Below are 72089 nucleotides of genomic sequence, written 5' to 3'. Positions count from 1 at the left end.
AGTTAAGCTGGTCCAGACGAAGAAGTGCATTAAGAGCTGACTTGACATCCGAGATATTAGGAGGACTGTTGGAGACCCACTTTTTCAATATGGCTCTCCTCGCGACCATCAGGCAAGAGGACAGCCACGGTTTTGTAGCTCGGAGAATGGCAAGCTGAAGTGGATGAGCCCCTGTGAAGACTGATTCCAAGTTGCCGAAGAGAAGAGGTAAAGGGTCCCTTGGTAGTTGTAGAGAAGTGATGAAGGCGATATAGCTGAGTAGTTGGGACCAAAAAGTAGATATTAGTTGGCAATCCCAAAATCTGTGTTTTAGCGAAGGTTTATAGTGCCCACACAAAGGGCAAGTAGAGACCGAGGGATTCCCACGGACATATAGGCATGGCATATAGGCATGGTGAATTAACTTTAATTGTTGCTCCCGCCAGAACTCATTGGAGTTGAAGGCACAGGTATTGTTGAAACCAGTGAGGATTTGATCCATTGAGAGTGTATTGTCAAAGTCTCTGATCCAAGGAGAAGTAGGAGTGGAGGCCTCTAGAGGTTGTACATAGTGTAGGTTTAATGGTCCATAAATATGGGATATCTTGTATTTCCGATTTCTAACTAAGATATCTATGAACGAGGAACGGAAGCGACTGGATTTATCCAATGTTATTTTGTTCACATAATTACAAACTTGCAAAACATACAGAAAATGATGAGGCGGTAGATTGAAAGAAGTTGAAATCTGAGAAAAAGATAAAGGAAAGCCAGAGGCCGTATCGTATAATTGGCTAACTAGTTTGAGGTCCCTTTCCAACCATAGATCATAAGCTGCGTGTTGTTGAGGGACAGAAAAAGCAGGATTATGATGTATGGGGAGGAAACGGGAAACCCATGGGGATACGCCTAATTTACGTCTGATCTCCCTCCATGTGATAAGGGTATCACGGATGAGTGGATTATATTTTAAGTGTGGAGGGAGTGAGTTAGGGTTGGAATGTAAAAGGGCTGCAAGATCGAAAGGATGGGCCATGGCAGATTCTATTTGCAGATTAGAATAGTTGGAGGATTTGGTCAGCCAATCTATACACACCCGTAAGATGCAGGAGAGATTATATACTCTGATATTTGGAAGACCAATTCCCCCCTCACATCTAGGCAGATATAGCTTATGCAGGGCAATGCGTGACCGACGTCCTTTCCAAATAAAAGTAGAGAGCGCTTTGTTTAGTCTAAGAATGTCCGTATGCTTAAGTAGTAGAGGGATGGTCTGAAGAGGGTATAACAATTTTGGGAAGCTCACCATCTTGAAGAGGTGGGCTCTCCCTACAAGTGACAATGGTAACTCTTTCCATACCTCTAGTTCGCCTATAATTTTTTGAATTGTTGGTGAAAAATTGAGCGAGTAGAGGGAAGAGGCCATTTTTCCAATTTTGATTCCTAAATATGTAATATGATGACGAGCAATTTTGAAATGAGGATTATGAGCCTATGAGGGAGTGCGTGCATGGAATAAGGGAAGGACTTCACTTTTCGTGAAGTTAATACGAAGACCCGAACAGTGCCTGAAGGCTGTGAAAATATCCTGTATATAAGGCAAATCGTGAGTTGGGTCGGCAGTGAAAATTAAGATGTCATCGGCAAACAAGGCTAAACGTAGATCTTGTTGAGCTATTTGGACTCCGTGCAGCTGTGAGTGGAACAGAAGGAAGCGGGCTAAGGGTTCTAGGGCCAAATTGAAGAGCAAGGGGGATAAGGGGCACCCTTGTCTTGTTCCTTTATGCAGTTTAATAGGGGTAGATAGGTGTCCTGCAGCAACCACCTGCGCTGTAGGAGCTGAGTACATAGCTTGGACTACATGAGTGAAAGGGCCTGAGAAGCCAAATCTATGTAAGACCATCTGCAGCCACTGAAAGTTAACATTATCGAAGGCCTTTTCAGCATCAAGAGAGATTATCGCTAGATCTAGGTGAGGATTGATTTTAGCATGATTTAACACTGCTAGTACTTTGCGGATGTTTGAGGCAGCAGAGCGTCCTTGTATGAAGCCCGCTTGGGAGGGATGAATGATGGAAGGTAAAACAACAGCCAAACGATTTGCGATAATTTTCGATAGAATTTTGGCATCTAAATTTAGAAGGGAGATCGGCCTATAGGAACCTGGGTCAGACGGATCTTTGTCTTTCTTTGCTATCAATTTTATATGTGCCTGAAATGCAGACGGAAGATAGGCACCCCCTTCTTGTATAGAGCAGTAAACTGATTGCAGGGTAGGAGAAAGGGTTGTAGCCATGAGTTTATAGAACTCAGAAGTGTACCCGTCTGGGCCAGGGGCTTTACCATTAGCTAGAGTTTTTATAGCGGATTGAATATCGGATTGAGATATAGGAGCATTAAGAGATTGAAGTGCTGCGAGATCGATTTGAGGAAGAGCAATGCCGTCTAGAAAAGACAAAGCCTTTGATTGGTCAATAGGGTCGGGGCCATATAGTTTAGTGTAGAAACTTTCCAATATGGAAACAATTTCTTCAGGGGAGTGTTTCAATATACCCTGAGAGTCTTTGAGGGAGGTAAATTGTGTAGGAGTAAACGGTTTACGGCACAAGCGAGCCAGGAGTCTGCCCGGCTTGTTGCCAAATTTATGATACTGTAAGTCGAGATGTGATTGGTGCATGGATTCTTGTGCTGTTGCCCATGTTTCAAATTGGTGTTTTGCCTCTAGCCAAGCTTTCCTGTGTTCATGTGTGTTGGAGTCAGCCAAATTTTTTTGCGTCTGTCGGAGTCGGTTACTAGCTTCTGTGTATTTTAGAGCGACCTTTTTCTTATATGCAGATGTAAAGGCGATGATTTTACCACGTAAAACCGCCTTTCCTGCGTCCCAAAATAGGTTAGGATTGGATAAGTGAGCTGCATTGGTGATCTGGAAGTCTGCCCAAGTATCTTGGAGTTGACGTAACACCTCCTGGTTATTTGCTAAGAAAGAAGGAAAGCGCCACGTCTTGTGAGATTGTGTGTTGTGGAGATAGTTGAGGGTTATGGATATGGGAGAATGGTCCGAAATAACTATGTCATGTATATCTGAGGAAGATGCGTATTGCAAAGCAATAGAATTGCAAAAAAAATAGTCTATTCGGGAAAGCGAATGGTGTACCGGAGAAAAGAAGGTGAATTCCTTCCCATCTGGGTGGGCTAAACGCCAAATGTCTGTTAGTTGCATTGCTTCCGCAAATGTAGACAGTAGTGTGGGTGTGGATTGGGACTCCGCAAGTGGGCGGTGATTGTGTTCTAGTGATTTTGACTTATCTTCATAGGCATTCATAAGTGAGTTGAAGTCCCCTCCGACCACTAAAGGTAGATGTATGTAGGCGGACAGCTTTGAGGACAGGTCTTGAAAAAACTGTTTTGACGGTGAGTTTGGAGCATAAATATTGGTGAGGACCAAAGATTGAGAACCTACTTTGAGGTGTACCGCTAGGAATCTGCCTGCCTCATCAGTGTTTACCGAGATTATGTCAGGTGCGAGCTTTTTGTGAATCAGAATGAGCACACCCGCTTTATTATTGAGTGAGGGAGAACCTATAACGTGTCCTACCCAAAGTTTCTTCATACGAACAAAGTCAGATTGGCCTAAATGTGTTTCTTGGAGTAATGCTACATCTGCTCTAAGTCGGCGAAGATGACGGAGAATAGCCATTCGTTTATGAGGTGATCTTAAGCCCTTGACATTCCAAGAATAAATACGAATCATTAGGTCACATGATATGAGGTGAATACAAAGGTAATGGACTTACAGTTTTGAAGGGTGGAGCCAGCTATCCGCCCATTACCGCCCAATCTCTGATGAAGTATGGTCGACTCCCAAGGAAGGGGTGATTCTCCAGAAAAATGTAAGGAAAGAGAGCAGAAGAAGGGAGAGAGAGAGTGGAACATGGTGGCCCAACTGGGGCCTATCAGAAGAGCAAAACAAACAAAAAACCATAACAGTGTATTGGACTTCACATAAATCTGCATGCTGTCCCTGTACTGCGACCAGCGTGTCCGGGAAATAGCAGAGTAGTGATCTGCAGCAGTGACTCATTGGAGTTGTTGAGAGGGCAGGGGAGCATGACCCCCTTGCCTAAATGGCATCGCCAAAGGGAGAAGAGGCTCAACAAATCGAATGACCAGAGCGGAACTGTGGTCGAGGCAAGGCACAGAGAAGGGATGACACAGTCAGTATATGTATATGCTATCAAGCAAAATGAGAGGAAAGTACCACAAGACCAACTAAATTATTGCTTTCTAACTACTGGTATAGCTATCTGTGAACTGAAGATAATAGCTAAAGGCACGAGAAACTTAAATTCAGTTAAACAAGGCAGGTGATCCAATTCGTGTGGTAAACCGTATAGCGCCTGAGAGAGTGCGGCAGCTCAGGATTGGCGAGATTTAGAGGGAGCAAAGTTAGTACGTGGGCGTTTCGGTGGATCTTTGCGAGGGCTTCGCTGATCCCTAGGGCCCGAGTTGCGAGGGTGAGGAGACGGCACATCATCCGTAGCCATCAAAGAATCTTGTAGATATTGAGCGGCTTCTTCAGGGTGGATGAAAGACTTTGTATCACCCGAAGGTGTAGTAAAGCGGAGAGTAGCCGGATAAGCCAGGGTGAATTTGTAGCCCCTTTGGTGGAGCGTGGCACATATTTCCTGAAAGGCCTTACGTTTGCGGGATACTTCTTGCGAGTAGTCGGCAAAAAGGAGTAATTTGTGACCGTCTACTTGTAGGGATCGAGAATTGCGGAAAGAATTAAGAATAGCCACTCGATCAGCGTAGTTGAGATACTTGACTATCACGAATCGCGGTGTACGGCGGTCATTGGAAGGCGGCCCCAGGCGATGAGCTCTCTCGACCTGACACAAAGTGGTTAGACCTAGAGCTGAGGGTATACGTGTGGAGCATAATTCTGGAAGCACCCCGGTTGAAAATGATTCTGGAAGGCCCACTATGCGCAGATTATTTCTGCGTGAGCGATTTTCTAAATCATCCAGCTTGTCCAGGATGGATTGGTGCGTACGATTGGTTTGAAGTGCACCTGAGCGCAGCGAGTGAGCATCGTCCTCCAAATCTGACAGACGCTGTTCCACTTCAGTTAAACGTTTACTATGATCACCTATGTCTTTTCTGATCTGTTCAATGCCTGTGGCCACTGCATGATCCACGGCTTGTGTGATTGTGGGCAGTAGAATGGCAGCAACTGCTTGTGCAATCTGGTCATACATGTCTGTGGGACTACAGGTGCCAGGAGTAGAGGTCAGGGCTGGTATAACATTATTACTGTGTGCAGGGAGGGTGTGTACATCTGCACCAGCGTTTATTGCAGCCTCTGTGCCTGTGTCCATTGATATGCTATGGGCGGCGGCCATCTTGGCTGCAGGAGGGGGAGAGCCGCATCCCTCTCCCCTCGTGGTGTGACCTGAGCCCTGTGGATTCGGCAGGAGGAATCGCTCCATGCCGAAGGTACCGAGGATCGTGCGGGGGGGCCAGTGGGGAGCTCCTGAAGCAGCTGACAGGAGTCCCCTGCGCAGAATGCCGGCTTTATATGCGGGGATCCCGGGAGCCGCGGGTCTCACCTCCTCACAGCATCAGCGCCGGAACCGGAAGTCTCGCGCTACACTTGTTAAGGGTAAGTGACTCAGAAAAGCATTGACATCAGAGGCATCCACCAAACTAACACTTTCACAAAGAGGTTAGCAACATACAAGGCTCTTGTGAAGTGAATACTTTGACATAAGGTTCCATCTAAAGCAGTTACTGCTTATGGTTACGGTTATGGTGAGGTTAAGGATTAAGTGGTAGCATCAATGTTAAGTTTTCAAGGTTAGGTTTCAGGGTTAAGTTAAAGATTTAAATGTTGGAGGGAGGTTAAGTGTCAGGGATAAGGCGGGCAGAAAACACTAACTCTCGGATCCTAGCACTGAAACCCAATGTTAAAATCCATAACACTTCCAAACATATGCAAATTTGAATATTTGATCCTGTTTTTTCCACTGTTGCACCTCAGTATATCATAACTCAATGAGCAACAACAAAAGAGTCCAGATCCTGAGAGGAAAGTCAGCCAAGATCCAGGTCAAAATCAGAATATCAGATGGCAACAATACTGTTGAACTAGCAAATAAACCCCAAATAAAGCTAGTAGCTATTTCTGTAATAATATTAACCAATGTGTATTGCATACAACATTTTTTTCAGGGCACAATGCATTAGTTAAAAACACTTAAATGAAATCAGTAAATTGGTGTAGACCTTTTCATGCAAATAATATATATGATTGTCATATGTTAGGATCCATGAGTTTTTTTCCTTTTAATTGCCTAGATTTCAACTTTCAAAAACTGTTTATAGCAAATTAAAATTGCACAAACAGTTCTAACAATACTCTATTTTTTGGTAACACTTTATTAACCCATGAAGGAGGCCAGGGGCCTAAGTTCCAGTTCCCATTCTAAAAATCTAAAAAACCCAAAGATTTAGATTCATAATTAAGTCTCTGCCCATCACAAATTATTCCCACCACAAAGATCAGTTATTATAAGAACAAAAAATCAGCCCAAAGATGCAAACCCTCTTTTCAATTGTAAGTCAAGCAAACATGGGCATAAGGGGGATGCTAATCCAAAATAGCCATATAAAAATATGTGATCATTAGTGATAATATAGGACGCAAGCTCTGGAAGACCCAAGAAAAATTGTATTTCCTTTACTGTCATCTTCTTCTTAAGCAGCATGAAAAAGACCAAAAACTCCCCCTTATCCATTTTTCAGCCAGCACTGAAAACTCCATGTAGACGGTGATGATCGTGATACCTAAAAACTCTAAACACATTGTAGGTGAAACAAGATTCTCAGGAGCTAAAGGGATACCAGCGAGAGTATGTATGGAAGAAAACTGAGAACCAGCAGTCCATATTTTATCACTAATTTCAAAAATAACGGAAAATGTTAATAGATATCAAAGAAAGAAAAAAGTGAGTTAAAGGTTTTAGGATGAATCATGACAAGATGAAATGAAGATTGAATACCTATTTTATCCAAAAGAGCTCCAAGGGCCTAATTCTATTCACGGTGAAAGAGGAATAAGAAACTGAAATGAAATCAGGGGCAATATCATTGTAAGCAAACATCTTTACGGGGATGATAGATGGTGTATAACTTAGAAAGTATTAGGTTCCTAAGAAAAGGTGGAGTGAAAAATAGACCATCAACCCTTTCATCAGAGGTTTCTTGCCAAATTTTGCTAAAAACAACATACTTGTTAAAAACAAAAACAACCATGATTCAGAAATGTTTTAATTGTTTAGCCAGAGACAAGGGTTTACAGACTGTAGACACAGAGGTAAGAACAAAGGTAAGGAGGCTTAGATGCAGCTGAGGATAGTCAAACGATTGGAATATAGTGTTCATGTATTTTGTGCAATAAGTACATCAGTATTCAGTAGAAATATATTCATCAACCAGTAGATGGCAGTGTTTATAAGTTTGTAGCTGCATCTATTGTACACTCTATATCTTTTGTCTGAATAAAGTTTCCTGTTTCCTTGTTGCAGTGAAGCAGAAAAACACATGAGGACTGTGCACTGTATGTTCTGTAGGGCTAAATACAGGATTTCTAACATGTTATGGGCCCAATCATAGCCGGCTACAAGTGCAAGATACAGCAAAAGAAAGAAGACTGCAACAGAATAAAAGAAATTGGCCAGTAACCCAGCTGCAACAAAGTTTTCATTTGCAAATATGAAAAACCAGAACTACTAGTCTTGGAAATTCAAAATGAAATTGTTGCTAATAAGAGAAGGTACGTAGAAATGTCTAAATGAAGTCAAGCCAGAACACCCTTTAGATGAGTGTTGTGGCAGGGCGAGGCCATGCCACTGTTTCATAAGGAGGTTTAGGCTAGGTTTTGGAGAAAACGGGAACACTAATGATGCAGGTGTGAGCTTGCTTCATTAGAGACAGTATTAGAGGTCAATACCCAACCTTTCCAAAGGGGTCAATGTGTGCTGTGAGCAGAGAGTTGCATATCTACACCGTGCTGTCCAGGATAGAACAGTCAAAGGCATGAGCCTATGAAGGAAGGAGCAGCAGGGAGCTGCAGGAACGACAAAGTCAGCCTGACAAAGGAACAGTGTTTTATGCACAAACACGGGGACTGTGATGGTCTGAAGGACCAAGGCATGAGGCCTAAGCAGTAGAGCTGCAAAGAGAGCCATGAGGCTGATTACTGTTTATTAAATCAATTATTGTACCTATGCTGTGACAAATAAATGAATAAATATAAACCAGCGATAATAATGTGCAATATGAATAACAAGTAAATTGGAAAACACATTTAGTAATAGCGCTTCCCTCTACCAAAAGTGTCTTAATAAATATCATATACTATTAACTCCTTGTGTTCAACAGTCCAATCAAAATAAATAAAGTGAAGAGTAGGTGCAATCCTCAAAATAAAGTGCAGTAGTGCAAATGCTATTAAGGTGCCAGCACCACAGTGATGTGCTCCCCTCCTGTGTTCCCCTGCTCACCAGCTGGATGGGAACTTCTGAACACAGAAGGGGAGAACAGTACTGTGGTGCCTGCACTGTAATAGTATCTGCACTACTGCACTTTATTTTGCGGACTGCACCTACTCTTCACTTTAGTAATTTTGATTGAACTGTTGAACACAAGGACTTAATAGTATATATTTATTAAGACACTTTTGGTAGAGGGCTGTTAATATATCTGTTTTTGATTACTGTTTATGTTCATTTGATAGTGGAAACCATTGTGTGGGAATCTGTTTAATGTGAACTTTCACTTGTTTTAAATAAAAGTGGACAGAAAAATCCTGGAAAAGTACCTCTAGCATGGATTAAATTCACTGTTTTGCACTAACAGTGAGCGACAAAACCCCAACTTGTCACAGTGGATAGAGAAAGATCAGAAAGCTCAGAGCACAATTTCTCTTAGCATAGAAGATGATAAAATCATACATATATGTAAGTGTGAAATTGCTAAATGTGGGAAGGATTACAAAAGGTATATATAGAATTTCTAACACAAACTCCTAGTGGGTTAGAAAAGAGGTCATAGACCAACAGTTACAACATCAAGTCAGGGGGTCGCATATACTTCTGGGAAAGTGTAGAGATAAACTCTGCAACAAAGGAAAATATTCCATGCTGGTTTCCAGCAGAGATTTGAACCACATGCCTTTCAACAAAGATTTTATTGATTTAGCAAAAGAGTAAAAGGTGAAAAAAAATGGAGAAAGAACAGGGGGGGGGGGGTTGTGCACAGGGAGAGAGGGAAGGAACCAAGGCCAGCCTAAAATGGTTGGATTAATAGGAGTTGGCTATATCATAATGTTCTAGGTGGATCCCTGTTGGTCAATCAGCTCCTGATCAGAGGTGGAATAGATAAACATCTTCTGCATAATGCACCAGTTGTGCTCCCACTAAAGATATTTTGCACAACTGATACTATGTTTCGCTCACCCCTGTGGCAGAATAAATCTCCTAGGATTAGGTTGGAACATCTGCAGCTCCCTAGGGTGGGGGAGGGGTAGCTCTCTCAAACTCTTGGATATATTATTTAGCAGCTCAGCTGCAACACATGGTTAAAGGAATAGCATAATCTCAGAACATTTCAAATAAATGTTTAAATTTCACTCTTGCAATAATACATTTTAAAAAATCTGAAATCTTAATAATTGATGTGGAGTGCCAATCTTTGTGCACATTTAACAGAATGTTTCCCACATATAGGCTTATGCATTAGTTATGGAAAAAAGCTAAGCAGCTACAGAAGGTGATTGGTTTAACTTTATATAGTCTGATATGGGCAAATAATACATATCAAGTTGCAGCATGACAGTAAATGGTAGGGATATGGTGTTACCCATTTACATCATATTTTTGAGGGATATAAGCGCATCCCCTTTCCTATTTTGCAGTCTCAATTTAATCTTAGAGATAGTATGCATTTCCATTATTTGTAATCTAGGCATGCTGTTCCATCTCAAGGATCTTCTATACTTTGACTCATAAAGAAATGATCAGTCTAAAAATCGAATGGTAGGTGTATTGTAACACTGAGAGACAGAATAGCAACACAAAATTCAAAAGAAAGGCATGTCTAACAAATTATGCACTGATTTGTATGTTCATGAGGGAAATAAGTATTTGAACCCCTTCACAATACATGACATGTGCTTGGTGGTAAATCCCTTGTTGTCAATCACAGAGGTCAGACATTTCCTGTAGTTGGCCGCCAGGTTTGCATACATCTCAGGAGGGATTTTGGCCCATTCCTCTTGTCAGATTGTCTCCAAGTCACTAAGGTTTGGTGGCTGACGTTTGGCAACTCGAACCTCGAGGACTGACCATTTGAGCACTCGGGCACTGTCCGAGGGCCCGGGGTCAGTAGGGGGCCCCATGAGATGCCCCTGGTACCTTTCATTGGCTTTTTCATATTTTTTTTTGGTGTGGGCGAGGACACAGGGGCCCCATGATCCCTTATTGCCCCAGGGCCCCATGAATTGTCAGTCCACTCCTGCTCCCTCCACAGATTTTCAATCTGATTAAGGTCTGGAGACTGGCTAGGCCACTCCAGGAGCTTAATGTGCTTCTTCTTGAGCCACTCCTTTGTTGCCTTGGCCGTGTGTTTTGGGTCATTGTCATGCTGGAACACCCATCCACGACCCATTTTCAATGCCCTGGCTGAGGGAAGAAGGTTCTCACCCAAGATTTGATGGTACATTGCCCCGTCCATTGTCCCATTGATGCGGTGCAGTTGTCCTGTCCCCTTAGCAGAAAAACACCCCCAAAGCAGAATGTTGCCACCAGCATGTTTGACAGTTGGGATGGTGTTCTTAGGGTCATAGGCAGCATTCCTCCTCCTCCAAACATTGTGAGTTGAGTTGATGCCAAAGAGCTCGATTTTGGTCTCATCTGACCATAAAACTTTCAATCAGTCTTCCTCTGCATCATTCAGTTGTTCAGTGGCAAACTTCAGATGGGTCTGGGCATGTGCTTTCTTGAGCACAGGGACCTTGCGGGCACTGCAGGATTTCAATCCTTGTCGGCGTAGTGTGTTACCAATTGTTTTCTTGGTGACTGTGGTCCCAGCTGCCTGGAGATCATTGACATAATCCTCACGTTTAGTTCTGGGATGATTCCTCACTGTTCTCATGATCATTGACACTCCATGAGGTGAGATCTTGCATGGTGCACCAGACCTAGGGAGACTGACAGTTGTTTTGGGTTTCTTCCATTTGCGAATGATTACACCAATTGTTGTCACCTTCTCACCAAGCTGCTTGGCGATAGTTTTGAAGTCTAGTCCAGCCTTGTGTAGGTCTACAATCTTGTCCCTGACATCCTTGGAGAGCTCTTTGGTCTTTGCCATGGTGGAGAGTTTGGAATGTGATTGTTTGATTTCTCCTGTGGACAGGTATCTTTTATACAGGTGACAAAATGAGATTAGCAGCACTCCCTTTAAAAGACTGCTTCTCATCTCAGCTTGTTACCTGTGTGAAAGACACCTGGTAGCCAGAAATCCTGCTGAATGATAGGGGATCAAATACTTATTTCCCTCATGAACATGCAAATCAGTGCATAATTTGTTAGACATGCATTTCTTTTGAATTTTTTGTTGCTATTCTGTCTCTCAGTGTTACAATACACCTACCATTCAATTTTTAGACTGATAATTTATTTTTGAGTGGGCAAACATTCAAAATCAGCAGGGGATCAAATACTTATTTTCTTCACTGTATATACCCAGAAGCTATGAGAAACAATAGTAAACTATTAAACATAGGAACCCCTGCCTATTAATTGCTTTGCTTCTTAATGGGCAAGACATGTGGTCTCAGACGGTGTCTCTTCCTCCATTTCCTCCTGGGGTTTTCCACCCAACAGCCCAGAGACAATGTAGGCAAAATATATTAGCAGCCCACGCATTTACAAATACAGACAGTAGAGGGCAGCAGGAATAGAGGTTATATCTTCCAACAGGAAAACTTGTTCCTACTTGCAGCAATCTAAGAAGGGATACAATTGGCAACAAAAACCTAACAGCAGTTTTAACCCTTCCCTACTCTATCCAAAATTAAAAAAAGATTTTGCCTTTAGATATTTTTTAAAGTCATCTGTTTCCAGCTGCAGCACCCTCTGGAGACAAAAAACTCTGCAGGCACATTAGTGGAGGAAACAGGTAAGCCTGGGCTGTTAAGGAGGAAATCAGTGGCATGGACCACTGCAGATATGAAATCTGGGAGGCATTCTCTAATTGAATGAGGTGAAGAGGTAGGGCAGTGACATCATTTAGGATAAGGGATCAGGTAGAGGATTGATTAAGTCCTGAGGTGGATAGGAATTAGTGGAAACTATTTTATTTTTGCTAAAAAGTTAGTTACCAAAGAAATGTTCCAATAAATACAACACTTCTATTATACCAACATCATTGCGCCAATGTAATAGAGGAAATACACTCACTGGATGCTGCTATTATTAAAAAACTCAACATTATAATAAAAATGTGAAAAATATACAAATCACAAATAATAGCGCAAACCAAATCACACAACTAAATATAACCACCACCAAATAAGTGCATATTAATAGTGCAAACAAAAAAATCAAATAGGGAATCTCAATATAGTCCAATCAGAAAAGTCCATATAAACATGATCCTCAGTAAATGAAGTAATGAGATCCTCCTTCACAAGCAATGTGGTATTCAGTGCTCAAAAACACCCCATCAAAATGCACACTCGCCATGTGCTAGTAATTAACCAGCATGTCAGTATATATCCAGCATTCACCAAACAGACTTCAAAGGTCGATCCTCATGTGTTGGTAATTACTCAGCATACTACTGTGTATCCAGCATATCACCAAACAAACTCCAGAGAAGATCCTCTCATATCAAGGTTAGCACATGTGGGTAAAGAAAATACTCGCCATAGTGCAGTATCATCCAACAAATTTTTTGCCAAACAAACCCCCCTTAAAATCACACTCACAATGAGCAAATAAAACAAGGCGTTTTGTTATATCAGAGCTCCAGTCTCTGCATCCTGTGTCTCACCAGCCAGTCCATATTCAAAATGGTAATAGTGCAATCACGTGATCCAGACACGTGCATCAGCATGAGTAGTGATGTCACAGGAAGGCCACACTCTGACGCGTTTCGTCTAATGACTTCTGATGAGGGAAGAAGTCATTGGACGAAACGCGTCAGGGTGTGGCCTTCCTGTGACATCACTACTCATGCTGATGCACGTGTCCGGATCACGTGATCGCACTATTACCATCTTGAATGCGGGCTGGCTGGTGAGACACAGGATGCAGAGACTGGAGCTCTGATATAACAAAAAGCCTTGTTTTATTTGCTCATTGTGAGTGTGATTTTAAGGGGGGTTTGTTTGGCAAAAAATTTGTTGGATGATACTGCACTATGGCGAGTATTTTCTTTACCCACATGTGCTAATCTGGATATGAGAGGATCTTCTCTGGAGTTTGTTTGGTGATATGCTGGATACACAGTAGTATGCTGAGTAATTACCAACACATGAGGATCGTCCTTTGAAGTCTGTTTGGTGAATGCTGGATATATACTGACATGCTGGTTAATTACTAGCACATGGTGAGTGTGCATTTTGATGGGGTGTTTTTGAGCACTGAATACCACATTGCTTATGAAGGAGGATCTCATTACTTCATTTACTGAGGATCATGTTTATATGGACTTTTCTGAATGGACTATATTGAGATTCCCTATTTGATTTTTTGTTTGCACTATTAATATGCACTTATTTGGTGGTGGTTATATTGAGTTGTGTAGTTTGGTTTGCGCTATTATTTGTGATTTGTAAATTTTTCACATTTTTATTATTATTTTATTTTTGTTTTAAGAATGCTGCAAACTACTTGTTGAGAAAAACACACTGCCTCTTTGGTAAAGATAGAGGAGTGCATTATGGAAGATTGAAAGGCTTTCTTCCAGCCTCTGTTATATTTTACCTGCTGTTGCCTTTGTCAAGATTTTTCATCATTTCCCTTCTTGGTGACATTTACATTAGTGCCGAAATACAGTTGGGAGGGATTGGCAATCATGTGACCACTGTCACAGTAGTCACATGATCAGAAGCCAGTCCCACCAGCTACCAATCTGTAGCCTGCACTGAGAGCTCTCAGCACATAAACAAAGGCCTGCTAGGGGCGCATATATGCAGCATGTGGGTGTTAAACCCACTTTTTTTTGCTGCTGCTTACATGAGTTGGGTGGTCTTAAAGGAGTTAAAACAAATTTTGTAGCACTTACCCCTGCAGGAGATGCTTGATATGATGGGTTCTCTATTTTGCCATGATTGTTTAAACTGCTCCCCACTGACACACCTGGCTATAGGTTGAAGGCCACCCACACCTGTGTACCGTCCTAAAGTGTTAACATACTAGCACTCTAATACACAGAAAATAGGTAACAAGCAACCGTTTGGTAGATTAAATAGGTGTATTATGCCAAGGCAGTTAAGCAATGCATGAATCAGTAAACAAGCAATTGAACACATGTAAATATGCTGAACTAAGTCAGGTGAACACTGGCCTACAGTATGGCAATTAACTATACTGCAACAAGGCTAACCAATTTTTAACTAATATAAACAACTGGCATTATATAACCCAAGAAGATATCGTCAAGTGCACTCTGGGCATACAACTCTTTGGTGGGTGGGTGTATGCGTTCCTGACAAGCGGTACTCCTGCATGTGGCTACAAGCTACCTGGCTCCTGTCTGTAAGATTGTGCACTTGAAGCTGTTGGTTTAAGAATGTACAATGGATAGCTGATGGACTGCTAAGTAGTGTGCTGCTGGACATTGCCGAAGACAGAGGGGAGAATACTCTCCTCGAAAAAAAAACAACTAATAAAACAAAAATAAAACAAAAAATACTTTAAAAAGAAACAGCGTGCCCCTTCCTTTCAGGTCTGGTAGGAAGGTTGGGACTGACCTCCCAGTAAATTTTTTTTTGAAAAGTGCGTGGGGTTCCCCCTAAAAGCCTTACCAGGCCCTTCAGGCCTGGTAGGACTTTTATAAGAAACCCAACCCCCAAAAATGGGGGGGGAAAGGGTGGGGTTCTCCCTAAAGTTCTACCAGACCCTTGATCTGAGCACAGGCCTGGCAGGGCAGGAATCATACACACTCTGACCACTACAAAACAATATTCATGGACACACACCAGGATAGGCCCACACTGTGGATTAATGGACACCCACCAGGATATGCTCACGCTGTGTATTCATGAACATCCACCAGGTTACACGTACAATGTGGATTCATGGGCATCCGCCAGGCTATGCCCACTCTGTGGATTAATGGACACCCATCAGGTTATGCCCGTGCTGTGGATTCATGGACACCCACCAGGTTATGCCCATGATGTAGATTCATGGACACCCACCAGGTTACGCCCGCGCTGTGGATTCATAGTCACCCACCAGGTATACCCACGCTGTGGATTCATGGACAACCATCAGGTTACGCGTACGGTGTGGATTAATGGACACCCACCAGGTTATGCCCACGCTGTGGATCCATGGACACCCACCAGGATACGCCCATGCTGTGGATTCATGGACACCTACCAGGTTACACGCACACTGTAGATTCATGGGCACCCACCAGGTTATACCCATGCTGTGGATTCATAGACACCTATTAGGTTACGTCCACACTGTAGATTCATGGACACCCACCAGGTTATGCCCACACTGTGGATTCATGGACACCCACCATGTTATGCCCATGCTGTAGATTTATGGACACCCACCAGGTTATGCCCATTCTGTGGATTTATGAACACCTACCAGGTTGCGTGCACGGTGTGGATTCATGGGCACCAACCAAGTTACGCCCACTCTGTGGATTAATGGACACCTACCTGGTTATGCCCATGCTGTGGATTTATAGAAACCTACCAGGTTATGCCCATTCTGTGGATTCATGTACATCCACCAGGTTAGTCCACTCTGTGGCATTGGCACGCCTAGCTCACAAGGTAGAAAAATAAAATTATTGTTTTTTTCTATTGGCAAACTTTATTATTAAAAAAAAAGATATTGTTATACCTCATTCCGAAATGTATCTTTGGTAGTTCCAATTTCATCAGCTTGACTACCTGCACCTTTGTCATTGTTTAAGATGTTTCCTAAATAGCTAAAGAAAAAAAAATAAACAAATAAAAAGTAAAGATATTAATAAAAAATAATTCAAGGATAATAAAGTAATTTCTTCCACTGTTGCAATTGGTAACAAAAAGGGTTAATTCTGCTAATGCCCTTAAAAGACCTATTAACATAAAAGCCTGTATATTAGCGCTCTTTAAAATCAAAGTAAAAACCACTCCATTTTCGCACGCACATTTCAAATGATGATTTCATCTGTCTAGATATAAAATGGTACTCAAATATGCCGCCTTTGTAGCTATGGTAACTGATCCATTATCATCTCCGTTACAGTATTCTTAGCCCATAGCCTGAAAGAATCACGCTGACCAGAGATATCATGAGCTATCACTTTGTTATAGGGTTGCACACAGCAAAACAGCAGTCAGTTGCAGCGTTTATTCTATGCGCGGATCACAATGTGACCTGCTGTCCAGAGACAGAAAGGGCTGGAAAGGACAAAGCACACAGCAAGGTAACTTCAGTGTGCCAGTGATGATGACGGCTGAAGAGCTGGCTGTGGTAAGCGACCATCCGTGTGCTGACGTAAGATGGGCTATGGAGGGGGGGGGGCTCTCAGTACTTGGTTACAAAACTGATATCATTCTATCTGTTCAGGTAAAGAAATCAGAAATCCAGTATCCCAGACATTAGGTTGAGATAGAGATTTAGAAAAAGAAATGTTTTCAACAGAGGCTTTGACCTTGAGTTAAATGAAAAAAGATGCAGACACAGCCTGAGAATCTGATGTTTATTAACCATTTGCCATCTGGTCCAATTTTGACATTTTTCATCATTTTTTTGCAACCAATAGACATAAAATAATAGTATATCATCTTTGGATGTTAAATGAAGCTAGGCATTACGATGCACTGTGGCTATAGACAGGCATATGGTGTCTGCTCTATGTCATGTGCAGTAGCAGAAGCAGGTAAGGTAGCAAACATGTGGCAGGAGAGGATGATCAGCTAGAGTTTTGGCCATATGCAGAGCCGCAGGTCACAGATGGGAGTGTATGCCACAGAGGGAGGTGTGTGGATGCTCTATAATCAGGGTGGCTTGTATGCTGGAAAGACAGGCGAGCACAGAAGGTGTGGCGTAGGGAGGTAGCTCACAGAGATTCCCTGTGTATGAAACTGCTTCTGATGCTGATGCTCCCTCTTCCTCTGCTAAGCCCCTGACAGGTCTGCCCTGAAGCTCCTGACAACAATAACAGTGCCTGAGTAGGAAAAGATGATCAGCACACATCACTGGCACACCTCTTCACTCTAGATTTACCATTCAACAGATTCATCCGACAGCCATCTCTAACTGGTGAGTCTTTTATTTCATCTCAAATATCTTGTATCATCGTTACAAATACTCAGTAGGGCTAACCTGATTAATCTCAGCTGATACAATAAACTTTTATGGCAACGACATGTACAGTGTTGCCTGCAAAATCTAGCTGGTACCAAAACAGTATTAAAATATTTTAATTTATATTTGATTACATTTGAGATTTATATTTTAGATTTGATTATATTTTATCATTTTAGTGAAACTATATTTAATGCTATACAGTAAAAAGTATAAATTGTAGAAAACACTACTGTAAACTAAATACTATATAAAAGTTTATTTATTCATTTTAAATCTGATATTTTAAGTGTAGCGCATGTGTGTCTGGCACATGCAAAGTTTGCATTGTGGGATTTTCCTGTCCTGGAAGCCCAAGGAATATCTGACCTGGAGTGAATTAATAATCATTTAATCCCTTACTGTGTAATTTTTTTTACCCTTGAACTTTTCAGCAGTGGCCAGGCATGTGAATTTGAACAGGCTAAGCCTTTGGGGTGGGGGCGCATATTTTCTCATGGAATTAAGGAATATTATTTAAAATGATCTCAGCTTGCATTTTTGCTGCTCATCGGTAAGAGACAAACGTGGGTATAGATATAGTGAAACTATGCCCTCATGGGTGAGAAGCTTTGTGCAAGCTAAAAGTTAAACAGATGAAGATTAAACAGATTGCAGTCAATAAGTAGCTTACTGTCTCTGTGTTCTCCAGTACACGTGAGATCAGAGATTCCCCATCATGGCATGTCAAAAATCTGCCAATGAAAATATATAGAATAAAACAGCTTTGACAGTTTAAAAAACATAATATATATATATATATATATATATATATATATATATATATATATATATATATATGTATAAAAATAAAGCAAATAGTCTGGACTGTAAATAATTTAACTGATGAAATATGCATTTCACAGTTCATTAATCGTCTTTAATGTGCACTACAGTAGCAAATGATATATAGCTAGCTCCTTTGCTATTTATCATAAATTCTGTTATTTGGTGTTCAGCATCACGTGAACCTGAACAAACACCTTTGCAAGGCTCAGTAATTTTTTAATATCATTTTTATATTCCTACTTTTCACCAATCCCTGGACTTTCGTAATAGGATTATAAAGAATATAGTGCATTAACTGTCAAAATAAATATGTTACTTCATTTGGAAGCTAATATGTTTAATTAGCACTTCCCACAGCATAAAATGGGACATTCGTGTCATGTAATGTGAATTTTCTGAATATATGAAGTCAACAACATATGAATTGTCAAAAAATTTGGATTTAGGCTTTTTTTTTTAATAATGCCATGTAAAAGGCAACATTACTGCATTCATGGAATCAGGATGATTTCTCTTTAGATTGTAAGCTCCAACGTGCAGGTCCCCTTGAACCCTCTTGTATAGAATTGTATTGCTACTGTACTTTATGCCTAATTTTTTAAAGCACCAGCAAACTGCTGGTGCTATATAAATTCTGTAGAAAAATAATATATTAATCATTGGCTGTGAAACACAACAATGTTGTAAATAGGCAAAGGAATTTCAGTTTAATTTATCAGTCAAGATGATTTTTATTTGATTGTGTATTTTCTATATTACCACTGCTTTGTGTTGCTTTACTAAATAAGCTTGTTATTCATATTATATAAGGCAAAACATGGGGCATATAGCGCAGTCACCAACAAAAATCATTAGTCATTATTATCTGCCTACACTAAACCGATGAAGGTGTCTAGTGAATTGATTACAGTGATAGCTGCTCATCGTGGCTATATGCTTACTAGGGTTTATTATATGTTATAGATGATTTTCTAAGCCAGCATAATCACCCAGATACACTCATGGTCAAATATGTTTAAAAAGTCAAACTTGGAAACATGCTACGTAAGCTGTGTATGGGTACACATATACAGTAATACTGAAGGACACAAATATGTTGTGTTTCCATTAATGATCTGTATATAATCATATCATAATAAAAAAATACAGAGCTCTGCTACTAGGTAAATTCTACAACTCTTTTTTTTTCTTAGATGCTTTCCTTTTTTCTTATTTTTTAATTCTTTGATGCTCACAAACCATCTACTAATTTCAACATTAAAAATAGTTAAAAACAATACCTGGGCATCATCAACATTTCCATTAAGATGCACTGTTACACTTGTTCTGTTTGCAGCACAATAAAAATAATTGCACTAGTTTCCTTCATTTTGAGAAATGTGCATGATTGATCTAAGCATGAATACAACAATGTCCACAAGGGTGCTGCATCCTTCATTTTGATACATTGGAAAGTGGGTGGAAAGCGGTATTAGTTTGTCTTATAATACAGGTAGACATAAAAAAGTATAAAATAAAATATGATTTTGTATATCATGTAAAAAAATGGAAAGAAAGCTGATACAAAATCTAACTTCGTAAGATTGGCAAACGGCAAAGTGCAAAGTAAAGTAACCCTTAGCTTCCAATGACCAATCTATCAACTAACTAAAGTAACCCAAATCATGATTGGTTATGTGGTTTAGTCTGTTTTTTTGTACTGCTTTCTTTAAAAGCCCAACTGTTTTTTCAGTGCAAAAATATGTGCTCTCATACAGCCTTTTACACATATGAAAAAATGGCATTACACTTTGCAGGATGATACCATTTGAAATGAGATATACAAAGCTAAACTCAGAGGATGGTGTAGCAAATTATTGATTTTTTTTTAAATCAATCTACTAAAATATTCAGGCTAGAGATATATTTTGCACCCTCATGCTATACTTTTGTTGTAATCACAAAAAGATTACTTAATAATGAAGGAAATGAATAGCTTTGAAAATGCTACATGATTAGCTGTTACTAAGCAAGTATGTTAGAGTTCTGATGTCTTCCTCAGAGACAGACAGACATTTTGCATTTTTAGAAGGTTAACAATCACGACCATTTCCTTTAAATATAAAATCAGCATGTGCAGTGTTGTCATACCCATTTTCCTTCATTGTTGGTATTTTCATGACAGTATACTGAGGAATAGATTAAGAGCCAGTTTATATGGCTGCAATTGGTAAAGTTAAGGTCTTTTTTTAAAGCAGGACTCCAGCCAAAATTAAAAAAATAAAAATGAATAGGCCATGAAAAATGCCAGAACCAGCTTTGTTGCAGTATTCATTTTCAATCCAGGCAGTACTTTGTTTCTGTCCTTAATGTGATTCTAAAGGCTAAATTAAAAAAAATAGCAAACATATACAATGGTTTTGCACAGAGCAGCCCGATCCTCTTTTTTTTGGGTCCCCTGCTGATGGTCCTGGCTCCTTCCCCCTGCCAAGAGCCCCCAATAGCAAGCCTCTTGCTATGGGAACACTCAAGCAGGCTCGCTCACAAGCCACGCACATGTAAATGGACATTTATACACAGAGCGTGGATTGGCCCCGTCCCTCACACTCTCCTCACTGGTTCACTGGCTGTGATTGATAGCAACAGGAGCCAATGGCTCCCATTGCTGTGTGAGCCAATGAGGAGAGAGACCCTGGAGAGCCGCTGCGCTCATGCATTTTTTACCCTTTTGCATAGAATGCATGAAGGTAAAAAAAAAACCTTCTACCTTTAGAACCACTTTAATGTCCTCAGTCTGCTGGCCAATATTCATTCAACTCACGTTCTCTGAGCCCAGGAACTGTCCCATCCAGAAAGGAGAAGCAACACAATGATGTCACTCTGCTTTCTCCCCCTGTCACCATGCTTCTTGTCAGCACATGAACTTATTGGCACCTTTTGCTGTCAAGCTCTCACACCAAAGCCGTACTACACAGGGATTGTAAAATACTGATACCAGGTACAATTCAGGTACTTATACCGTTTGCATTCAAAAATACCTATAATGATGTATTCATAATTATAGACCTGCATTAATGTCTTTAAATGGCAATTGTCAAACCACCAATTGCATGTAAAGTGGAAACCAATAGATCAGTCCCCATGAATTTGTCAAGAAATAAAGATACATTTAGATATTATGTTTGTATGTGACCACTAATCCTCTCAGCTTCTTACATTTGATCAGGTTTGAACTAGAAAAAAATGTTTAGCTATATGATGCATTTCAATGATATGTTTGATTTTTGGCATGCTGTGCCGCATGGTCTGGGGTAGGAGGGGAGGGGCAATGGCATAATATCTTATTATACCTATATACAAAATACATATTACACCATGGAGCTCAAGAATTTTAAAATTCCATTGGTGGTAAAATTGCTATATATATATATATATATATATGTATATAGATAGATAGATAGATAGATAGATAGATAGATAGATACTATATTACCAAAAGTATTGGGTCGCTTGCCTTTACACGCACATAAATGTTAATGGTGTCCCAGTCTTAGTCCATAGGATTCAATATTGAGTTGGCCCACCCTTTGCAGCTATAACAGCTTCAACTCTTCTGGGAAGGCTATCCACAAAGTTTAGGAGTGTGTCTATGGGAATGTTTGACCATTCTTCTAGAAGCGCATTTATTAGGTCAGGCACTGATGTCAGACGAGAAGGCCTGGCTCGGAGGCTCCACTCTAATTGATCCCAAAGGTGTTCTATCGGGTTGAGGTCAGGGCAGTGTTGTGCAGGCCAGTCAAGTTCCTCCACCCCAAATTTGCTCATCCATGTCTTTATGGACCTTGCTTTGTGCACTGGTGCGCAGTCATGTTGGAACAGGAAGGGGCCATCCCCAAACTGTTTCCACAAAGTTGGGAGCATAAAAGTGTCCAAAATGTCTTGGGATGCTGACACCTTAAGAGTTCCCTTCACTGAAACTAAAGGGCCAAGCCCAACCCCTGAAAAACAACCCCACACCATAATCCCCCCTCCACCAAACTTTACACTTGGCACAATGCAGTCAGGCAAGTACCATTCTCCTGGCAAGCACCAAACCCAGACACATCCATCAAATAGCCAGACAGAGAAGTTTGGAGGTCCTTAACTATTGACTCTGCAGACAGTTGCCGACTTCTGTGCACGGTGCGCTTCAGCATGCGCTGACCCCACTCTGTCATTTTACATTACCTACCACTTCATGGCTGAGTTACTGTTGTTCTCAGTTGCTTCCACTTTGTTATAATACAACTAACAGTTGACTGTGGAATATTTAGTAGCAAGGAAATTTCATGGATGGACTTATTGCACAGGTGGCAACCTATCACGGTACCACGCTTGAATTGACTGAGCTCCTGAGAGCAACCCATTCTTTCACAAATGTTCATACACCTGTGGCCATAGAGGTGATTGGAACACCTGAATCCAATGATTTGGAGGGGTGTCCCAATATTTTTGGAGATATAGTGTGTGTGGGTTTTATATATACTGTATATATATATATATATATATATATATATACAATGGCAGTTAGCTCTATAGATACTGACCTTTGGGTGGCAGTCAATTACTCACTATTTCCAGTACACAGCTACTCTCCATATTCATTTGCAGTCCCACTGGGAGCCAGTCACTATGGTCTGACCATTAGCCAAAGAATTTACTACACACAGCAGTTGAGAAGGACATGAGTTTAGCTTCTGTCAACAACACCCCAACTGCCAGACTTGAAAGATTGCATTGAGCCAATATACAGTACGTGTCTGTCAAGTGTAGTTTCACATCACGTCAACCCAAACAAGGCATGGAAATGGGGCCTTGCCTGTCATTGAGTTAATTTTAATTCCCCCCTCCCCCATTTGCCCACTTACCAGCTTATATGGGTGTAACCCAAGTAAGTAGCCCAAGCAAACATGTGCCATTCACAACGCTGCCCCAAACTACCTAACTGACCTGATACCCAAATACCACCCTACCCGTGCCCTTCGTTCCTCACAGGACCTCCTACTCTCTAGCTCCCTGGTCTCCTCCTCCCACGCCAGACTCCGGGACTTCTCCAGAACTTCCCCCATCCTCTGGAACTCCCTACCCCAATCCATCAGACTGTCACCTACCCTCCTCACCTTCAGGCGCACCCTGAAAACCCATATCTTCAGGGAAGCCTACCCCACCCTCACCTAACAACCGATCTCCTCCACTCCTCCCCCCACTCCATCCCCCACAGCCACTTCCTCCTGTACCACTATCCCCTCCCTCCTAGATTGTAAGCTCGAAAGAGCAGGGCCCTTGAACCCCTCGTGTATTGTATTGTTACTGTATTGTCTCATGTTCTGTCCCCCTCGCTATTGTACAGCGCTGAGCAAACCCTTTGGCGCTATATAAATACTGTATAATAATAATAATGTGCTCTTCTGCATCCAGTACCCTTGTGTACTTATACTTAGCCTTATCCATCTATAACAGGGTTGTGTTTTTCCAGAGCCAAACCTTGCGTCGTAATTTAAAGGAGTAAACCTATGAAAAATGGTTGATTCACCTTAATTCAACCACATTCACTAGTCATCTGCCGGAACATATCCCCAGTCGGATAATGGGTGCATTTGCAAATAATGGATTTTGGCTACAATCCCTTATGTGCTCTGTCTCTATCTTTTAGCAAGCATCTACTTAAATGATGGAGCAGGAATTAACACAAGTCTTTATATTAGCCACTGGAATAACAACCTGATCGAAGATCCACCATCTCAAAATAGAAAACCTTAAAAAGCAACTTGTGCTGGTGAATGTCAAATTGGTTGTGTTATATATGTGGCAAAGCTTACTGAGATCTGTTTTGTTGTATTAAAGAAAGGGAAATCCACATTGGGGGGGTGACAATGTTTATTGAGATCTGGATTTTGTACTGAAGAATGGGAAATCCACATTTGATGGAAGATGGCAAAGTAATGTAGTAATGTGGTGAAATCTGTTACTATGTACAGTTGTGTTCAAAATAATAGCAGTGTGTTGAAAAAAGTTTATAAAGCTCAAAATCCTTCTAATAGCTTTTATTTCCATACACACAAATGCATTGGGAACACTACACATTCTATTCCAAATCAAAACATGAAGAAAAATATATCAAAGTTGTGTTGTTCCTCTAAAAAAATTGAAGAAAAGTGAATATTAGACTGTTCAAAAAAATAGCAGTGTTTGTATTCTTTACAAACTCAAACATTCACTATATAAACTGAAAAATGTTTGAAGATTTTGCTTTCCTTTGAATCACTTAATGAATATTTCGTTGTATAAGCACTGTTTCTGAGAACTGCTGTATATCTGTGTTGCATGGAGTCAACCAACTTCTGGCACCTGTGAACAGGTATTCCAGCTCAGGATGATTGGACTACATTCCACAGTTCTTCTCTATTTCTTGGTTTTGCCTCAGAAACTGCATTTTTGATGTCACCCCACAAGTTTTCTATTGGATAAAGATCCGGGGATTGGGCTGGCCACTCCATTACGTCAATCTTGTTGGTCTGGAACCAAGATGTTGCACGTTTACTGGCGTATTTGGGGTCGTTGTCTTGTTGGAACACCTATTTCAAGGGCATTTCCTCTTCAACATAAGGCAGCATGACCTCTTCAAGTATTTTGATGTATTCAAACTGATCCATGATCCCTGGTATGTGATAAATAGGCCCAACACTGTAGTATGAGAAACATCCCCATATCATGATGCTTGCGCAACCATGCTTCACTGTCTTCACAGTGTACTGTGGCTTGAATTCAGTGTTTGAGGGTCGTCTGACAAACTGTCTCCGACCACTAGACCCAAAAAGAACAATCTTACTTTCATCAGTCCACAAAATGTTGCGCCATTTCTCTTTAGGCCAGTCAATGTGCTCTTTGGCAAATTGTAACCTCTTCAGCACGTCTGTTTTTCAACAGTGGGACTTTGCAGGGGCTTCTTGCAGATAGCTTGGCTTCACATAGGCGTCTTCTAATTGTAACAGTACTCACAGGTAACTTTAGACCTTCTTTGATCTTCCTGGAGCTGATTGTTGGCTGAGTCCTTGCCATTTTGGCTATTCTTCTTTTTTTTTTTTTTTTTTATAAATATTTATTGAATTTCAATCAGATATAGTTAACAAACATTTTCTTCATTAAATAATCATTATGTTCCTCATAATTTATTTATTTCCCACAACCCTAATCCCCCCCTTAAAGCCCCACCCCACCCACACCCATCACCACATCCCCCCACCCCCCTCCATCCCACTCTGCCATTTCTTTTCAAATCCAAAGGGAAGAGAACGAATAAATAAATAAATATATAGCACTATCCTTTTTCTTTCTAAAACGCATTTCTAAAAATCATTATTCGTCAAGAGGTATAAATCAACTATATTTCACTTTCTTGTCTAAATTCTTTCCATTTTCCCCACTTTTTATGGTACATCTCCATCCCGTCTATGTGTGTGTAATAAAGTCTTTCCATCTCACATAACTGATTCATTCTATTCAACCAATCTTCTTCCGTCGGGACCTCCCTTTTTTTCCAAAACTTAGGAATCAAGCTTTTGGCTGCACTCAGAAAGTACCAAATCCCTGAGTCCTTATATGATCTCACTGTAAGCTCAGAGATATGAAGGAGACATAACTCTGGGTCCAATCTAATATCGATCTTAGTAATTTTCCTCATTAAATGGACGATTTTCCCCCAAAACACCTGTATCTTTGAACATTCCCACCAAATGTGATATAGTGTACCCACTTCTCCACAACCTCTCCAACATAGTGGAGAGTTCTCCTCATTCATCTTGTGCTCCACACTCGGTGCGATGTGCCATCTAACTAAACACTTATAATTTAATTCTACTTCTCTCATACTAATATTTTCATGAATTAATCTAAGCATTTTCCTCTGCTGTCCCTCATCGATCTCCTTACCCATGTCTTTTCCCCATTTCTCTACATAAATTAAATTTGTGTCAGTGTCAAGTGCCGTTAAGATTCTATACATTTTAGCAACACTGTGTCTCCCATCTCCCCGTGTATCTAATAAACTTTCAAAAAAATTCCAATCCTTTTTAGTTCTCACCGGTTTTGGGAGACTCTCAAAAAAATGTTTTAATTGATGGTATCGAACCTCGTCCATTCTGCTAAAAACCTCTCCCTTTAATTTCTCCATCTCTCTATAAGATCTTAGTTCCTCACCCACCATTATATCTCTCAATTGCGCGTCCTGTTTAATAATCCAATTCCCCGTGATATCTTCCTTCCCCGGTGCAAAATAATCTGTATTTTTAAGTGGCATTAACTGTGAGTTGAAAACCCAACCCCTTTGTCTGTGTAACATCTGCCAAACTTTTAAAACAATAGAAGTGTATATACTTGTGTTAACATCTAAACCTCTATGGTGTGTAGGTAACCATATAATTCTATTCAGATTGGACCCACTCAGTATATTTTCAATTTTAACCCAACTTTTACCTGGGTTATGAGTCCAGTCAAAAATTCTCGCAATCAAGGTCGCTTTATAATATCTCTTGAAATCTGGGAGCCCATAAGCCTCCTCTCTCTTTAATTCTAGTCAGCGTTTCATAGCATATCCTCGGTTTTTTTTTCCTCCATATATACCCCAACAGCATTTTCCTTAATGTCCTGAAAAAAACCTCTGGAAGTTTAATTGGGATCATTTGAAACTTGTATAAGACTTTGGGCAAAATAATCATTTTTATCAAATTTATACGACCCATCCAAGACGGATTTCCAGTTCCCAACCTCTTCAAATCCTCTTTTATCTCGTTTAAAAGTGAAATATAATTAATCTTATACATATTATTAATTGAGGCAGACAATTTTACCCCAAGATATTTTAGTTCCTTCTCTCTCCACACAAAGGGGAATTCTTCTTGTATTTTTTCTTTTTCACTATTTTTAAGATTTATATTTAAAATTTCAGATTTTGTTGGATTGATTTTTAAGTTTGATATTTCCCCATACTCTTTCAGTATTTTCATTAAGTTTGGTAGAGAAATACGAGGGTTTCCAACGAAAAACAATAAATCGTCCACGTAGGCCGCTACCTTATGTTCTCTATAACCTATCTTTATTCCTTTTATATTGATATTTTTTCTTATCATTGACAACAATGGTTCCAGGGACAAAACAAACAATAGTGGGGATAGGGGGCATCCCTGTCTAGTTCCATTTGACATCCCGAAGAGCTCCGATCTTCCTCCGTTTACCAAGACAGTGGCTGTGGGGCCTTTATATAAATTACCAATCCACTTCCTAATTCTATCCCCCAACCCCATCTCCACCAAGGTGTCCATCATAAAACTCCAGTTCACTCTATCGAATGCTTTCTCTGCATAAATTGACAATAATATTACTGGGGTCTTCCCTTTTTTTCCCTCTTGTATAAGCAACAATGATCTTAGTCCGTTGTCTCTACCTTCTCTACCCGGGACAAATCCCACCTGATCCTCATGTATCCATTCTGGCAACAAGGCCTTAAGCCTGTTTGCCAGAACTTTTGCAAACAATTTAGTATCAACATTCAACAGTGCAATGGGTCTATAACTTGCACACTGAGAGGGGTCTTTATCTTCCTTGCGAATTAAAACTATATTGGCCTGTAAGGACTCTCCCCTAATTTCCAATTTATCTCCAAGGGCGTTCATATATGTCTTCAATCTAGGTATTAATAACTCTTTATATTTTTTATAATATTTTACAGTGAACCCGTCTGGGCCCGGACTTTTCCCCACCACTGTATCCTTCAATGCTATTTCTATTTCTTCTAACGTAATTTCTGAATCCAAAGAATTCAGTTGACTTTTACTTAATTTTGTTAGACCTGCATTTTTTAGAAATATACTTCTTTTTTCTTTATTTACTATATCAATGTTATTGGGGGTGTCCTGGGGTATAATGTTGTATAATTCACTATAATAATCTTTAAATACTCTAGCGATTCTTTTAGTTGAGTGGACCATTTCACCCTTGGAGTTTCTTATTTTTTCTATATAATTCCTATTTTTCTTTTCCCTCAACGCCCTCATTAAGTGTTTTCCCGGCCTATCTCCCCATCTATACCTTTCGCTTGTTAATTTATTAAAGACTCTTCTTTTTTCTTCCTCTATTGTCCTCTCTAATTCATCTTTCTTTATTGTTATCTTCTGCTTTAGTTCTTTCGAGATATTCCTTTTATGAGCCTGTTCCAGATCAGCTATTTCATTTAAAAGTCTATTGATCTTTTCTCTCCTTTCTCTTTTCTTTTTTGCCCCTATTGCAATAAGTAATCCTCTGATATAGGCTTTATGGGCTTCCCACAATGTTGCAACAGACACTTCCTCAGTATCATTCTCTTCAAAATATCTTTCAATTTCTATTTTAATCTTTCGGTCGATCTCCTCATCCAAAAGAAGTGCTTCATTCATCCGCCACACAAAACCACCTCTATCTTCACTACCCCATCTTAACTTCATTGCAACCGGAGAGTGGTCTGAGATAGAACTCCCTCCAATCATAACCTCTACCACGGAGTCTATAAATTGATGTTCTACCAATACGTAATCCAATCTGGAGTAAGTCTCGTAAACATGTGAATAAAATGTATAATCTCTATCTTTCATATGCCTGATTCTCCATATATCCACCAGCTGACACTCATTCAATGATTTCTTTAATAATCTCAGGGACCTATACTCCTCTTTCCTTACTTGGGAGGTAGTATCCAGCCGCGGATCCATACAAAGGTTAAAATCCCCCCCCACTATCAATCGACCTCTTTTAAAATCCATCAGCCTCTGCAATACTTCCCTTAGGTATATCTCTGGTTTCTTATTTGGGCAATATATACTAGCAACTGTACAATCAATATCCTGCAACTTACCCCTTAGGAACAAAAACCTGCCCTCTGGGTCTGTTATTCTCTTCTCCACTTCAAACCTAATATTTTTTGCAAACCCTATAGCTACCCCTTTTGCTCTTCTAATTGGTGAGTCCGCATAATACCATGTCGGAAAATATCTTGAGCGCAGCCCAATCTTAGATTCCAAATCCAAATGTGTCTCCTGCAGAAAAACCACTGAGGCTGTCCTGTGTTGTAACTCCTTAAATAATCTAAATCTCTTTCCAGGGCAGCTTAGTCCCTTTACATTAAAAGTTACAAACTGAACTTCTTCCATGTTGGCCTCCTCTTTCTTTTCTCTCTCTTTCCTCTACCCGTCCTCTTACCCTTACCCCTCCCATGCAGAGTATTACCCGTCCAACCCGCCCCCTCCCCATCTCACCACCCTGCTCCCCCCCACATCCCACCCCCACCATCCCCTCCAGGCCTCCTCTGCCTATGAATCTTTATCCACCTTAGATCCCTACCTCAGGGGTTCAACTCCTCCCATGACCGCACCCCCCCTCCTCCCCCGTATCCCTTTATCCATTGCTTCTCTATTTCTTTTTCTAACCGGCTGCCAATTTTCTTCCTCCAGATTATATAACTCTCCCTCCTCCACTTCCCAACCCGGAATCTCTGGTTTCTGTATGCCAAATTTATCACAAAAAACCCCCACTTCCTCTGCGAACCTCAGGACCGCTGTGATTCCTTCCCTCCATCCAATTAACCCCGCTGTGCGACCCCATCTATAGTTCACATTATGTTTCTTAAGCACTTCTAATAAGGGTTTCAACAGTCTCTTATTTCTCAAAGTCTCTGCTGTTAAGTCCGCAAAAATTTGGATGTTTTTCCCTCCATATACAATACTTGTTCTTCCTTTTACCTTTTTCCATATCTCTTCTTTATCACCGTGATTATAAAATTTAATGATTATATCTCTTGGTTTTTCTAATCCTTTTTCTCGATGATATTTCCCTATCCTGTATACTTCATCCAGTTTACATATCGCCACATCCTGGTTATCCATTATGGAGGTCAAAATTTTACCAATTAAATCCTTTAAATCTTCCCCCAAGGTCATCTCTGGGACTCCTCTTACTCTTAGATTATTTCTCCTTGCTCTGTTTTCTTGTTGTTCCATCATATACAGCAGTCTTTTTAGGTCCTTTCTATTATCTATTATCTCTTTTTTCAAGGTTGGGATAATTTGGGCATGTGTTTGAACTTTTTCCTCCGTTTCCTCCACCCTAGTTAACAATTGCTCCAAATCTTCCCGAATCGTGCCCATCTCTTGCTTTATTGATGTTTCCAGATTTTTAAACATCTCAGCCATTTCCTTTTTATTTGGTATTTGAAGGTCCCTTTCAATTTCTCTCGACTCAAAGCCTTCCATTGATTGTTGACTGTTATACCCCGGACCCAGGGAAAGTCTCGGGCTATTATCCAGACTTATTTCCAGTTCACTTTTTTCACTAATTCCCTGGGATCTTTCTGGAGTAAAATTTCCCTGTGACATAAATTTTTTAATCGTACCGGTTTGGGGGTTCCTAGACCCAGCCCCTTTGGTATTTTTGCCTTTCATGATTCTTTTAAAGTTTTATTCTTACTCCTTTCCTTACAATCTATCAAGTCTTTTGACCCACCCTAGGACTCTCCAGGTTCAAAGTCCGAGTTCCTTAGACATCAGATACAGAATCTTATTATGAACCACAGTTATCACTCACCCTCCACGTTGAGCTGTCCTTCAGGGTATGATTTTCTTCTGTGGCAGTCTTCTCCTAGGGGGTTACTCTTTATGAGGTTAACTTCTTCTGCTAGGAACAGTATATAGTTTCCCAATGGTGTGGAATAATAAAAACTGGAGATATATCTGAAGTAGCATGGAATTAGTATAATTTGTTAACAGGGTTAGAATAGTCATATAGGGTAACATAGAGGTATGGAGGTAGGAGGTAAAAAGTATAGTACTATATTACTGTAGTATATATAATAAATATTCACACGGCAGCAGTCACAATGTGGAATATGTTGAATATAGAGGCAATGTGGGGGCAGTATGTCAACGTTCCAAAACTTGTGGTACCAGTTTACAAGATTCACCCCTCATAGGACTCACAGGGCCTCTCCTCTACTGTTGTGTCTGGCGTTTCTCCCACGTGGCTGCGCCATCCTGACTGTCTCCTTTCGTACACTCTCCTCGTCGCACAGCCACTGCAAAATGTCCCCAGAGAAACAAGGGCTTTCTCAGAGAGCCACCCAAGGAAGCCTGGATAACCTCAGGGTGCGAGAGACTGGCATGGGGTGCTTATCGTGTGATTTTCCTTTGCCACCCCGATCCGCAACCAGTAGAGAGCCTGCTCTTCTCCGGCCTCCTAAGGCACTGGCCGGCCGGTTATTTTGTCTCCCAGTGCTCCTCCGCGGCCACTCACAGCTACGCCTTCCTGTCTCCGCTCTCCTTGTCTCTCCGCTATCGCGAGAAGCGAGTACTCCGATGTCACACTCCGGGTTCAGCTCCCGGCCGTCTCCAGCAGCCACCACCAGCCAGGCGGGTGAGTCCACTTTTCTCCAGGGCAACCGGTCAACAAACTGGGACACCTGAGGAGGAGATAATCGGAGGGGAGACTATCGGAGAGTGTTTACTCTACACTCTCCAGTGCCGCCATGCTCAGGTCCCTCCCCATTTTGGCTATTCTTCTATCCAAGGTCTTTCAGGTTTTGGTTGCCATTTTAAAGCATTTGCGATCATTTTAGCTGAGCAGCCTATCATTTTCTGCACTTCTTTATATGTTTTCCCCTCTCCAATCAACTTTTTAATCAAGGTACGCTGTTCTTCTGAACAATGTCTGGAACGACCCATTTTACTCAGAATTTCAGAGAGAAATGCACTGTAACCAGCATGTACAACATTTGCTGCCTTCCTTCCTTAAATAAGGGCAATAATTGCCACCTGTTTTTCAAAGAATGAATGACCTCACTAATAGAACTCCACACTGCTATTATTTTGAACATGCCCCTTTCAATTAGTCATTCAATTACACAGAATCAGCAGCATGCATGTCATGACTGTTGGGTCTGTTGGATTTCTATTACTCTACTACACCTCCTAGTAAACTATTTGCCATGTAGAAATATCATTTCTACCAAAAACAGTGATTGATCAGGTTAGTGATGTCTGACTGCTATTATTTTGAACACAACTATATGTATTCTGGAAATTATTTTCAACTTCATGTGGAGATTTTGAGAATCTTGATTTAATGTGTCCTGTTTCTTCTTAAAGTGTCAACCCACCAACAGGAAATGAGAGGAAATCTTCCCAAACTAAAGGAAATTCCCTTCCTATACAGCTGTCACCAGAACAGGTCTGCCTATTGGAAGAATTAACCTTACCTCTGGTTCTGGTGACAACTCTAAAATCGGATTACCAGGACAAAACAGAGATAAATGTTCCCAATGGGGACACAGAGAACAATAAAAACTTGACAGCGGGTCTAAGCCTTTTGCACACTACAAAACTACACAAAGTTTCCCTTTTATATATGTTAAGTATTTCTCCACCAGAATCAGTTAACTGCCCACATATTTCAGTAATTTAATCATAAGCAGTAAAGCAAAAGCCACTCAATGTCAAGCTATAGTGCTTATACTGAAACTCTGTTTTAAGGCTGTTTCTGTAAATAGCTTTAATAATTAAAGGTTAGAAATGTAAAAAGACATTTGTTTCTTTATTGGGCCCTATTCTGTAAAATATGTTCCTGTACATCTCTGTAGCAGTACAGGCTTTCCTACAGTACAATAATGCAATACAGACTGCTTAATAATATTTATGCTGCAGGACCTATTTTGGTAGTCGTTGAAACAGTTCCAGGACAAGATCCTCTGGTATGATGCCAAAGTACTCACCCCCCAACCTAGGATGAATCGTGCGTGCATCTCCCCTCATACAGTGGCAGGGCCAGCACAGAAATGACAGCTGCTGTCTACTGGCCCTATGGTTGTATGATTAAGTCATAATGAACATGTTAAAACACAGCCAGGGTTTTGTCAACATTATGATAACCAAAATGTGCCATCCCTTCTGGGAACTAAGGTATATTATAAATCACAAATTTTATTCTGTGATTTGTTTCTTTAATAAAGGCATCAAAATTATATTTCTTGGACAAAGCATGGTAAAGTTAACTACAAATGAAATAAAAGCTTTTTTAATTATACATATTTAATGCATTACAAAAAAAAAAAATAAAGAAAATACCAAAAAAGTTAAAAGACAGTACAAAAGTTAATTAGGGTTATAAAAGGCTCAATACAGGGTTTAATAGGAACAACTTTCAAATGTATTGTTGCCCTGTATTTATGATGCCTGGAACCACTGATCACAAACTATTCAATCAGGAACCACTTTTAGAACTTGTGTTACACAGAGGAGGACTAAAAAGACATTCTCTTCAGATTACACCGTGAGAGCTGATATTTCAATGTAATCTGCCCCAGCAGTTGGCCCGTGGTCCCAGCCAGGGGCGGACTGACAACTCATGGAGTCCCCGGGCAATAGGGGATCATGGGGCCCCTGTGTCCTTGCCCAAACCCAAAAAAGCCTATGAAAAAGGTACCAGGGGCATCTCATGGGGCTCCCTACTGACCCCGGGCCCTCGGGCAGTGCCCGAGTTTCCAAATGGTCAGTCCGCCCCTGGTCCCAGCTGCACCTCCATAGTGCGACATAGTGTTTTACCCCATGCTTGGTGAATGTGTGTTTGTTGGGAGAGCATTGGGAGTGTTAAAAAGAAGAGCCAAATATTCCTTAACCACTTGCCTACCGGGCACTTATACCCCCTTCCTGCCCAGGCCAATTTTCAGCTTTCAGCGGTGTCACACTTTGAATGACAATTGCGCGGTCATGCAACACTGTACCCATATGAAATTTTTAGCTTTTTTTTTCACACAAATAGAGCTTTCTTTTGGTGGTATTTACTCACTGCTGGGTGTTTTATTTTTTGCACTATAAACAAAAAAAGAGCAAAAAAAAAAAGTTTTTCTTTGTTTCTGTTATAAAATTTTGCAAATAGGTAATTTTTCTCCTTCAATGATGTGCGTTGATGAGGCTGCACTGATAGGCGGCATTGATGGGCACTGATAGGCGGCACTGATGAGGTGGCACTGATGGGCGGCACTGATGAGCTGGCACTGATGAGGGGCACTGACTGGCAGCACTGCTGGGTGGCACTGATGAATGGCAATGGTGGGTGGCACTTGTGGGTGGCACTGATCGACACTGATGGGCACAAATGGGTGGCACTGATGGGCACAGGTGAGTAGCACTGCTGGGCACTTGTGGGCAGCACTGGTGGGTGGCACTGCTGGGCACCGATCATCAGGGCACTAATCATCAGTGCCGATCCCTCCTCTGACAACTGCTGAGAACAGCGTGAGGAAAGTGCAGCCAATAACCGGAAATTGCATTTCCCGTTGATCAGTGTGTCATTGGACACAGCTGATCACATGGAAAAAGACCGCTGTGATTGGCCTTTTACCATACCACGTGATCAGCTGTGTCCGTAGGACACAGCGATCATGGAGATCGCTGGGGGCCCGCAGGAGAGCGCATTCTGGGAGGACATCATTTGACACCCACCCAGAACTGAAGCCGTCATTCGGCTATCTGCGGTCGATAAGTGGTTAAACTCTTTACTGTTCATTTTTTCCAATTTCAGATATTAATTTAAAGGGTTTGATATGTCTTAGCAAATGCTAAAAGGAAATACTCCACTTTACAATTCTGTTGCAACTTTACATATTTTATTCTACTGAAATACTGGTACAGCCAAAATGGAGAGCAGAGAGATGGGTTAGAAACTCTGCTTTCTTATTGCAGTCTCTACTGGGGAGATTTCAGGAACAAAATGTAACTGAATGTAATGGAAAGTCTATCCAATGGTGACAGAGAGGACAACAAAAACACATTTTATGCAAAGGGGAAAAGAGTTAGAACCCTTTTACAACCATCCATTACGGTTTGAACTGCAACCGATCCGCATGAAATGTGAAATAACATTGCTTCCTATGGTGCCTGTTCACATATGTCCAGTGCACTGCCAGTGAGGATTCATTGTGGATTGAAAAAGAGTCCTGTCCGATATCTGATACAAAATACACTTTTGCATGTAGATACTGAAAAGTATTACAATGTTTCTCTTCTCCCTTAGTTTCTGTCTATCACTCAGCTAATGTGACCCCAGCACTGATAGAGAGGGGCAGGGGAGGGTCAAACAAGGATCGTGTGCAAGCGACCAACATCCTCCATATCAACTGATGGCATCATTGGTTGTTAGGAGACTGGCAGCTAGAAGGTTGTAATGAAAACCTATGGCTTTGTGTAACTAAAAGGTAGGCTTGAGCCACCTGCTGGCTTGTATACAATTTTTGAGCAATTTTTAGGCACTTCCCAAGGCACCTCTGAAGAGACTTCAAGGCACCCCAGGGTGCCTGGGCCCCCTGGTTGAAAAAGGCTGGCTTAACTGAACCAGCTGAGGATGGATGCTGATTGGCTACCATGCACAGCTGAACAAGATTCTTAGTGCTCTAGTTTTAGTAAATCTCCCCCATTGTGCCCTTACTTTCCACAGATTGCACGTTTCTATCATGCCTTTTCTTTACATACAGTTGTGTTCAAAATAATAGCAGTCAGACATCACTAACCTGATCAATCACTGTTTTTGGTAGAAATGATATTTCTACATGGCAAATAATTTACTAGCAGGTGTAGTAGAGTAATAGAAATCCAACAGACCCAACAGTCATGACATGCATGCTGCTGATTCTGTGTAATTGAATCACTAATTGAAAGGGGTATGTTCAAAATAATAGCAGTGTGGAGTTCTATTAGTGAGGTCATTCATTCTTTGAAAAACAGGTGGCAATTATTGCCCTTATTTAAGGAAGGAAGGCAGCAAATGTTGTACATGCTGGTTACAGTGCATTTCTCTCTGAAATTCTGAGGAAAATGGGTTGTTCCAGACATTGTTCAGAAGAACAGCGTACCTTGATTAAAAAGTTGATTGGATTAGGGAAAACATATAAAGAAGTGCATAAAATGATAGGCTGCTCAGCTAAAATGATCGCAAATGCTTTAAAATGGAAACCAAAACCTGAAAGACGTGGAAGAAAGCAAAAAACTACCATTCGAATGGATAGAAGAATAGCCAAAATGGCAAGGACTCAGCCAACAATCAGCTCCAGGAAGATGAAAGAAGGTCTAAAGTTACCTGTGAGTATTGTTACAATTAGAAGACGCCTATGTGAAGCCAAGCTATCTGCAAGAAGCCCCCGCAAAGTCCCACTGTTGAAAAAAAGACGTGTGCTGAAGAGGTTACAATTTGCCAAAGAGCACATTGACTGGCCTAAAGAGAAATGGCGCAACATTTTGTGGACTGATGAAAGTAAGATTGTTCTTTTTGGGTCTAGTGGCCGGAGACAGTTTGTCAGACGACCCCCAAACACTGAATTCAAGCCACAGTACACTGTGAAGACAGTGAAGCATGGTTGCGCAAGCATCATGATATGGGGATATTTCTCATACTACAGTATTGGGCCTATTTATCGCATACCAGGGATCATGGATCAGTTTGAATACATCAGAATACTTGAAGAGGTCATGGTGCTTTATGCTGAAGAGGAAATGCCCTTGAAATGGGTGTTCAAACAAGACAACGACCCCAAACACACAAGTAAACGTGCAACATCTTGGTTCCAGACCAACAAGATTGACGTTATGGAGTGGCCAGCCCAATCCAAGGATCTTATCCCAATAGAAACTTGTGGGGTGACATCAAAAATGCAGTTTCTGAGGCAAAACCAAGAAATAGAGAAGAACTGTGGAATGTAGTCCAATCATCCTGAGCTGGAATACCTGTTCACAGGTGCCAGAAGTTGGTTGACTCCATGCAACACAGATGTACACCAGTTCTCAGAAACAGTGCTTATACAACTAAATATTAATTGATTCAAAGGAAAGCAAAATCTTCAAACATTTTTCAGTTTATATAGTGAATGTTTGAGTTTGTAAAGAAGAATACAGTCTAATATTTACTTTTCTTCAATTGTTTTAGAGGAACAACACAAATTTGATATATTTTTCTTCATGTTTTGATTTGGAATAGAATGTGTAGTGTTCCCAATGCATTTGTGTGTATGGAAATAAAAGCTATTAGAAGGATTTTGAGCTTTATTCACTTTTTTCAACACACTGCTATTATTTTGAAAACAACTGTATGTTGCCATGCCAGCACACATACTGTCCCTACAGCTACACTCTACTTTAGGTAGTAAAACAGAAATTATTGTTCAAAATTGATTCCATCAATTTGACAATATATTTGTGTTGTTCTTTTTGATCTATGTATACGACTTTCAACATATTTCTACAGGCCGTCAATCGCAAAGAATCTCCACATCCAATCCCACAAGGCTGTATTGTCCCTTCACTTTTACCTGTTGTAAATTTTTACAGTATATGCTTTGAATCCTGTACATAGGCTCTTAGGTAGCTTTTTCACTTCTGGTTGAAGTTTTTTTGTCCAGACATTTTCCAAGCCTCTCCATAGGTCCCCACAAACCCAAACACAACGGGTTGCCATGGTATTTTAAGAAAAATGTAGATGGTCGGGTTGATCTATTCTCTTATTCTGGAGGTATTTAGGTAGATAAAAACTGTGAAAATGAAAAGTCCTGGGGTAGACTATCTGTACCAACTTTAGTGGTCAATTTGGATATAATAGTTGCCAGTGGGTTTGCATTTATCTGGAATGGAGTAGAACTTACATTTCTGAAAGGTTGAACTTTGCGGATGTGTTGTACACTGGCTGACTTTGTAAGCATGCAGATGTGCAGCTGCCCAGGCAACTTCCTATTCATATGGAAAGAGAACATTATACAAAAGTCCACAAAACCTCCAGATCCTGTGAATGGTTCATATGTGCCAGCTAGAATCTAACAGCCAAATTAACCCCCTGAAACATCTCTTCTCTAAACTATGGCCCTGTGCTGATTGGAGCTATTGTGTATAATTGTAGGGAATCACAAATGAAAACAGGTACCAGAGCAGTCTTTTGTGAAATAAAAGAGGCTAATGCTGCAAGAAACATGGCATTCTAATGGAGCCTCTATATCGCTTCATCTGCTGCTGTAAAAACTATGGTCTCCTGAAAGGTCTATATGGTTGGAAATTAAATAGAACCCTGAAGGATGAGAACAGAGGACAACACAAATAGATGACTGTTTGTCCCTTCAACGAGATCTTGAGTGGATGAGTTACTGTAGGTTGGGCAGATTTTTTTTCAAAGGCTGAACATGTTTTTCCTTAATGCATTCCCTGCATTAAGGTAAAAAATGTCCCTATTTGCCTGAGCCCAATCTTGACCCAGCTATGTGTCTGTCTGCAGCTGCTCTCTCCTTTCTCTCTGCTTAGAGAGGAAGCAGTGGGAGCCATTGTCTTCTGCTGCTGCTGTCTATCAAATACTGTGAGAAGAGAGCAAGACTGAGCCAAACTGTGTGTGTCAATAGACACACATGGCCCTGCTCGGAAGCAAGTCTACAGGTGAGCCTGAAAAGGAAGCATGGTGGTGCACCAAGAAGAGGAGGCACCCAGAGTGCCGACGGGGGACCCAAATAGAGAAGGTTAGGGACTACATGTAATAGTATTGATAACTATAACAAGTTTATTATTTTAATTTAAAAAATAAGCTTTACAATAACTTTAAAGCTAAACTCCAGGCAGATATGAAAGTCACAAATAAATACAGTGTTGTATTCATTAACCACTTGCCAACTGTGCACTGTAGCTTTATTTATAGGGATATGCTGGTCTTTGTTTTTTTGTCTCCCAGGGAGACAAAAACAGTCACATCCCTTAATAAAATAGCACATATTGCACACATATTACACATAGTTAACTCTTTGATTGCTCCAGATGTTAAACCCTTCCTGCCTAATGTCATTAGTAGTGTCAGTGCATTTTAATAGCACTGATTATTGTAGTAGTGTCATTGGTGATGTCAGTGTCAATTAGCCAGTGTCAGAAAGCCCGCTGTACTAACACAGTCCTGCTATAAGTCACTGATCACCTCCATTACTCGTATTAAAAAAAACAATTCCAGTATATATATTGTCATTTGTAAATGCTATAACTTTCACACAAACCAATCAATATACCCTTATTGGGATTTTTTTTACCAAAGACATGTAGCAGAATACATTTTTGCCTAAATTTTTGTAGAAATGTTATTTGTGTAATTTTTAATGGATATGTTTTAACCGTTTCAATACCGTGCAATTTTACACCTTCCTGCCCAGGCCATTTTTCAGGTTTCAGCGCTCTCACACTTTGAATGACAATTGCACGGTCATACAACATTGTACCCAAACTAAAATTTTATCATTTTCTTCACACAACTAGAGCTTTCTTTTGGTGGTATTTAATCACCGCTGGGGTTTTTATTTTTTGCTAAATTAACAAAAAAAGACCAAAAATTTTGAAAAAAAAACACATTTTTCTTTGTTTCTGTTATAAAAGTTTACAAATAAATAATTGTTATTCATAAATTTAGGCCGAGATGTATTCTACTACATGTCTTTGGTGAAAATAACCCAAATTAGGATGTATTTTTTAGTTTGTAGGAAAGTTATAGAGTTCACAAACTATGGTATAGATCTGAATATTGATCAATCCTGAAGTACTGACAGCCAATCTAATATCTTGAGGTCCAAGAATGTCAGAACAGTACAGATATCCCCCAAATGACCCCTTTTTGCAGAGTAGACAGTCCGACGTACTTCATAAGAGGCATGGCGAGTTTTTTGAAGTTGTATTTTTTTGTCATAATTTTTCGGAAAATGAAAAAATTAAAAAAATTATTTTCACTATTTTTTTTTTTACATACTGTCACCAGTGCAGTACAGCATCATCATATAACTGGCATGGCGGTGAACAGCGACACTGACTGGTGACAGTATGAAATAAAAAATATTTTTATTTTTTTTATTTTTTTTATTATATTTAATTTTTTATTACATTTTTTTTAATTTTTTTTAAGATTTTTTTTTCATATTTTACTATGTCCAAAATAGTACAATGTTACCATAGTAACACTGTACTACTTTGGGGAAGTGATCAGTATTTTTTTTTTTTTTTACTCAATTTGCTTATAGCAAAGAATTACTTTGCTATAAGCAAGCATTTACCTGAATGAAATCGATTCATTCAGCTTTTTTTTTTTTTTTTTGTGCTTAGCTGTGATTTGGTCACAGCTAATCACATGACATGTGCATGTGATTAGCTGTGACCATTCACAGCTAGGCACTAGTATACAATGGATGGCATCATGAATGAAGCCATCCATTGTATACAACTGTCATGTGACCTGCTGTGATTGGTCACAGCAGGTCACATTGTACCGGCAACGGGAGCCGGTACTCGGATCTGTCATCGGCCGTGTCCGAGGTGCACGGGCGGTGACAGATCGCACTGCTGCGTCGCTCTGCAACCGCGCAAACCGCGCATGTGCGGGAGCATGCCAAATGGCGTGCACCCGGAATACAGGAGCACATTTCAAGCCGCCAAACGGCCATTGGCCGGGCGGCTAATGGTTAAAGCAAAATTTAAAAATACAGTTTTTTTCTTAAACTTTTTGGTCATTTTTTATTTATAGTGCAAAAGAAATAAAGAAACCTAGTGGTGATCAAATAGCACTAAAAGAAAGCTCTTTTTGTGTGAAAAAAATGATATAAATGTAATTTGTGTATAGTGTTGCATGACCCTGCAATTGTCAGTTAATGTAGCGCAGCGCCGTATGGAAAAAAATAGCCTGGTCATGAAGGGGGGTAAATTTTCTGCAGGGCAAGTGGTTAATACATAATTGAAGGCAGGGGCGGACTGACAACTCATGGGGCCCCCGGACAATAGGGGATCATGGGGCCCCTGTGTCCTTGCCCAAACTCAAAAAAGCCTATGAAAAAGGTACCATGGGAATGTCATGGGGCCCCCTACTGACCCCGGGCCCTTGGGCATTGCCCGAGTTTCCAAATGGTCAGTCCGCCCCTGATTGAAGGCCAAATGAGTCCTCAGTTTAAATGAGCTAAATATAATTCAGGTGCATCAAAACAAAAGTTGTTCGATGTTGTACAGTTTGATTTTTCCTAAAGCAGTCATAGCCTGAGTAGAAAACCCTATTGCATGCAAGTAGCTGCAGAGTGGAACCCTTGCTCTCAGTAGGGAAGCAATAATTTCTGCACAGGTCAAACAGAGGCCCCCTGCTGAGTCAGACCTATAGCTCAATAGCCTGCAAAAGGTATGGTTCCTGCTGATCTGCTTTGTCACAGAGAGTAAGGGCTCATGTACAAATAATGAAAAATAGTGCAGCGCTTCTCCCAATAATTCAAATAAATAAATAAATATGTGTGCATATATAAATAAACACACAATGCAGTGCCAAAAACAATGTGCCACAGTCACCTAAGTGACCTATAAACATGATGTCCACAACAAATAAACAATGACAAAGACCCCTATGAATAAGAGATACAGAACAAATAAGTGATAAGTGCCAAATGTGACCACACTTCAAATCAAGTGCAGCAGAGAAAAATTAAGGCCCCTTTCACACAGGGCGGACCCATCAGTTTTATTTCTGTTTTTATTCCCTTTTATTTTATAGTCAATAGCCAATTGTGTGTCTTCTTGTATTTTTTGTAACTTTTTGTACTTTGTACATATTTTATGCATTGCCCACTTTCGGGATATTAAATCATAAAATTAATAAGTGACTTCTGGGTACTTAAGCTCGGGCTCGTATCTCCAGAGAGATTAGATTGTATTGTATTGCAGTGTCTTTAAATGCTCGGTCAAGTTCATTGCCAATCTGTATGCAATTGCACTGCGTGTTGGCAGATTGCATGTAGATTGTAAAGGTAACAGATCTGCCAGACGGAGATCGGTGTGTGTGTGGTGGCCCTGCAGGTCAGCCTGCGGATAAAACTGTTGGGTGGTGGCAAGCTACCGTTTGTGGCGTTTCTGGTGTGGGGGTGTGTGCACAGTGAAAGAGTGATTAACACCGGGGTTCTAGCTGGTAGGATAGCTGGAGGAATCCTAGAAGGGTGTGCCGAATGCTAGGCTGCTCCTCAACCCTTAGTGTGCACCAGATTGTATATAAGATTTGTGTCTGCCTGTGTGTGGTTAGCCAGCTGGATTGGAGTGGAGTCTCCCTCTAGTGGTGGCCAGAGCCAGTGTGGGCTGTGAAAGTGTATCACGGCTGGTCTTATATATATATTCAGAATAAATTAATTCCCCCTAATTCCCTCTTACCCCAAGTCACGGCCGAACGTGCACGCCTCGGTTAGCTAGTCGCTGTGGGCGTGTGCGTGTAGGTTGGATCCGTGACACGGCTATACAGATGTTTTTTAACCTACGTTTTCCAGTAATCAGTCTCCATCGTTCAGAAGTGTCCTGTGTACATGGGGCCTAAGGGTCCCACTCTGTAGCACGCTGGAGAGGTTCAGGCTTTTCTACTCAGACTGTGGCTACTTTAGAAATAAAACAAATTGTAAAACATTAAACACCTTTTGTTGTCATGCACCTAGAATGTAATTATCTTTTTGAAACAGGGAGTTTATTTGGGCTTTATATATTTTGTTTTGTTTTTTTATGCAAGCAGTTTGAAGTTCCTGGATTGAAGTGCCTGTATTGCAGAAATCAGGCTTGGGGAAGTAGAAGGAGTACAAATCATTTGCCCTGCAGTGCAAAGAGCATGTTGATAGAAGCAGGAAGCAATGTGATAGAGATGAGCTCATCATACCATTGTTTCTCCTATTTCTGTCCATGAGGAGACTTAAGTGCAGCAGAGAAAAATTAAGGCCCCTTTCACACAGGGCGGACCCATCAGTGGAGCTGGATGCGCGAGCTCAGCAGGGGATCTGTCTGCTGATCCCCTCTGAGAAAGCGGCTTACAGGTCTGTATCCATTTATGCAGAGCGAACACAGATACAGCCCGTAGTCCTCTATGGGCAGTCGGATGGAAACGGACTGCCTGTCCATTTCCATCCAACTGCTATCTGATTCGATGAATGGAAGGAGAATGGAGTATCGGATTGAACTGGATGTCGGCAGGTGTACGTAAACTGACACATGTCCATTTACACCTGCTGCTCCATAGTGGAGAATACAGGTTCCGATCGGGTCTGCCCAGAAATCAGGCAGGTGAACCCGATTGGAACATCCTGGTTAAAGGAGCCTAAGTCTACTATTCCAGTATTATACAACATACATTGCTGTTGTTAAAGTCCCAAATAATGAAAACAAGTGCCCATGCTTGTGCTCCAACTTGGTTGAAGTGCTTATCTTATTCAACAAATTAAAAGTGCTCCACAGTGCTCTAAAGGTGCCCCACATGGACTAGAACTCACCCTTAGCAGATGACCATCTATTTCTAGAATGGTCTACAACTCTTGTGGGACATTACCCAATGAAGTTGGTTCTCTCCAGATCACCGCAAGTTCAGGATGGACATACTGTATCACAAAAAGAGCAAGAAGGGGTATCCCATAGTGTAAAACTGTATGATGTTTTATTGAGGAATAAGTATAAAAAATATCACTCAGTAAAGTGCCTGTGCCCGACACCTGGTGTACTCAGCCTTATTATTAGTGTGTGGAAGCCGCTGTGCTAAGGGCTCCTCAGAGTTGCGTATGTTCCATAGGCCGGATGTGATATCAGTGGAAGTTGCATCATCAAACCTCGACGTGTTTCGATCAAAGATCGTCTTCAGGAAGTCTACTACCATTCCAGGCAGTGATCTGCTGTGTGTAGGAGCTGTGTAAATTTCAGGTCTGGATGGAGAGAAATGCAAATCCTTTGGAAAATGGACTGTAGTTCAGCTTTGAAGGTAAAAACTCCTTTAGGCTTATGTATTGACCTGTTTTTACTAAAAATACTGTATTATTACCCCATAACCAATGATCAGAATTACATTTTTTATTGCAGGTCTGGTGTTGTTTGATGACTGAGAAATATCTACAGTACAAACACATTTGTATATAAAGTTTTCTTAGCACTGTGACATGGGGGATGATTAGCTCTAGTGGTAGATGCTTTCCAAGTGAGTTCACGCGAGTCAGAAACTCTTTTTCAGGGCTTGGTAGCCCACTTTTATTAAAAGGCAAGAAACAAAAACACAAAAGTCCAAAATAAGCTTTCCCACACAGGGGTTCTTCTCCATTGGTAAATACCAATGAAAAATGCTAAGCCTCCTGGCTACTCCATATTAGCACTGCTGGTATGGGTCTCCAAGACCACAGGCTATTCCTGGAGCACCACCTTCGACTTCTTTAATGCACACAGCCTTGAGCCCTTTTGATGCACACAGAGACTCACAATGGCAGCCACTGCTCCAGCTGCACTCCACTCCGCCTGAAACTCTCAGCAGACCATAGTTATAAGGGCTGTGAGCACCTGGGCCCACACACTGCTGGTTGACTACAAATTCTGGACACTGGATTGAAGATTTCTTCCCTGCCAAGGCACTTTGAAATCTCCAAACTACAGGGCCCCATCCAGAAATATCAAAATCCGGAGAAACCTGCAACAACAGATTCCTCCACTCAAAATCTACGCTCCGCAGTTCTGCACTCCGCACATTTGCAGACCCTGTGTCCATTTTACTGACCACTTCTACCTATTTTTATCTTCTGACAGGGCCCTGAACTGTTACAGCACGAACAAGCAATTCTGGTACATGTCATTTTTTTTGTCTGAAAATATCCTTTATAGTTAAAGCTCCTTCAAATCATGCAGTAAATTGGTTAACATAGGTGAATGAGCACTGATATATCACTCTCCATTACTCAGATGTTCTCTCTCTGTGCCATTTTGCCATCTCTCTGTAATATCAAATGTTTTTCTTGCAGTAGTTAACCTGATTCTTCATATGGTTCACTGTATTATCCACGTAGTAGGCATTTCAGGGATGCTACTGAATAAACAGTTACAGAATGTTCCCCATTCTTATGCGAGTGTTGGTTACAAGGGCACTGTTTAATAACAGTTGCAATTCCAGAATGTCTGTGTGTATGTGCAGCTTGATCTTCTGTGCAAACCTACTTGGCTACTTATAAATATGCTGTTCTGCACAGGTCCTCTTTAACAGAGTGGCATCGTATTTTTTATTATAGACCCACAAATAGACAAAAATATAGATGTTGTATTCCTTCCGTATAATTTACACCAATTTGCAAATAATTAATATGTTGCTTGGAGCTACTGCTTAAGTATTCCTTCCACTGCACTAAAAATATCTTGGTTTAACATTGCATGTTTATTGGAAACTACATGTTATTTTCATTAGCTCTGGTACTGGGGCATGTCGTGTTATCCTGCAAAACAAGACAGCTCTGTAAGGCCATCTGTGCTTCTTCCCTGAAATCTTACTCTAAAATATGTCACTGGGATATGATGTGGTCACATCACTAGTTCATATGACATTATGTTAAAAAGAATCCCCCATTGCATAACCTTATCTTACCATTAGATTCTCGTGCTGTGCGTAACGTAATGCTTTTTTCTATCTACTTTGCAAAAAAAAAATCACACGTACAACTTTGAATTTTCTATTGTTTCTGTGGTGTTCTCTTCACATTCAAACATCTGCTACAGAAAAATTTGTCGACCACTTTCTGTCTACCCTATAGCAGATTTAATGTTTCAGGGCAGATGTTCTGTGCACAATCACGTATATTTATATGTGATTTTGCACTTCCGCTGTAGGGGGCATGTGCTCGCCCCATGATTTGACACAGCAGAAGCCAATCAACAGATGCCGGCCAATGGATGAGCGCCAGCACTCGTGGATTGCCGAGGAGAGTGACAGGACAACAAAGTATACAAAGCAGAGCTGTGCCCTGTCACTGACGATGTGCTGGATTATCATTCCCTGCAGAGCAGGTAATGCAGTCTAGCACATCCATTATTAAAAAGCACATATCACACAGTAAAACACTGGTTAGTCACATATTTCACCCTTTGATTGTCCTAGATCGGGGGTCAGCAACCCATCGATCATGATGCACCGATCGACCACGGAGAGCCAACAGGTCAATCGTGACCATGGTTCTGCCTCCCCCCAGCTTCCGCCGCTCTCATGTTACAGGCAGAGCATAGGGCAGGAGGCAGAATAGTGCTGGATGGAGGGCAGGGTCATGAAAAGGGGGCAGAGGATACTGCACTGGGGGGTACAGGACACTACATTGGGGGGGGTGATGTAAAGGGGGACAGAGGACAGTACTGAGGGGGATGGTGATGTTTTTTTTTTTAAGGGCGCTGTCCAGAACCCCTTCCCCCCAAGGGATCTTTGCTTTACTTCATGTTGTCCAGATAGACATCAACCTTTGAAAGGTTGCCTACCCCTGCCCTGCCCATAGCCAGTGTCATTTAATACAGTGACAGTGTATTTTTTTCGCACTGATCACAGTATTAGTGTCACTGGTTCCCACAAAGTGTCAGTTAGTGTCAGTGCCAATATCGCAGTCCCACTATAAGTTGCTGATCCCCGCCATTACTAGTATAAAAATAAAAAAATTCTGGTATATATACCATAGTTTGTAGACGCTATAACTTTTGCGCAAACCGATCGATATACAGTTATTGGGATTTTTTTTTACTAAAGATATGTAGCAAAATACATTTTGGCCTAAATTTATGAAGAAATTAGATTTTTTTTAAATATGTTTTATAGCAGAAATTTAAAAATATTATTTTTTTTACAAAAGTGTCAGTCTTTTTTTGTTTATAGCACAAGCAATGAAAAACCCAGAGGTGATCACATACCAACAAAAGAAAGCTCCATTTGTGGGAAAAAAAATTATATAAATGTAATTTATGTACAGCATTGCATAACCACGCAATTGTCAGGTAAAATAACACCGTATAGCAAAAAATGGCTTGGCCATGAAGGGGGGTAAACCTTACAGAGCTAAAGTGGTTAAGGGCAGCTTCACACTGATCTGCGCTTTGGCTGCAGCACAGTGTACCCACAGTTTTCGTGCAGGTTAGCTGCTATTTTCCATAGATTTTTTTGGTTTATTTTCTGAAAGTGCAGCAATAGTCCTGCTTGGGAAAGCGCAGCTAATCCATAAGAAAACTGCAGGTACACTGCACTGCACCCATGCTGCAGCCAAAACACAATGGGGGCCATGTGAAAGCACCTTTAGTAAAATAATCTGCCATTATTTAAAGCCCATATATAAAAAGGAATTTTACAGCTGAAAGTCTATGCTGACCAGGAGAAGTTGTAAATGGGGCTTTTCTTGATGTCAGAACAGCTTTTCTCATACAAGTCAATAGGAATGCAAAAGCAGCTTGATGCAGCTTTGGAGGTCAAATGAAGGTCAGAAATGCCTTTGGTTTTGGTGTGAGCTGAATGCTCCCGGACTGTCACAGATTTGGTGAATTTTCATTTTTTAGACCTTGCTTACATCAGACATAGGTGGTTGTGGCATGGTTGTGCCATTCCCCAACCTCCCAGCCACAAGTTGTCATGGCCATGCTAGTTCACACTGCCTTGGCTGTGCTGGAGTGATTCAGCCTTTCAGTGCTTGTAAAATTTGGCGTGTTTTCCTTGTAAGAGTTCTTCTGTCAACTACAAATTGGAATTAATAACGAATATGGTCTGTGATGTGATCATTGCATTTTTAGACATTTGACAGCTCAGTCAGGCAAATTTTTTATTGAAACAAGTTGAGGGAATGTCAGGAGAATACACAGGGTAGGTAATAGGGTAGGTCTATTCAAGAATAGACATTCTTCTGATGAAGAACGGATTTTGCTGAAATGTTTACTAATTTTATGCAAAGTTTACTAATTTTACTTTATGAATACAGTGAATGTTGCACCCAAGAAAATTGAGAGCTTTAAATAATTATAAATTGCACACTACTGAGCACAGGATAGAAAATGATCTGTTTGCAGTAGTGATTGGACTTAGAAGAGGCAGCAGACGTACTTCATATCTCTGCTCACTCATCACCGCTTGCTGACTTGCTGTTCATAGGCCAACATATTCCTAACTGTTCTTATACTATATGGCAGCATGGCTTCTCATGTTCTTATTTTAAGTTGCTATTGTGTAATCATAGTATTTCGTACTGAGGCTTTAGCTGTGAGCAAAGTGGAAAGCCTATTCCAGGAACATTTGAACAGAAGCAAAAATGTTGGAAACAAGTTAGTGTGTAAGGGAGGTATGGGCGGATGTTGGTGGACCTTCCTCCATGTTCCTCATTAACTCGTTGGGCGCCAAGTGTGGTTCACATGAGAGGATTATCCACAGAGTAGGTTCTTCTGGGCTACACTAGGCACCTGTAACAGAATCACTTACAATGCACATGGGGTACCTTTACTTCTGTGCCATTTCCACATATGCCCTGGGACAAGGCTGAGGCTTCCATGGGGAAATACTTGACCTTAAGGCAGGAGATGATAGTACACCATGTACACTTGCACTATCACTGTTCTCCAGTTAACTCTCGAGTTCCCGTGACAATGTACACTGTCTCTGTAATTCTCATTTTGGAGGGACATGCTGAGCCCTGTCCACATCCACCCGTCCAGTGTATCACAGTACTTCACTCCCAGTAATGGTATGTGGTCCCAACGTGCACCTACCATGGACTCCATACATGCACTTCATTTAAATCTTTAAATCTATATACAGGCTGGGGACCTCTGCGGTGCAGCTCTGCTCACAGAGAGCATGCCAACAACAACTCCCTCCTGTAAGAAGCTCAGGCATACGTTCAACGACAGGCTGCATGTTAAACTACCGTTACCCTAAGTAACCACTTGCTTGCACTCCACACAGTGTTAACTCTTACAGAGCTGTCTTCATACTCCAATGTGTTAAATGACCCAAGATGTAGACCATGTGTGCCAGCTACTTGCAATACACCCCTTGAGTAACTTCAGACCTGAAGACCTGGGTTCTCTTACATGCTTTCAGCTACCTATCACCACTCTCTCTACTCTTTCTCCCCTTCTCCCTGGCTCCAGACCACTGTCGCTTTTTATATTACAGGATCAGTGTTTCAGGCCTAGGAATAACCCGCCAAAGCCAAAGAACCGGGAAAATCATTAACCCTTACTCTGGCGTCTGGGGCAGCACCTAACTAGAACATTCTTCAACTTGTGTATAAGCGAATATAGGCCAACATTGCAAACTGCACATATAATAGCACCAATTTTAAAACACCACCTTCTGCTGAGCATGGGGAATAATGATTAGTCAATTAAAGCACAATGCATGTAAAAGATTATACATACAGCACAATGAAAATTATTTTCTATTACCATGCTTTACTTGCCTTTGTTTAGTTCAATCTGATTTATTGGGAATAGTAGAATAATGTTGCATATTATGGACAATGTAAATAATATGGTTAAACTGATGCAGCAATTTCTCAATAGGGATATTACAGTGTCTTGTTATAGAGTTATATAGAATTCCATGTACAACTGAGAACATGAGAAAACAAGGATAACAGCACTATTAGTAACATAAGTATTGCTAAATACAAGAGGAATTTAGGTAGCCCACCAATGTTACACGTTTATAGAGCGCTTAGATAAAAACAGGGGTGGGTATAAGGGAAGTGCAGTAATTCTGATGACATAGAAGGGTAAAGAGAATAATGAATTCAGAAGGACGAAAAAGTAAGAGGGAGAGTGAAAAAGTAAGAGGATAAAGGAGAATTTATTTGCCATTTTTTTAAGATCATAAGCAGTTTTTGCAAATCATTAATGATTCTGGCCTAAGATTCAGTTATATCCATCACATGCACATTAGCTTATTGTATATTATATTATTAGTTTTTCCATATTTTGTCTGTAAAATTCATTTTAAAGATTATCATGAGGATTTTTGCTTGCCTCTGGGATTAGCTTGCTTATGACTAGAGATAATTGTTTATTTCTATGAAGTGTATATTGAGGAAAACCAAAAACTGAGCCGTGAAGATAAATAATTTTAAAGCAGAACTCCAATTAAATTTTTTATTTTCCCATGCAGTGGTGCTGTGCCCGCACTGCATGGGTTAACTACTTACTTTATCTAGGTGCTCAGGGAAAAACTATACTTACCCTGTCCTCCAATCCTCCAGAAAACCACACTCCCCCAGGTCCAGCGGGGGACTGTTCCTGGCCTCCTCACGTCCTGAGCTGGTCTATGAGCATGATGATGTCAGAAACAGCCCATTCACAAGACTGATAGCGTTTTTGTCCAAAAGGTGAACTTATCCATTAACTCATGATATAATGAGAAAAAATATTTTACTAGGTAACTACTGCATTTGTTAAAATAGAAATTCCACACATATACAATATATACCTTGTACGTTGAAAGCAAGTAAGTTATTGTAAACAGTTTGATTGCAACTTTTGTGGCTGCAAAATAAAATAACAAGCACAATTTTAAAAAATTTTGAAATCTCTACTGCTTTCGGAATTAATCGTATAGTCAGACAAAACATATAAAACCCCTAAAAATGAGGAGGAGACCTTTTAGGTTCATGGAGCAACTAGAGAAACTAGGTCAGGAGGTGGTTGAGATATGCAGGCATGGGAAAAAATGAGAACTTTTGGTTTCTGGGCTGAACACAACCACTTGGCCTTTTTGTGGTAGGGACAGAATTAACAATGTGTACCATGCAAATGTACCATGGTTGTATAGCGATTGCTGAGCGTGGTGAAAGCTGGGTAATTCAAAAGGACTTAGTTTATTGGGAAACACCTTTAGACATCTTCCAGTATCAGCTTATTTTGTGGTTCTCAGAATTCATTCACACATCTCAAAGACACATAGCAAGTTGGGGCTGGAATATTTTCCTCTGCCACTGACTATTTTCCTCTGTGATTGCAGTTTAGAACAGGGACATAGCTATGTAATGCATGTGGCACTGGCTGATTTATATGCAAATGCTTAGGTATCTCCACTCAGGGTCACCAGCTCAACATATCCTATTAACACTGGCTCCAAGCAGCCTAGAGATTTTGCTGCAGTGACTATGTAATGTAAACAGGTGAGTATAAGACTTTGAATGTGCTGGGAAGGAGGAGAAAAGTTAAAAGATATCTATATTAAAAATATAGTTATGCTTTAAATTGGTATGAACATAGGATTCTGCTCCCATATTTAAACAGAACAGTCCACTTTCTTATGGGGTACACCCAATGATATTAGTACACACATGATACTGTTTTCTTTTCTTCTGCTGCTTAGTAGAAAAAAGTATTAAAGTGATATTAAACGCACCCTGATTAATTTACATTATCCCTTCTATTTCTGTATGTGAATGATGGCACTGTAATTATTTAAAAAAAATCATTGAAGTACCTTTTTTCTAATCGATATACAGCTGTCCCATGACCCAGATCTTTCCCAGCCTATCCACAGGGAAGCATAAGCAAGAGGAGCTTCTAGTCCTCTGCTGCTGGTCAAATGTACAAAATAAAAAAAAAAACAGTCTTTGGAATACAGAGTAAAAATAAATAAATAATACCAATAAACTGTTTTAAATTGGAATACAGATATATATTTAAAATCAAAGCTTTATTCGGAAAGTTTACGGTGATGTCACGTACTGTCCAGTGGAACGCACGCAAGTAGCAGTGCTCTGAGGTTGTCCTTTTTGCCCAGCAAGTTGAAGCGCATTGTTTATGATATATTGTAAGTGCATTACTTTTAATAATTCTTATAATAAAAGCAGTATTACCCCATGGGGCCTTCTCTCTCCTTTTGATTTCCTTAAGACAGTAGGATATGTTGAGTGTGTGATCTGAAGTAAAGGAAAGAAGGGAGATACCATTATCCACCAGCAGACAAAGCATTGTTGTTTGACCCTGTTGCAAGAGCAAAGGGTCCATCTAATCTGGTGAGTGTGGCCAAAAAAGGGAGGTCAAGGATTGAAAAGCACATTAAAGAGCACCAGTCACTATTGGTATTGTTTGAACATTGAGCACTTGAAGAAGATATATATATATATATATATATATATATATATATACACTATATTGCCAAAAGTATTGGGCCAGCCCTACAAATCGTTGCATTCAGGTGTCCCAATCACCTTCATGGCCTCAGCTGTATAAAATTAAGCAACTAGGCATGCAGACTAGAGTGATAGAATGGGTCACTCTCAGGGGCTCAGTGAATTCAAGCGTGGTACCATGATAAGTTGCCACCTGTGCAATAAGTCCATCCGTTACAATTCCTTGCTACTGAATATTCCACGCTCAACTGTTAGTGGTATTATAACAAAGTGAAAGCAACTTGGAACAACAGTAAATCAGCCACGAAGTGGTAGGCCACGTTAAATGAAAGAGCGGGGTCAGCACATGCTGAAGCACACAGTGCGCAGAAGTTGCCAACTGTCTTCAGAGTCTATAGCCAAAGACCTCAAAACTTTGTGTGGCCTTCAGATTACAGAACAGCAGTGCATAGAGAGCTTAATGGAATGGGTTTCCATGGCTGAGCAGCTGCATCCAAGCATTACATTACCAAGTGCAAAGCAAAGTTTCGGATGCAGTGGTGGGAAGCATGCCACCACTGGACTCTAGAACAGTGGATACATGTTCTCTAGAATGACAAATCAGGCTTCTCTGTCTGGCAATCCGATGGATGTGTCTGGGTTTGCCAGGAGAACGGTACTTGCCTGACTGCATTGTGCCAAGTGTAATGTTTTGTGAAGGTGGGATTGTGGTGTGGGGCTGTTTTTCTGGGGTTGAGGTTGGCCCCTTAGTTCCAGTGAAGGGAACTTTTAGGGCGTCAGCATACCAAGACATTTTGGACAATTTCATGCTCCCAACTTTGTGGGAACAGTTTGGGGATGGCCCCTTCCTGTTCCAACATGACTGCACACCAGTGCACAAAGCAAGGTCCATAAAGACATGGATGAGTGAGTTTGGGGTGGAGAAACTTGATTGGCCTGCACAGAGTCCTGACCTCCACCCGATAGAACACCTTTGGGATGAATTAGAGTGGAGACTGCGAGCCAGGCCTTCTTATCCAACATCAGTGCCTGACCTCACAAATGCGCTTTTGGAAGAATGGTCAAACATTCCCATAGACACACTCCTAAACCTTGTGAACAGCCTTCCCAGAAGAGTTGAAGCAGTTATAGCTGCAAAGGGTGAGCCAACTCAATACTGAACCCTACAGACTAAGAACTGGGATGTCATTAATGTTCATGTGCATGTAAAGGCAGGCGGCCCAATACTTTTGGCAATATAGTGTGTGTGTGTGTATATATATATATATATATATATATATATATATATATATATATATATACTGCTCAAAAAAATTAAAGGAACACATCAGATCTCAATGGGGAAAAATATCACGCTGGACATCTGTACTGATATAGACTGGGTAATGTGTTAGGAACATAAGGATTTCCTATTGTTTGACGGAAATTAAAATTATCAACCTACAGAGGACTGAATTCACCCTGAAAATTAAAGAGAAAAAATTATGCAGAAGGCTAGTCCATTTTGCTGAAATTTAATTGCAGCAACTCAAAATGTTACTCAGTAGTTTGTATGGCCCCCACGTGCTTGTATGCATGTCTGACAATGTCGGGGCATGCTGCTATTGAGACGATGGATGGTGTCCTTGGGTATTTCCTCCCACATCTGGACCAGGGCATCACTGAGCTCCTGGACAGTTTGAGGTGCAACCTGGGGTGCCGTTGGATGGACTGAAACATGAAAACTAATAGGTGTTTTATTGGATTTAAGTCAGGCTAGTGTGGGGGCCATTCAATGGTATTAATTTCTTCATCCTCCAGGAATTGCCTGCATATTTTCACCACATTGCCGGGCATTGTCGTACACCAGGAGGAACCCCAGACCCACTGCACCAGTGTTGAGTCTGACAATGGGTCCAAGGATTTCATCTCGATATCTATTGGCAGTGAGGGTACAATTGTCTACTCTAGCTCAACAGGTGTCAAACTGATGGCCTTCCAGCTGATGCCAAACTACAAGTCCCATGAGGCATTGCAAGATTGACAGTTACAAGCATGACTCCCCAAGGTAGAGGCATGATGGGAATTGTAGTTTCCCAACAGCTGGAGGGTCACCAGTTTGGCACCCCTGGTCTAGCCTGTAGAGGTCTGTGCGTCCCTCCATGGATATTCCTCCCCAGACCATCACTGACCCATCACCAAAACGGCCATGCTGAACGATGTTACAGGCAGCATAACATTCTCCACAGCTTCTCCAGACCCTTTCACGTTTGTCACATGTGCTCAGGGTGAACCTGTTCTGATCTTAAAAAGCACGGCACCAGTGGCAGACCTGCCAATTCTGGTGTTCAATGGCAAATGCCAATCGAGCTCTATTGGTGCCGATCAGTGAACACAGGGCCCACTAGAAGATGTCTGGCCCTAAGGCCACCCTCATGAAGTCTGTTTATGATTGTTTGGTCATAGACATTCACACCAGTGGCCTGCTGGAGGTCATTTTGTAGAGCTCTGGCAATGCTCATCCTGTTCCTCCTTGCACAAAGGAGAAGATACCGGTCCTGCTGATGGGTTAAGGACCTTCTACGGCCCTCTCCAACTCTCCTAGAGTAACTGCCTGTCTCCTGGATTCACCTTCATGCTCTTAAGACTTTGTTGGGAGACACAGCAAATCTTATGGCAATGGCACGTATTGATGTGCCATCCTGGAAGAGTTGGACTGTCTGTGCAATTTCTGTAGGGTCCAGGTATGGCCTCATGCTACGAATAGGGACACTGACCCTAGCCAAATGGAGGAGCGTGAATGTATGTTGTTTGAGCACAGAGCACTTTCAAGTAATCATATTTACATCACCATGGACTGAAAATTTATTTGGACACTTTGGATATTGTTCTTTTTTCTTTCTTTTTTTTTTGATACTTTGGATATTGTTTGTTTTTGTATATGGTTTGGCACTGTTTACATTTTTTTTTAGTAATATTGGTATACATTTGGACAGCTGCACCAGTTCAGACACTATTTTATTTTGTATGGGAATAGCCATAGTGCAGTTCATGCATTGGTTACATTTTATCCTAAGCATGACTACATTTATTTTTGTTAATAAATCCCAGGGATATTTAATTATTCAATAACACAAGACTTTCTTGAATGCCACACATGATGTTTATATAATTTTAGTGTCCTACACTAGGACGTTTCTACTGTATTTACATCGTCTCTTACAGTAACATCTATTTAGTAATGTCTACTGCAAATTTTATAGTGACTTTTTTTTACTGTAAAATCCACACTACATCATTCATAACTGCATATTTGTTTGTACCACAAAAATACGAAGTGCCACCTTTTGATTAAAAAATAAAAAATTAGCAGTGCCGATACTCAACTCTTGTTGATGCCCTCCACTTTTTATACGATGTAAACCAGATAAGTTACTATATATTGACCTCAAATATAGATATGTAGACATCTTGACTCTTCTGATTGTCTGTTTCTTGCTCTGGGCTTATTTTGGTTGGTTGGTTGGTTGGTTGGTCTGTCTCTCCTCTTTGCTTTTGTAAGTATATTCTTAAAGCAGCCAAAGGGAAGGGACACAAAAAAATCTTTCTCTAATGCATCAACATATAAAGTACTTTATATTTTATTTAAGGTTGAAATCATTACTTTCTTCTAAGAACAAATCCAAACTTAATCAGTACAAACATCCCTATAATCACTAAGACTCCCAAATATATATCAAATATTGTGTACAGTTGCAAGAAAAAGTATGTGAACCCCTTGGGATTACATGGAGTTTTGCATGAATTGGGCATAAAATGTGCTATGAACGTCATCTAAGTCACAACAATAGAAGAACACAGTCTGCTGAACATAATACTACACAAACATTAAATGTTGCCATGGTTTAATTGCACATAACATGTAAACATTCACAGTGCCGGGAGGAAAAAAGTATGTGAGGCCCTAGCTTAATGACTTCTCCCAGAGCTAATTGGAGCCAGGAGTGAGCCAACCTTGACTCCAATCAGTGTGATGATATTGGATGTGTTGCTGGTCGTCCTGTAAAAATGACTGCAAGAGCACAGCGCAGAATGCTGCATGAGGTAAAGAAGAATCCCAGAGTGTTAGCTAAAGACCTACAGAAATCTCTGGCACATGCTAACATTTTTGTTGACACATCTACAATAAGGAAAACATTAAACAAGAATGGAGTACATGGGAGGACACCATGGAGGAAGCCATTGCTGTCCAAAAAGAATATTGCAGCACGTTTGAAGTTTGCAAAAGAGCACCTAGATGTTCCACAGCACTACTGGCAAAATATACTGTGGACAGATGAAACCAAGATTGAGTTGTTTGGGAAGAACACACAACACTATGTGTGGAGAAAAAAAGGCACAGCACACCAACATCAAAACCTCATCCCCACTGTAAAACATGGCGGAGGGAGCATCATGGTTTGGGGCTGCTTTGCTGCCTCAGGGCCTGGACGGATTGTTGTCATTGATGGGAAAATGAATTCCAGAGTTTATCAAGACATTTTGCAGGAAAACCTACGATCATCTGTCCACCAACTGAAGCTCCGCAGAGGATGGGTGATGCAACAGGACAATGACCCAAAGCATAAATATATAGAATATTAACGGAATTAGACACGGGCACAAAATTAATATATATAGAGAAGTGGGAAAAAGATATGGGAAGGGAAATAGATGAGGAGCAGCAGAGGAAAATGCTTGGATTAATTCACGAAAATACTAGCATGCGGGAAGTGGAGTTGAACTATAAGTGTTTAGTAAGATGGCACATCACACCAAATGTGGAACACAAATTGAACGGGGAGATTTCACCATTGTGTTGGAGAGGATGTGGTGAAGTGGGTATGTTATATCACATATGGTGGGAGTGTTTAAAGATACAGGTGTTTTGGAGGAAAATTGTTTACTTAGTAAGGAAAATTACTGAGATTGACATTAGATTGGAACCAGAGCTATGTCTTCTCCATGTCACAGAGCTTTCAGTGAGATCATATAAGGATTCAGGAATATGGTATTTCTTGAGCGCAGCTAAGAGTCTTATACCTAGGTTCTGGAAAAAAAGGGAGGTGCTGACAGAGGAAGATTGGATGGTCAGAATGAATCAGATTTGTGCGACGGAAAGATTGTATTATATGCATATGGATATGATGGAGAAGTATAATATAAAGTGGAAAAAATGGGAAGAATATAGAGAAAAAGTGAAATATATGATGATGATTTATACCCCTCGAAATAAAAATGGATTTTAGAAATGGTTTTTAGAGAAGAGAAATGCAGAGTGGGAGGGGGGGGGGAAGAGAGGGTAGGGGAAGTGGGATATAGATAAATTATGTCAATAAGAATATACTGATTTGATATCTTTTTTCATAGAAATAGGTGTTTGTGATTTGTATTTGGATGAAAATTAATAAATATTTATAATAAAAAAGAAGAATACGCCTTCTGGAGTGGCCCAGTCAGAGTCCTGACCTCAACCCGATTGAAATTCTGTGGCATAACCTTAAGAGAGCGATTCACACCAGACATCCCAAGAATATTGCTACACTGAAACAGTTTTGTGAAGAGGAGTGGTCCACAATTACTCCAGATCGTTGTGCAGGTCTGATCTGCAACTACAGGAAACGTTTGGTTGAGGTTATTGCTGCCAAAGGAGGGTCAACCAGTTATTAAGTCCAAAGGTTCACATACTTTTTCCTCCCTGCACTGTGAATGTTTACATGTTATGTGCAATTAAACCATGGCAACATCTAATGTTTGTGTAGTATTATGTTCAGCAGACTGTGTTCTTCTGTTGTTGTGACTTAGATGATGTTCAGAGCACATTTTATGCTCAGTTCATGCAAAACTCCACGTAATCCCAAGGGGTTCACATACTTTTTCTTGCAACTGTATATGTAAAACTGATCATCTATATGTGAAAAATAGGAAAAGAAAGGGTTAACAGGGAGGTAACTAGCTGCTCTAGTAAACAATGAAGGTATGTTTCAGTATTTAAACTGATTGAAAATAACATTAGGCAACATCTTAAAGAGCCTAAATGAAAACTCATATGTATACATTGAATCAACACCGTGCAGTGAGTTTATTTGATCTGCATAATGATGGTAGACACAGTGCTGCGTGTTGTTTGTGACTGTTTGGAAATGTAGCTTTGCAGGCACTGAGGAATAGTTGCAATCAAGGAAGCACTGATTTAGGAGCTGGATGAATCTAGGCATATATGCACAGTATATGAACATTTTTTTTGTGCATTTCCTATGGATTGTATGTATAAAGCCTGTATTTGAGCATAAGTGTATACATATTTACATGTTTCTTTTTTCTTTCTTTTTTTAAGCACGGATGGGCCTACTAATGGACTCCTAATGCAAAAATAGGAAAGGAAAAGCATGATCGGCCATTACAGTTTACAGTTTTTAGAATTGGCTACATTTCATATCTAGAAGATTGCAAAATGGGTCTTCATGCAAGATCTGCTGGTGACATCATTACAAGCTGCTGCGTAGGGAAAACTTTGTCTCACCACAGCCACAAGCACCCATTTGTTCATAAGAAACTAAGACTTATTCGAATACTGGGTCTTTTCCTAAGCATAACAGCCATAAGCACTTTGTCCTCTGCAGTCGGTGCCTTTTTAAAGACAGAACTTTACAACAATGACATGTCCAGTGCTACAAACAGCCATACTCTACTGCAACGGCATCAACGAAATCTGATGGACTTTGCAGAACAAAATCAAAATGATACCCCTGGCTCAACTATATCTATGAACTACAAGGCAGGGGATAATAAATCACTTTCCAAAGGTGAATATCCAGAAGACATTTTTTCATTAGAAGACAGAAAGAGGGGTGCTGTTGTACTCCATATATTTGGAATGATATATATGTTCATAGCGTTAGCTGTAGTTTGTGATGAATTTTTCGTTCCTTCGTTGACAGTTATCACGGAAAAACTGATGATTTCTGACGATGTGGCAGGGGCAACATTTATGGCTGCTGGGGGATCTGCACCAGAACTGTTTACATCGTTAATAGGAGTATTTATATCACATAGTAATGTTGGTATTGGGACCATTGTTGGATCAGCAGTATTCAATATCCTGTTCGTGATTGGGATGTGTGCTTTGTTTTCTAAGGAGGTTTTAAATCTAACCTGGTGGCCACTGTTTCGAGATGTGACATTTTATATCGTGGGATTGATTATGCTCATAACCTTTTTCTTGGACAACGTGATCAACTGGTGGGAAAGCCTTTCGCTGCTTACGGCATATTTAACCTATGTCACTTTCATGAAGTTTAATGTCCAAGTGGAGAGCTGGGTGAAGAGGAAGCTGAACAGGAACAAGGTTGTTAAGGTATCATCAGCCAATTCTGATGGAAAGGTTGGTTTGTTTCAGTTTTGTCTATTTATACCATGCTTTTGAAGGAAATATCATATTTAACCCCCCTCCCCGCCCTCTCCAGGATCGTACACCTTCTACTACTTTCTATTGTAAGATTCAGGGAGAATTTGCCACTGACGTTTGCTCAAAAGGATAAAGGACTGAGAAAAAGAAAGGGTTAGTTTGCATTGCTGTGGTTTGGGTCAGAGGAATTTAGTGCAGGCTTCAAACTGAGAATTCAGCTAATTTATGGAATAGATGGGCCAGTAAGATGATCACCTAATTTCTGCTTTAAAGATTCCTGACTCACCCACATTTTGCTACTTGAAATTAAATTTTAAATAAGGGTTTAATGATAAGTTATTTGAGCCTCTCTATTTACCATGGTGATTAAAAGAAGATATAAACTGTACATAAAAAAAGCTGGTCAAAATTTTTGAAGAGAAGCTGTTTATAGTGGTCACAGGTAACCCTTAGGGCTTGTTACACCATGATACAGAGACGTCGGTTTTTCTGCGCACGTTCTGCAAGGGCACAAAAAAAAACAATTGTTCTATGTGCCCTGTTTGCACCACAACACTAGTATCACATGCAGATTTTTTGTGCACAGGATCATGCTACATTTATAAAACTCACTGAAATGTGGATGAACTGCACAGTTTTCCCATCGGTGTTTATGCATGTATGGTGTGAGCAAGGCCTTACAGTTCGTAGAAAATAATCTTTCCTGTCTGAGCTCTGAAGCAAAAAATGCATAGTTAATTCTAAAAATAGATCATGTCATAGAAACGCATTAATTTGTCTGATTCAGGAAGATCAGGAGTCATGAAGGTTTATTCCTTATCAAGGAAAATTGGCAAATGCTAAAAAATTGGTTTTAACCCTCTGGACGAGATGGGATTTTCAGTGTAGACATCAAATGCATTTTTTGTAACAAGCTTGGACACAATGCCATTTTACATCTAACCAGCTAGGTAAAGATTTAATTGGTAAAGAGCAACTCCACTCTAAGAGAAACATCCCCTCTCAATGATCAGCGTAGTTTGCAAAGATTCTAGCAAATGTTGTTGCAGATTCCTACCTGTTTCTGTTCTGAAGAAATAGCTGCTTGTTTCATGTCTGAATATTTGTTTTCATGTTTCTGAATGGAAGGAACTGATTTATTATAATCCCCTGGTGCACTCTCAAGGTTCTAATGAAAGAGCTACAGGGTCAGCATCCCTTTAGAATAAATTAACCCCTAAGGTTTCACTTTCATGAGCTACATGGCATTGCAGAACATTCTTTTAAATTATGCTGATGCATTTTATGCCATGTCTTCAATTAGTTTATAGGTATAATTAACCTAACACTGAGAGTTGGAAATGATTGAAGCTCAATCTTTGCTATTTTAGTAAAGAAGTATAAGACTTTGGGGGGAAAAAAGAAGGCAAGGTGAAAGTATTTGGGAGGTTGGCTGTGGAGAACCAAAGCCAGGTAGCTTAGGAGGATGTCTGGCTCCTAAAATTGGCATCTACTCCTTCTACCCTGCTCTTTGTCCAACAGTTTTTTTGAAACTTGACCACAGAAACCTTCTGCATTGCTCGACCCTCTTTATCATCCAGGGTGGTGTGAAGCAAGTGCAGTATATAACTTGACAAGACTTGAAAAGGGATTTATCTTTTTTCCATGTGGGCTAAACACCCTTGCTTATATTGTAAGATTTGCTATTGACAAATGTGAACTTGTTAAAATGGATTTAATGACACCTTAACCTCCTTCTTGAAAAAGAAATTGAATGATTCAGAAATATAACAAAATGCAACAGGAGAATAGTGATTTGAGATATGTAGTGATCCGTTGCCCTCCCTTTTTGGTATATAAGCTGAGGGGAGGAGTGAATCTGGATGTGTTCATAGAAAGCAGCCATGAAGAGAGTACAGAATAGGAGCTCTTCCCTTGCCATGATGCCATGATGCCTAGGGCCTGAAGAAGATATGTTCTGAGACCTTCATGAATAAGTGAGCATCACAGCAGCTCCTCCTTAACCCACTGGCTCCGGCACCTCTTGGTCATTTACAGGGTTTCGGATGCCGGGAGGTGGGGTTTGTGATTATGTGACCACCGTGATTGGCGGTCACATGATTGTAAAGTTTCCGGTCGCTAGTAGAGATCAGAAGCTTTATGTTAACTGCTGGTAACACAGTGCACGTTCTCGGCACAGTTCTGTTTTTCATTGAGTACGCATATATGCAGCCACTTGATGTTAAGTCCCACCTGTCAAGAGGCTTCATATATGTGTATGGCCAGTGGGAAGGAGTTAAAAGCGTTAGTGTGATTTTTCATTCTTATTAATGAGCAGTTTCTGAATGTTTTCCCATCTTATTTGAACTTGTTTTTGCCAATCATGTGGGACTGTAATGAACAGTATGGAACTAAATGTTGAACTGTTTTAAATACAGTTCAGTAAAGTTCATAAAGGTCACTGCAAAGCCTCCTTACTGAATATAGATGCAAGTACATAAGGAAAAGTCACAGTACTGCAGGGAATTTCATGGCCCTCTTATAGGAGAGAAGCACACTCTATAGCTAGGAAGTGTACTGTATGTAGCAGACAACTCAGGTTGGGAGAAGGTGGTGGTCTGAAAATGGCAGTTCTGATAGTGGAGTTGTCAAATTCCATGAATCCACTTGTTAGGATGATTGGGCTACTGCAATGAGAGCATCTTTCATGGAGCAGGGCTCGTCTAAGCACCAAACCATGAATGCAAGGTCTTGGATGTGCGCCATGAAGTAATCTTTGCTCCTTATCAGGCCTCATGGCAAAGATGTGCTGCAAAACCTGTAACTGTAACACAGACGGTGTGATAGGGTTGGGCTTTGCTGCTTCCCTCCTGCAAAGCTAAGTGGGCAACTGGGCCAGCAATTGGCTTAAAAACCTGGCACCTTTGTCACTTTGTGAACATTTCACTATGGGCCCCCTGGCTAGAAGAACCTGGCTATGACTTCCCTCAGCTAGGGGATGAAACATTCTGATCATCAGTGTTGTAGAACATCCCATTGGCCATATCATAACACAACAGCCATATCAGCACACTGATATTTTGAGAGTGAGGCCTCATTTTTGGGAAACTCTCACAAAGCATACTTTAATGTCCTTCATGGGCATACAAACCGATATCAGCATAGTGGGGAGTGGTACTCTTGCTTACAGCCTACAGCCATAAAGATTCTTATATCCCAGTTGCTGTTACATTCCAGCATTACTCTTGTAACATAAGATATTGGAGCTAGTCAATGCTAGTTTTGTAGGCATAACATAAGAACAATGTCAACTATTAAACTGATTCTAATTTATAAAAACCCAATTTGTTATAATTACCTGCTCTGCAATGATTTTCCACAGAGCAGCCCTGATCCTTTTCTTTTTGAGTCCCCTGCCATGGGTCCTGGCTCATCCCCCCTGCCACATGCAGCCAATAGCAAGCCATGGAGGCACTCAAGCAGGCTTGCTCCTGAGCCGTGCTACTGTGAGTGGACATTGTCCCCATTCTCTTCTCATTGGCTCACTGACTGTGATTAAAAACAGTAGGATTGAATGGCTCCCACTGCTGCATGAGCCAATGAGGAAATATGAGCCAAAGAGGAAAGAGAGTCCTAGGACAGTTGAGGCTTCCATGCACATTGTTGGATCGAGATGGGGCTCAGGTAAGTATAAGGGGGGGCTGGGGGGAAAGCTGCACCCTGAAGGTTTTTTACCTTCATACATTAAGGTAAAAAAAACTTCTGCTTTTAGAACCACATTAAGTTTTGTTTCTGTTCGGAGTAAAATATTTAATGAATAAAGGGTTAATGTTACAAAAGATATATTTCAGCAAAACCTTTTCTTTTTTTTGTATAATCAGATTTTTTTTTTTACACAACATGGAAGGTGATAATACTTGAAATAGCACCTAGCCTAACTTTAATATATCATGCACATAGATCCATGTGGCTTTTAAACAGAGCCCAGCTTTATCAAGGATCTCACAGCCTGCATTTCACCATATGCATTTTATGAATATAAATATATATATCATATTTGTCACTGTTTTCCTGGTCTTCTGTTGTTGATGCTTTATTTCCTTAGACAATACTACCATAGTTTACTAATACTGGTCAGAAAAGTGTATTTGTGTGAGAAAAATATTGGTTTTCCTCCTGAAGCCCAAACTGCATTACTGTATTGTGGAACAGTTAAAGCTGTGTTGAAGTCAAGTTGGTAATGAGAAGTAACATTGCTCTGTGTGCATAGTGAATACAGCATTTAGTATGTAATTTCTTTGGAATTGTCACTTCTGTTCTATGTGTGGTCTAATCAGTGCCGGGACAGGGTCATCTAGAGCCCAGGGTGAACATGCCAAATTGCACCCTCCCCCAAGATGAGCATTATGTGTCAACAAAAATCCCCTCCCTCCCAAAAAAATCAAGCACTATTTTGCATTATTATCCCCTAAGCACCCTAAGCATAAATTTCCCCTCCTCCCAGTACAAATCTACCACCCTGCTGAAATCACCCCTCCCAGCACAAATCTTTACCCCCCCCCATCCCCCCAGCTCAAATCCTCTATCTCTCCATATGCCCCCATCACAAATCCCCCCCCCCAAAAAAAAACAATCCCCCCTCTTAGCACACATCCTCTGCTCCTCAAATATCTCCTCCAAGCACAGATCATCTTCCCCCTGCTCCAAGTCCCCTCCTTCCAACACAAATTCCCCTTTCCCAATCCCCCATCCTAGCACAACCCCTCCCCCCCAAAAAAAATCCCCTCCTAACACAAATACCCCTAATCATCCCTACTAGCACAATTTCCTTCCCCCCAAAAAAATCCCCTCCTAGCACAAATACCCCCCTCAAACACAATATTACATTTTCTAGTACAAACCCCCCCAAATCCTCCCTCCTAGCACAAATCCTCTTCCCCCATCTCCCCAAATCACCACTCCCCAAACTTCCCCTCCAAGATAAATTCTAACCCCTGCCTCCCCCTAAATTTCCCCTTCCAGCACAAAATTCTCAAATCTCCTTGTGGATTCCCAAATCCCCCCCCCCCCCACCTCACATGATACCACAGTGACCAGGGCAGCCACCCCCCCTGCTTACCCCTTGTCCCACCCCTTAGTTTAATATCTTTATCTGTTAAACAATATTTTGTTATAATTGTTCTCATTGTTTGGTGATTTGATGGGCAACTGGGAGATTTTACTGATAGTGTAGCTCAGGGGTGTCAAACTGATGGCCCTCCAGCTGCCAAACTACAAGTCCCTTGAGGCATTGTAAGATTGACAGTTACAAACATGACTTCGAAGGGCAGAGGCATGATGGTACTTGTAGTTTTGCAACAGCTGGAGGGCCGCCAGTTTGACACCCCTGGATGTAGCTACATAAGGCTATTAAAACCAATAAAAGACACGCTGCTATATAAGGCAGTAGCGATATTGCACAGTGTTAGCCACAATCACCCCCAGTAGCAAAACAACTTTTAATTAATTATGCACGGGGAAGTGATGGCATTTTTGTATGATGCCTGAACAAATATGCAAGCATGGCAAAGAGGTAAGGGTAAATGAGATCCTTAAGTTATCTCTGCTGCTGATGAATAGTTAAGAAAAGGAAAGGGCAAGAAGTTTATTTGTGATGCTATCTATTCTTGGAACATTTCCATTAGGCAAGCCCCAGCGAATTGCATCCATGCTTGCAGGATTAAGAAAGACTTGTCCAACAGGTCATAAAAGTTCATCATTGTCTTCTGTCCCAGGCGCTGAGTTGACCTTTGTGCAGATGATTAAACAGGATGATAGCAAGCTTTTAGCCTTCACCTGCTATTTGTAGTCTGTTTTTTTTCAGGAGGCATATATTAGTTTTGTTTCAAAGCTGCATAGATACACATTTTATCAGCACCGACAGAAACTACTGGAATACAGCATATGAAAAGTATGAATGAAAAAAAGAGACTTTAAAGGCTATCCATCTCCTAATCTTGAACATTAACCTCCTGAATTTTATCAAACTGAAGAAGCTTGGCATTGAACATTTCCAATCAAAAGTATGTGTTACATATTGCTCAAAAAAGGACAGAAAACAAGACTCAAGCGTGATTCGGTTGACTACCTTTATATATTCAAATGTAGATTACAAGAAAAAAGGCCTATGATCAAACTCAGAGCAAGAGAGATACTGTATATTAAAAAAGGAAACTGGATTAGTGGATAATTCCCACAACCAGAAAAAGGCTGGAGAGTGGCTCTTCAAATTAATTAATTTTGTATTTGGTTGGAGATCAGCTTTAAAAGAAGGCTATTAATTATTGGATATGTTAGAGGCTCTCACTCCCTTTTGTCAAAAAAGATGACATCTCAATGGCATCTAAAGCCTCGTACACACGATGAGAACATCTGATGAATGATCTTCAGTTTTTTTTTGGGGGGGAGGGGGTTGCATGCTAGTCTCATATTGAAAACAAATAGGTTGCTACAGTTAGGAACATTTTTGTAAGACAGAATACAACTCCCTTGAGGATAAAGTGTATTCTATTGTATTGTAATGTATTCTTTCATTTCTGAGCATGTGCAGTCTTGTTTGCTGGATTTTTTTTACAGTACCGTACTAATTAAATAAAATTGTTCGTACTGTTATTTTCCAAGAAAATTTTCACGCTTGTCCCTTTTCACATGAACTGTCGTGATTGGCTTCCAGAAGCTGTGTATTAATGATCAGATTATCGGACAATCGCTCCAAAAGGGTTATTTTTTTCCAAGATTCTCATCATGTATATGAGGCTTTGCAACAACAAAGCTACTGTATTATACCATGGTACGACGTTTGCAAGTATTTACTGAGAGTAAACATAGACAAAGAAAAATCACATGGATTTACACCTTTTAAAAGACATAAGATTATTGTTATTCTCACTGAGGTTTACAGTTGTGTTCAAAATAATAGCAGTGTGTTGAAAAAAGTGAATAAACCTCAAAATCCTTCCAATAGCTTTTATTTCCATACACACAAATGTATTGGGAACACTACACATCCTATTCGAAATCAAAACATGAAGAAAAATATATCAAATTTGTGTTGTTCCTCTAAAAAAATTGAAGAAAAGTGAATATTGGGGCGGCACAGTGACTAAATGGTTAGCACTTCTGCCTGGCAGTACTAGGGTCGCTGGTTCGAATCCCAACCATGGCACCACCCGCCTGGAGTTTGCATGTTCTCCCTGTGGCTGCGTGGGTTTTCTCCGGGTACTCCGGTTTCCTCCCACAGTCCAAAGACATGCTGGTAGGTTAATTTGATCCTGTCTAAATTGGCCCTAGTATGTGTATGTATGAATGTAAATTAGGGACCTTAGATTGTACACCCCTTTGAGGGCTAGGGACTGATGTGAATGTACAATATATATGTAAAGTGCTGTGTAAATTGACTGTGCTATAGAAGTACCTGAAATAAATAAATAAATATTAGACTGTTCAAAAAAATAGCAGTGTTTGTATTCTTCTTTACAAACTCAAACATTCACTATATAAACTGAAAAGTGTTTGAAGATTTTGCTTTCCTTTGAATCACTTAATGAATATTTCGTTGTATAAGCACTGTTTCTGAGAACTGCTGTACATCTGTGTTGCATGGAGTCAACCAACTTCTGGCACCTGTGAACAGGTATTCCAGCCCAGGATGATTGGACTACATTCCACAGTTCTTCTCTATTTCTTGGTTTTGCCTCAGAAACTGCATTTTTGATGTCACCCCACAAGTTTTCTATTGGATTAAGATCCGGGGAATGAGCTGGCCACTCCATAACGTCAATCTTGTTGGTCTGGAACCAAGATGTTGCACGTTTACTGGTGTGTTTGGATCGTCTTGTTGGAACACCCATTTCTAGGGCATTTCCTCTTCAGCATAAGGCAGCATGACCTCTTCAAGTATTTTGATGTACTCAAACTGATCCATGATCCCTGGTATGCAATAAATAGGCCCAACATCGTAGTATGAGAAACATCCCCATATCATGATGCTTGCGCAACCATGCTTCACTGTCTTCACAGTGTACTGTGGCTTGAATTCAGTGTTTGGGGGTCGTCTGACAAACTGTCTCCGGCCACTAGAACCAAAAAGAACAATCTTACTTTCATCAGTCCACAAAATGTTGCGCCATTTCTCTCTAGGCCAGTCAATGTGCTCTTTGGTAAATTGTAACCTCTTCAGCACATGTCTTTTTTTCAACAGTGGGACTTTGCGGGGACTTCTTGCAGATAGCTTGGCTTCACATAGGCATCTTCTAATTGTAACAGTACTCACAGGTAACTTTAGACCTTCTTTGATCTACTTGGAGCTGATTGTTGGCTGAGTCCTTGCCATTTTGGCTATTCTTCTATCCATTTGAATGGTAGTTTTTCGCTTTCTTCCACGTCTTTCAGGTTTTGGTTGCCATTTTAAAGCATTTGCGATCATTTTAGCTGAGCAGCCTATCATTTTCTGCACTTCTTTATATGTTTTCCCCTCTCCAATCCACTTTATAATCAAGGTACGCTGTTCTTCTGAACAATGTCTGGAACGACCTATTTTCCTCAGAATTTCAGAGAGAAATGCACTGTAACCAGCATGTACAACATTTGCTGCCTTCCTTCCTTAAATAAGGGCAATAATTGCCACCTGTTTTTCAAAGAATGAATGACCTCACTAATAGAACTCCACACTGCTATTATTTTGAACATGCCCCTTTCAATTAGTGATTCAATTACACAGAATCAGCAGCATGCATGTCATGACTGTTGGGTCTGTTGGATTTCTATTACTCTACTACACCTGCTAGTAAATTATTTGCCATGTAGAAATATCATTTCTACCAAAAACAGTGATTGATCAGGTTAGTGATGTCTGACTGCTATTATTTTGAACACAACTGTACATTTCCATAACACCTAAATTCTTGCTGAACTATCTGAACAGTTTCATTTAAGCTATACATAGAAAAAGAGTGACACATAGTTTATTTTTTCGAAGTGTAATACATGTCACAGCTTGACACATTGCCTGTGTGAAATATTTCTGTAATCACAATTTGCTATTCTGCTACGTTGGCTGTAACCCTTTAGATGCACTTAACCTGCAAATTGTTTGATCCCTATGTGGATTTAAGACAAAATGACTGTTATAGCAATCTGCAAAGAATTCACAAAATTTCCTGTGTGAAGATTCCTGAAATAGACGTGTGGCTGTGAAACAGAAAAGTGTAAAAACTAACAATCTGTGCAATTTTTTAGAAGAAGGGAAAAAAACACAAGGTAGTCCTGTTTAAACAGAATATAATGCGCTGGCCTTTCTACTTTAAAATACAATTACCTAAACACATAATTGTCACTTTTTTAAAAATAAATAAGTATCCTTATCCTAGTGTGTTAACTTTGTAAATTGAGCCTATAGAACTATTTACAAAGTGCAAAAACCTACATCAGCCAATCAACGTTATATACAGTGCTCAGCATAAATGAGTACACCCCTTGTAAGATTTTAATTAATATGTCAATGAACATAAGAACAATTTCCAAAATTTTGACAAAACTGAGTTTTATAGAACATTTGTTTAGCTCACTACATGAAAGTAAGGTTAATAATATAACTTAGATTTACAAAATCTTCAGTTTTACTCAAATGAGTTGATGCAAAAATGAATACACCCCACAACACAAGCTACTGCATCTAGTATTTTGTATGACCTCCATGATTTGTAAGGACAGCACCAAGTCTTCTAGGCATGGAATGAACAAGTTGTCAACATATTGCAACATCTATCTTTTTCCATTCTTCAAGAACAACCTCAACCTGGATGCTGGATGGAGAGTGATGGTCAACTTGTCTCTTCAGAATTCCCAATAGGTGTTTGATTGGGTTCAGATCAGGAGACAGACTTGGCCACTGAATCACTTTCACCCTGTTCTTCTTCAGAAATGCAACAGTGGCCTTAAATGTGTGTTTTGGATCATTGTCATGTTGGAAAAGTGGATGACGACCAGGGGCATAAAGTGATGCTAGCATCTTCACTTTCAATATAGAGCAGTACATCTGTGAATTCATGATACTATCAATGAAATGCAGTTCTCCGACACCAGCAGCACTCATGTAGCCCCACAGAAGGACACTGCCACCGCCATGTTTCACAATAGGCACCATGCATTTTTCTTTGTTCCAAAAACATTCTCGGTCTCATCACTCCAGAGTATAGAGTCCCAGTAGTCTTCTTTTTCAATATGGGCCCTGGAAAATTCTAGGTGGGCTTTTTTGTGCATGGCCTTTATAAGAGGCTTCCTTCGTTGGTGACACCCATGCATGCCACTCCTCTGCAGTTTATGCCATATTGTGTCACCCCTGTTTGGCTTTCTACTTCTTTAGCTAACTGCAGTGAACTTGCATGGCGATTTTTTTCTCCTGTTGAGTTGTTAACTTCCGTGGACGGCCTGGGCTTCTCTGTGAGATGATTGCAGTTCTATCTTTGTTAAATTTTTGTATCACTTTTGCTACAGTATTCTGACTGATAAGTAAAGCTTTGCTGATCTTCTTGTAGCCTTCACCTTTCTTGTGTAAAGAAATGTTTTTCTTTCTCAGGTGGCATTTCTCTTCCATGTGGTGCCATTGCTGACAGCATGAAATGGGAAGGGTTTTCTTTGTTAAATAACACCCTTTTATAATCAACTGTCTGCTGGACACCTGTTTAATGAATAATTAGACTCACCTGTAGTTGAAATCTTGTTAATTAGATTTTTGTTGTCTAAAATATTGCTTTGCTCCTAAGACTTTCATTGGGGTGTATTCATTTTTGCAACCTGGTCTTGAATTAATTTGTTAGGAAGAATACTTTTTTGTGTGTGCAAATTAACAAATGTTGTTTGTATTCAATTGCCGACATTTGTGAGAGTATTTTGTAGTATAGTGTCCCATAAAAAATGCTGATTCTGAAAATGAAAGTAAAATTTTTTCTGACAAATCTGTTGGGGTGTACTAATTTATGCTGAACACTGTATATAATTTCAGGATCTGCAGTGTACAATTGGTACTGACACATGAATCTGCCCTTGATTTGCACCATATCCCCACATACTGGTGCAGTTACTTGTTGTCCAATCCCACCATACCTCAGCTGATTGGCATGACAAAGTTGGCAGTGTTATTTCATCACATGATGAATCCCTTTCTGCAAGACGAAAAATGTGGTCATGCAGAAGAATTCCTTGTTTCAGATATTGATGATGGAAAAAGAGAGTGACAGAACTTTAGAGGGAAGGGATATCAGACAGAAAACAGCAAGGGGCAGCAATGTTCCTGCAGCTTCAGATTACTGCCAAGTAGGCTCCAGCAATGAGGAAGGTATGGGTGTGGGGTGGGGTGGCTAATTAAGCAGTTGGGAGGTCATATATGGATGCCAGTGACTGGAGAGAAGGAAAGTGATGTAGAGGCAGAACAGCAGTGAAGGAGGACTCTGTCCTGGGGCAGAGGCAACTTGTAGAGAGAGCATATGTTCTATTCCACAGGAAAGCACTGCCCCACAGGTACACACCAGTTCTGTCCACAGGGGAAATCCACAGAGCTCTACAGTCTGGGCCTTTTTAACACATCTGCTGAGAGCAATCGGCAGCACCTTTGTGTTCTGTTACCTCTGCTTGCTGCGTATCAGCCATTTGGGCACCATATGCATGAGAAGACACATGAATCTCCAGTGCAAAGCTTGGTGAGAGAAGCATATCCATTATGTATTATATATTGTATATTACATCAGCAGAAAAATGTGCACAAACCTTCTCCTCTTTGTTCTTCAGTTTCTACCTCTCCCCCACGCTACTCAAATTTTCATCTGCATTAGCTACAAAATCTGAAGCCTCTAGTGATAGAAAGGAAAGTATCACAAAGGGCTTCAGAGGCTTATGTTACACCACGTTAAGTGAGGGAAAGGGTCAGCATGGGGCAACATTGAATAGGGTCAAGTGTATGCTTGAACCTCATCAAACGTTCTCAATAACCACTCGGCCATCTCTAGCACTATCCTTGGCCAAGCAGTTGTCTGGTCTACTGCTGTTGGAGTGGAATAAAAAAATGTCCCCGAATCACCACCATGTCCAGCGTCTCAATGTCAGCTTGGCAAAACTGCTGGCTTTGCAGCTACTCCCATTCTAGCTTGTAGAATCAACTACATCACACATTATTTTGCTAAGAAGGCCATCCCTGCCCTCCACCAGCATGTGGAAGATAATGTGTCTGTGGTGCTGGACCAATCTCTCAATTTCA

General features: G+C 40.6%; 1 pseudogene across 1 annotated transcript; it reads left to right on the top strand.

Moving 5' to 3' along the window:
- Positions 1-16561: 16561 nt before the first annotated feature.
- Positions 16562-59839, top strand: LOC149428777 (sodium/potassium/calcium exchanger 2 pseudogene; annotated as a pseudogene). Its single transcript, XR_016310682.1, has 3 exons — positions 16562-16754; positions 17407-17546; positions 58751-59839. The product of XR_016310682.1 is annotated as a sodium/potassium/calcium exchanger 2 pseudogene (transcript).
- The last annotated feature ends 12250 nt before the right edge of the window (positions 59840-72089 follow it).

Source organism: Staurois parvus, unplaced genomic scaffold (assembly GCF_062004578.1).
Source record: "Staurois parvus isolate SC_StPar_1 unplaced genomic scaffold, SC_StPar_1.0 ptg002974l, whole genome shotgun sequence".
Taxonomy (NCBI): Eukaryota; Metazoa; Chordata; class Amphibia; order Anura; family Ranidae; genus Staurois; species Staurois parvus.
Note: the sequence above shows the minus strand (reverse complement) of the source record. Positions and strands in the feature narration are given on the sequence as shown.